At 51.2% G+C, this 70,591-nt stretch overlaps 2 protein-coding genes across 3 annotated transcripts; one reads left to right on the forward strand and one right to left on the reverse strand.

Annotated features, from left to right (window-relative positions):
* The first annotated feature begins 285 nt into the window (after window positions 1–285).
* GPR143 (G protein-coupled receptor 143) lies at window positions 286–22,577 on the forward strand. 2 transcript variants are annotated; one of them, XM_007538555.3, is made up of 9 exons: window positions 286–531; window positions 3,370–3,479; window positions 3,757–3,851; window positions 7,278–7,370; window positions 7,522–7,631; window positions 7,816–7,924; window positions 15,384–15,501; window positions 18,796–19,024; window positions 22,377–22,577. In XM_007538555.3, exons 1-9 carry the CDS (start codon window positions 291–293, stop codon window positions 22,472–22,474), a joined length of 1,203 nt encoding a protein of 400 aa, XP_007538617.1. In that variant the 5' UTR covers window positions 286–290; the 3' UTR covers window positions 22,475–22,577. The 2 variants fall into 2 exon arrangements, with proteins under 2 accessions (XP_007538617.1, XP_060039088.1); XM_060183105.1 differs by lacking the exons at window positions 286–531; window positions 7,278–7,370 and having other exon boundaries at window positions 2,739–3,479; window positions 7,432–7,631.
* A 1,858-nt stretch (window positions 22,578–24,435) lies between these two features.
* On the reverse strand, window positions 24,436–54,889 carry TBL1X (transducin beta like 1 X-linked). The gene is made up of 15 exons (XM_060183107.1): window positions 54,584–54,889; window positions 46,960–47,105; window positions 42,316–42,511; window positions 42,115–42,201; window positions 38,358–38,490; window positions 36,727–36,868; window positions 34,620–34,687; window positions 34,438–34,531; window positions 33,594–33,654; window positions 31,017–31,138; window positions 29,099–29,173; window positions 28,120–28,247; window positions 27,857–28,022; window positions 27,640–27,741; window positions 24,436–26,932 (listed from the first exon to the last, which is right to left on the reverse strand). Exons 1-15 carry the CDS (start codon window positions 54,744–54,746, stop codon window positions 26,906–26,908), a joined length of 1,710 nt encoding a protein of 569 aa, XP_060039090.1. The 5' UTR covers window positions 54,747–54,889; the 3' UTR covers window positions 24,436–26,905.
* Window positions 54,890–70,591: the final 15,702 nt, after the last annotated feature.

The following is a 70,591-nucleotide window of genomic DNA, read 5'->3' on the forward strand; positions in this document are numbered from 1 at the left end:
TACCACCTTGGAGCCCCCATCACACTTGTGTCTCTGTGAGCCCTCAGTGAGCTGCTGCACACGGGATACCCATCCCCTGCCAGGGGCAGCTTGCAGGGGCGCAGTGAGCTGGGTGTAGGGGTGCCAGGCCTGGAGGCGGTGCAGGCACAGGCGGGCGCCTCCCTCCCGCAGCCCCGCCGCCGCCCTCGTGAGGCCTCGTGTCCCCGCCGGCGCCCGTCTGGGGGCGGGGGGTCGACACATGATGCTCCCCGCTGCACATGACCATTGCAAGGCGTGGCCCCTGCTCCGCCATGGCCTCCCCGCGCCTGGCCACCTTCTGCTGCCCCGCGCGGGACGCCGCCACGCAGCTCGTGCAGGATTTCCAGCCGCACGCCTTCCACGCGCTGAGCCTGGGCGCCGCCACGCTCGGCCTGGCGCTCGGCCTCCTGCTCCTGCGCCCCGCGCGCCCCTCCCTGGGCCCGCGCACCCGGCCCTTCGCTGCCCCGCGTGTCCTGCAAGCCGCCGCCGCCTGCGACCTGCTCGGCTGCCTGGGTGAGGGCCCACCGTGGGGAGGGCAAGCGCCGCGGGATGCGAGCTCTCTGCACCCGGGGAGGGTGCCCACTGCAGGCTGAGTTCTCTCTCTGCACCCGGGGAGGGTGCCCACTGCAGGCTGAGTTCTCTCTCTGCACCCTGGGAGGGTGCCCACTGCAAGCTGAGTTCTCTCTCTGCACCCAGAAAGGTGCCCACTGCACGCTGGGTCCCCTCTCTGCACCCAGAAAGGTGCTCACTGCAAGCTGAGTTCTCTCTCTGCACCCCGGGAGGGTGCCCACTGCAGGCTGAGTTCTCTCTCTGCACCCTGGGAGGGTGCCCACTGCAAGCTGAGTTCTCTCTCTGCACCCAGAAAGGTGCCCACTGCACGCTGGGTCCCCTCTCTGCACCCAGAAAGGTGCTCACTGCAAGCTGAGTTCTCTCTCTGCACCCCGGGAGGGTGCCCACTGCAGGCTGAGTTCTCTCTCTGCACCCTGGGAGGGTGCCCACTGCAGGCTGAGTCCCCTCTCTGCACCCAGGGAGGTGCCCACTGCAAGCTGAGTTCTCTCTCAGCACCCAGAAAGGTACTCACTGCACGCTGAGTTCTCTGCACCCCGGGAGGGTGCCCAATGCAGGCTGAGTTCTCTCTCTGCACCCAGAAAGGTGCCCACTGCACGCTGAGTTCTCTCTCTGCACCCCGGGAGGGTGCCCACTGCACGCTGAGTTCTCTCTCTGCACCCAGAAAGGTGCTCACTGCACGCTGAGTTCTCTCTCTGCACCCCGGGAGGGTGCCCACTGCAGGCTGAGTCCCCTCTCTGCACCCAGGGAGGTGCCCACTGCAAGCTGAGTTCTCTGCACACGGGGAGGGTGCCCACTGCAAGCTGAGTTCTCTCTCAGCACCCAGAAAGGTACTCACTGCACGCTGAGTTCTCTGCACCCCGGGAGGGTGCCCACTGCAGGCTGAGTCCCCTCTCTGCACCCAGGGAGGTGCCCACTGCAGGCTGAGTCCCCTCTCTGCACCCAGGGAGGTGCCCACTGCAGGCTGAGTCCCCTCTCTGCACCCAGGGAGGTGCCCACTGCAAGCTGAGTTCTCTCTCTGCACCCAGAAAGGTGCCCACTGCATGCTGAGTTCTCTGCACACGGGGAGGGTGCCCACTGCAAGCTGAGTTCTCTCTCAGCACCCAGAAAGGTAGTCACTGCACGCTGAGTTCTCTGCACCCCGGGAGGGTGCCCAATACAGGCTGAGTTCTCTCTCTGCACCCAGAAAGGTGCCCACTGCAGGCTGAGTTCTCTCTCTGCACCCCGGGAGGGTGCCCACTGCAGGCTGAGTCCCCTCTCTGCACCCAGGGAGGTGCCCACTGCACGCTGAGTTCTCTCTCTGCACCCCGAAAGGTACCCACTGCAGGCTGAGTTCTCTCTCTGCACCCAGGGAGGGTGCCCACTGCACGCTGAGTTCTCTGCACACAGGGAGGATGCCCACTGCAGGCTGAGTCCCCTCTTTGCACCCCGGGAGGGTGCCCACTGCAGGCTGAGTCCCCTCTCTGCACCCAGGGAGGTGCCAACTACACATTGAGTTCTCTCTCTGCACCCCAGGAGGGTGCCCACTGCTGGCTGACTTCTCTGTGCCCCGGGAAGGGCACACACAGGGTTGTGGCTTGCTCTGAGCCTGAGTACGAGCTTACCCTGAGGACTAGTAGGAACATTGCAAAGCCAGGTGTTCAGAAACACTCGCTGACGTTTGCTGTTTGTTATTGCCAGGTTATTAGGGAAACAACAGACTGTGTGCTATTAAACACAACACACATACATACCCTGGATCCCTAGCACTAGTGTGAGTCCCTGGGGGGCCATCTTTGGCATCTGAGGGCATGCGAGAATGCTGGACAGAGAAAGCACGGTTCGAACCCCGGCTCCCCACCTGCAGGGGAGTCGCTTCACAGGCGGTGAAGCAGGTCTGCAGGTGTCTTTCTCTCCCCCTCTCTGTCTTCCATCCTCTCTTCATTTCTCTCTGTCCTATTCAAAAATGACAGCAATAACAATAATAATGATAACAACAAGGACTCAGGCGGTAGCACAGTGGGTTAAGCGCAGGTGGCACAAAGCAAAGCACAAGGACTGGCATAAGGATCCCGGTTCGAGCCCCCGGCTCCCCACCTGCAGGGGAGTCGCTTCACAGGCGGTGAAGCAGGTCTGCAGGTGTCTGTCTTTCTCTCCCCCTCTCTGTCTTCCCCTCCTCTCTCCATTTCTCTCTGTCCTCTCCAACAGTGACGACAACAACAACAATAACTTCAACAACAATAATAAAAAAAAAGGGCACCAAAAAGGAAATAAATAATTTTTTTTGAAGCAGGTCTGCAGGTGTCTATCTTTCTCTCCTCCTCTCTCCATTTCTCTCTGTCCTATCCAACAACGACGACAACAACAATAACTACAACAATTAACAAGGGCAACAAAAGGGAATAAATAAATAAAATAAAATATTGAAAAAAAAAAAAAGAAATGTCTTCCCGGAGCAGTGGATTCACAGTGCAGGCACCAAGCTCCAGAGGTAAACCCTGAAGGCAAAAAATAAATAAATAAACAAATCAAAAACCACACACAGAGACATGATCTGAACACAAGGGGTGGTTGTGGTTGGCCGTGGTTAGTTAAGGCGTTGCTTTGTTTCAGGGCAGTGACAATTGTTTCTCTCTGCAGACACTGGAATGTGCATCATTCCTTCAGGTTCCTTCCTCCTCCCCACTTTTCTGTCTTCCTACCTGTCTACCCATCTATCCAACTGTCCACGTGTGTACCTGTCTCTCTGTCCACGGCTCGGGACAGGACAGGAATCACCCACCCATCCGTCCTCTCCTCTGCTAGGGATTGCGGTTCGCTCGGCTGTGTGGCTGGGCCTCCCGGATTTTGCTGTTGGCGCCCCGGCCCAGAATGGCACCGACATCTGGCCCAGCGTCTTTTGCGTGGGAAGTGCGGTGAGTAACCCCCTCCCATCTGTGTTCCAACCACACTCTAGAAAGCAGACTCACAGAGCCCCTTGCGCCCCCTGTGTGCCCCTTGGAGTTGAGAGACACGTCCCCACCGCTCAGCCTCTCTCTCCCTTCCCATGCCCTTCCCTCCAGCTCTCCGCCTTTCTCTGGGGCATCTAGGGGAGGTCTTCCCTGCCCCCACTCGTTCATTCTCAGCAAAGAGCCTCCTGTTCGGAGTCCACCTCCTCTCCATGGCTCCTGACCCCAGAGTTCCCTCCTCCAGATGTGGATCCAGCTGCTGTACAGCGCCTGCTTCTGGTGGCTGTTCTGCTATGCTGTGGATGCCTACCTGGTGCTCCGGAGGTCGGCAGGGCTGAGGTATGGGCAGGGGTGTGGGCAGGACAGGGAAGGTACTGCCAGTCCCATTCAGTGGGCCAGACGGACGGCCAGAGTGGCTCCGAGTATCAAGGCAGGGGAGACCCCAGACACAAGTCAGGCCATACGGTGAAGACTTGCAAGTGGGCAAGTCCTGAACAGGGGGCCGGGCAGTGGGACACCAGGTCAAGCGCACGCATTACGGTGCACAAGGGCCTGGGTTCTAGTCCCTGCTCCCCACCTGCAGGGGGGAAGCTTCACGACTAGTGAAGCAGGTCTGTAGGTGTCTCTCTTTCTGTCTGACTCTCTACCTCCCTCCCCCTCTCAATTTCTCTCCGCCCTACCAAAGTGTGGAAAAGAAAAAAGGGAAAGGTTACTGAATTTGCAATGAAGAAATAGACATGAGAAATCAAGAAAGAAAATGAAAAAAGGGTGGGTTTGTGGGCGTGTGACCTTGTTTGTTGTTTTTTTAAATCTTTTTTTTAATGTTTATTTGTGTTTAATATTTATTCCCTTTTGTTGCCCTTGTTTTTTATTGTTGTAGTTATTATTGTTGTCGTTGTTGTTGGATAGACAGAAATGGAGATAGGAAGGGAGGACAGAGAAGGGTAGAGAAGGACAGACACCTGCAGACCTGCTGCACCACCTGTGAAGTGACTCCCCTGCAGATGGGGAACCAGGGTCATTGTGCTTTGCAGCACCTACGCTTAACCCACTGCACTATAGCCTGACTCCCTTTTTAAATATTTTTTTAAAAATATTTATTTACTTAATCCCTTTTGTTGCCCTTTTTGTTTTATTTTTGTAGTTATTATTGATGTTGTTGTTGTTGGATAGGACAGAGAGAAATGGAGAGAGGAGGGGAAGACAAAGAGGGGGAAAGAAAGACAGACACCTGCAGACCTGCTTCACCGCCTGTGAAGCGACCCCTCCCTGCAGGTGGGGAGCTGGGGGCTCGAACCTGGATCCCTGTGCCAGTCCTTGTGCTTCACACCATGTGCGTTTAATCTGCTGCGCTACCACCCAACTCCCCTTGTTTTTCTTTTCTTTTCCCCTTTTATTGCTCTTGTTGTTTAACATCGTTGTGGTTATTATTATTGTTGTTGTAATTGATGTCGTCGTTGTTGGATAGGACAGAGAGAAATGGAGAGAGGAGGGGAAGACAGAGAGGGGGAGAGAAAGACAGACACCTGCAGACCTGCTTCACCGCCTGGGAAGCGACTCCCCTGCAGGTGGGGAACCGGGGGCTCGAACCGGGATCCTTCTGCTGGTCCTTGCGCTTTGTGCCTCCTGCGTTTAACCTGCTGCGCCACCACCCAGCCCCTCCCTCCACCGTGACCTTGTTTTTATTATCCTGGGTGACAGGAAGGAGCTCAAACCTCCGTGTGTGTGTTCTTCATTGTTGGAGAGCAGGGAGTCACAAGACAGACAGACAAACAGAAGAGAGAGGGGGATGGCCACCACAGCACTCCTCTGCTACCCACGGATCTTCCCCGGTTGGAGTTAGATGTGCAGCTGTCCCTCTCTCAGCTGGAGAAGGGTCCTGGAGAAGGGTCTCTCAGCTGGAGAAGGGTCCTCTGGCTCTGGGGAGGCGGGAGTGTGATGCTGTGTGTGGACGGTGGAGGGCAGGGCCTGGCATGGCAGCTGGCAGAGGCTAAGGTGGAGAGACAGACTGGTGGCGTGTTGTTAAAATTTCGGAAGGCTCTGGCTGGCCCGGCTAGCTTCACGGGCGGGTAACAGAGACGCGGAGACAACGGCTGGGCAGGGAAGCTGTATTTCTTTATTCAGGAACAACGATTCACAAACTAAGACAAACTAATCACCAAACAGAACTCCGCTGTCTCTTTGCGGCGGCACAAGCACTCTCTCTTTTTCTCTTGAACTCAGGAACTCTGTCACTCTCGAACTCAGGAACCCTTTCACTCTGGAACTCTCGGACTCAGGAACCCTCTCTCGGGGTTCCTTGGGGCGGGGCCAAGCAGGCCCGCGAAATTAACAGGACTGATCCAATTCTCTTGGCGGGGGGAGGGCTAGGACAAACCAATGTAAAGCATAACACAGTGGCGCAGCACCTGAAGGGCATGGGGGTTCCCTTGGGGGCCTGCACCATTGACTTGTTCACTGTAAGGCCAGGGAGATAGTTCAGGGCACTAGAGCACAGGACTCACAGGGCCCAAGTAAGTGCTCTGGCCTCTGCTTCTCTGTCTCTTTTTTACCTTTTCAAACATTTGTTTGTTGGAAAATACTATTTATTCACTTATTGGATAGAGACAGAACCTGAGAGGGGAGGAGGAGACAGAGAGACACACCTGCAGCCCTGCTCCACCACTTGTGAAGCTTTCCCCCTGCACGTGAAGACCAGGGACTTGAACCCAGGTCTTTGCACATGGTAACAGGTGCACTCAGTCAGGTGCACCACCACCACTGGGCTTCCAAAACGTGTATTTGTTAACAAAAGAGAGAGAAAAGGGGAGAGAGAGAGAGAGACAGAGACAGAGAGAGAAGACTCTGGAATATGTGATGCTGGGGTTTGAACTCAGGACCTCACACTTCTAAGTCCATAGTCCTAGCCACCATGCCACCTGCTAGGCTGCTCCCTTTCCTCTCTCCCTCCCCCTCTCTCCGTTTCCCTCTCTTGTTAGTACCTATATCCTGAAAAACATAAATCAATCTAGAAAAGTAAAAAAAAAAAAAAAGAAAGAAAGGAAGCCGGGCGGTAGCGCAGTGGGTTAAGCGCAGGTGGCGCAAAGCGCAAGGACCGGCATAAGGATCCCGGTTCAAGCCCCCGGCTCCCCACCTGCAGGGGAGTCGCTTCACAGGCGGTGAAGCAGGTCTGCAGGTGTCTGTCTTTCTCTCCCCCTCCTCTATCTTCCCCTCCTCTCTCCATTTCTCTCTGTTCTATCCAACAACGACGACATCAATAACAACAACAATAAAACAACAAGGGCAACAAAAGGGAAAATAAGTAAATATTAAATTTTTAGAAAAATATTCTGCCAAAAAAAAGTATGCAGCTCCCTTGAGGGCCAGGGGTTAACTCCCCCACTAGAGTGCATCTGGGTTCAAACCCCAGCACCACCTGGGAGCAGTGACAGGAGCCCAGAGAGAACTATGTGGATGCTGAAATGATACTTAGGTACCTGTCCCTTTCTGCTCCCTTATTTCTCCACACCGCTCCTCTCTCTTTCTCTCCCTCAAATGAACAAGATTGGCCCGGAGGAAGGCTGACTTCTCACTGCTGGGAGGGGTCGTGTGAGGCCCTGGGTTCAGGCTCCGTGGACGGCTTGAACAAGGGAAGGCTTTGTGGGTGGCGGAGTGATGGTGAGGTGTCTTTTCTCCCTGTTCCTGTCTGTCTGTCTGCCTGTCTGGCATGAAAGGCACAGGAAGCCCAGGGCTGGAGTCCCCTGACGTGGTGTCCCTTTCTGCTAGCACCATCCTGCTTTATCACATGATGGCCTGGGGCCTGGCGGTGCTGCTGTGTGTGGAGGGAGCTATCATGCTCTACTCCCCATCCGTGTCCAGGTGAGCTGGCCCAGCCCCGGAGCGCCAGGGTCTGACTTCACCCTCCTGCCTCCTCGCCCAGCGGGGACCTCAGCCCCTACCCCAGTGGCAACCCCAGGGACACGCTTTTGGCTCCTGGCTCCTGGCGTCTGAGCCCCCCTGGTTCCCCCAGGTGTGAGCGGGGGCTGGAGCACGCCATACCTCATTACATCACCACCTATCTGCCTTTGCTGCTGGTGCTGGTGGGCAACCCCATCTTGTTCCAGAAGACGGTGACCGCAGGTGGGTGGCCACTCCCCTCCGCCGCAAGCCAACAAGGGCCCTGCCTTCCAGAAGGTTCCAGAGGACAGAACCTCTGGGTCTTCTGGGTCGCACGCTCCTCAGCTCTGTGGGGGAGGCGGCGGGGACTAAAAGGGAGCGGGTGAGGTCCGGTGTCCGTTCCCCAGCCCCTCTCCGCTCCCCACAGTGACCTCGCTGCTGAAAAGAAGGCAGGGCGTCTACACAGACAACGAGAGGCTCGTGGGTGCCGCCGTCAAGACCCGCTTCTTCAAAATCATACTGGTTTTGCTTATCTGGTAACTTGCCCTCTCCTTCTCACTTGTTACCCCCCCCCAGACTTGGGGTCTCACGCATACATGACTCTTCTCCTTCCGGTTGACTTTGTTGTTCTCGTAGAGGAGAGACCCACGGTCGGGCAGACACACCACAGCACAAAAGGTTCCACTCATGCTGGACCTGCATGTGACCAGAGGGCCTCTCTCTCATTCAGTGGATTTCGGGGGGCCAGGTGATGGCACACCTGGTGAAGCACATGTTACCATAGTCAAGAACCTGGGTTCAAGCCCCTGCATCCCACCCACAGGGGGAGCCCTTCACAAGTGGTAAAGCAGGGCTCTATCTATCTATCTATCTATCTCATTTCTTTTTCTTTCTTTTGCTTCCAGGGTTTTCTCTGGGGCTCAGTGTCAGCGCTATAATTCCACTGCTCCTAGAGGCCATGTTTTTCTCTCTTTCTTTCTTTCTCTCTTTCTTTCTTTCTCTCTTTCTTTCTTTCTTTCTTTTTTTCTTTCTTTCTTATTGCCTCAGGGTTATTGCTGGGGCTCGGTGCCTGCACCACGAATCCACTGCCCCTGGAGACCATTTTTCCCCTTTTGTTACCCTGGTTGTTTTTATCATTGTTGTGGTTATTATTATTGTTGCTATTGATGTCATTGTTCTTGGATAGGACAGAGAGAAATGGAGAGAGGAGGGGAAGACAGAGAGGGGGAGAGAAAGACAGACACCTGCAGACCTGCTTCACCACCTGTGAAGTGACTCCTCTGCAGGTGGGGAGCCAGGGGCTTGAACCGGGATCCTTACGCTGGTCCTTGCGCTTTGCGCCACCTGCGCTTGACCCGCTGACTACCGCCCGACCCCCTCTTTTTTCAATTGGATATGACAGAGAGAAATTAAGAAGGGAGAGGAGATAGGGAGAGAGAAAGATGGACATTTGCAGACCTGCTTCACCACTTGTGAAGATTTCCCCCTGGAGGTGGGGCGTGGGGGCTTGAACCTGGAATCGTGCACAAGTCCTTGTGATTCATACTATATGCACTTAACTGTGTATACGCCACTACCAGGCCCCCTCTTTCCTTTTTTTTTTTTTAAGTCTGTCTTCTCAATTTCTGTCATATCAAAGATGTAAGAAAGAAAAGAAGGAAGAGGGAGTCGGGCAGCGGCGCAGCGGGTTAAGCGCACGTGGCGCAAAGCACAAGGACCGGCGTAAGGATCCTGGTTCGAGCCCCCCAGCTCCCCACCTGCAGGGGAGTCGCCTCACAGGCGGTGAAGCAGGTCTGCAGGTGTCTGTCTTTCTCTCCCTCTCTCTGTCTTCCCCTCCTCTCTCCATTTCTCTCTGTCCTATCCCACAACAGCAACAACAACAATAATAAAAACAGCAACATTAAACAACAAGGACAACAAAAGAGAAAAAATGGCCTCCAGGAGCAGTGGATTCATAGTACAGGCACTAAGTAACCCCAGCAATAACCCTGAGGCAATAAAAAACAAAATAAAAGAAGGAAGAAAGAATGAAGGAAAGAGAAGGAAAAAAGAAAAAATAGTCACCAGGAGTGGTGGATTTGTATGCCACCACTGAGCCTCAGTGATAACCCTACTGGCAACAATAAAAAAATAATTTTAAAAAGATATTTCAAACAATAAAGATTAGAAAAGAAAACTGGGGGGGTTGGGCGGTAGCACAGAGGGTTAAGCACAGGTGACATGAAGCGCAAGGACAGGCTTAAGGATCCCAGTTCGGGCCCTTGGCTCCCCACCTGCAGGGGAGTCACTTCCCAGGCGGTGAAGCAGGTCTGCAGGTCTATCTTTATTTCCCCCTCTGTCTTCCCCTCCTCTCTCCATTTCTCTCTCTGTCCTGTCCAACAACAACATCAATAGCAATGATAATAATAACCACAACAACGATAAAAACAACCAGGATAACAAAAGGGAAAAAATAGCCTCCAGGAGCAGTGGATTCGTGGTGCAGGCACTGAGCCCCAGCAATAACCCTGGAGGTAGAACAAAACAAAACAACAAAAAAGAAAAGAAAACCAGCCCTTAGAACAAAGCCCTCATCTAACTTTTGAGTCCCTGACTATGTATATCCATGATCATGTAGATCACTGACCACGTAGATCCCTGACCATATAGATTCCCACAGTCTAGATCCCTGACTGTAGATCCCCACATAGATCCCTGATCATGTAGATCCCCACAGTGTAAATCTATGACTGTGTAGATCCCCACATGTAGGTCTATAACCAAGTAGATCCCCCACATGTAGATCCCCGACCATGTAGATCCCTGTGGTGTATATCCCTGAAAGTAGATCTCCACATGTAGATGCCTGGCTATGTACATCCCCACCATGTAGATCCTCAACTGTATAGAACCCCAGATGTAGACCCCTGACCATGTAGATCACTACCATATAGATCTCCGACCATGTAGATCCCCATATGTAGATCTCTGACCGTTTACTGTTTAGACCCTCACTGTGTAGATCCCTGACTGCAAATCCATGACTATGTAGATCCCTGACCATATATTTCCCTGAACATGTAGATCCCTGACCAAATAGATCACCACATGTAGATTCCTATATGTAGACCCATGACCGTGTAGATTCCCACTATATACACCACTGACCTGTAGATCCCAGTATGTAGAACACTGACCATGTAGATCCTCACCATGTAGACCCCTGACAGTAGATCCCCACCATGTAGATCCCTGACCGTGATGATGCCCACATGTAGACCCTTGGCCATGTAGATCCCCACGTGTAGATTCCTGACCACATAGACCCCCACATGTAGACTCCCAATCGAGTGGATCTCCACATGTAGATCCCCGACTGGGTAGGTCCTGTACCAAGTAGATCCCTACCATGCGGGTCCCTACATGTAGATTTCTGGCCGTGTAGATTGTCAACCATGTAGATACCATGTAGATCCCTACCAAGTAGATACTTGACCAAGTGGATCTCCACGTGTAGATCCCTGATCAAGAAGATATCCATGGGGTAGATCCATGACAGAATGGATCTCCACTTGTAGATCTTTGATCATGTAGGCCCTTAATCGACTAGAACCCCACCATGTATATCCCTTGAGTAAACCTCACCATATTGATCCCTAATCATGTATATTCCCACTATGTAGATCCCAAATCATGTAGATCTCTTACCAAGTAGATTCCCCCACACAGTTGGATTGTAGATCCACACCAGGTAGATACCGAACTGAGTGGATTGACACATGTTGTTCCCAGACCGAGTGGATCTCCACATGTAGATCCCTGACAAAATAGACCCCTGACCAAGTAGATCCCCACCATGTTGATCCCTGGTCATGTAGATTCCACACATGTTGTATCCTGGCCATGTATATCCCATATCATGTAGATCTTTGACAAAGTAGGTCACCACAAGGTAGATCCCTGACCAAGTGGACCTCCACATGTATATCCCTGACCGAATAGATCCCCCACCATGTAGATTCCTGACCAAGTAGATCTCCACCATGTTGATCCCTGATCGTGCAGATCCCCACCTAAAGATCCCCTCATGTGTAGATCCCCATATGTAGATTCCTGAGTAGATACCCACCATGTTGATCCCTGACCATGTAGATTCTCCATGTTTCTGACCATGTAGATCCCCAACCATGTAGATACCATGTAGATCCCTAAAGAGTAGCTGCAATGTAGATCCCCAACTGAGTAGATCCCCAACTGAGTAGATCCCCACCATATAGATCCCTGAGTATATACATAATGTAGACCCGATTGTGATGAACACATGTAGATTACTGACCACATAGATCCCTGACCATGTAGGTCTGCACATATAGATCCCTGAGTAGATCCCCTATCATGTAGATCCCATACCAAGTAGACCCCCCACTATGTATATCCCTGACCATGTCGATCCCCAACTGGGAGGATCTCCACATTAGATCCCCGACCATGTATATCTTCACCATGTAGATCCCTGACCGAGTAGATACCCACCATGCTGATCCCTGACCGTGTAGATCCCCACATGTATATCCCTGAATAGATTCCCACATGTAGATCCCTGACAGTGTACATCCCTCTGAGTGTGGATCACCGACCATGTAGATCCCACAGGTAGATCCCCACTATTTAGATCCCTGGCCGAGTAGATCCCCACCAGCTAGACCCAGAACCAAGTGGATCTCCACATGTAGATATCCGACCATGTAGATTCCTGACCAAGTAGATCTGCACCATGTAGATCCCTGACCGAGTAGATCCCTACCATATAGATCCGAGTAAATTCCCATGTTGATCCCTGATCATGTTGATACCCACATGTAGATCCCTGTGTAGATCCCCAATCATGTAGATCCCTGACCAAGTAGATCGCCACCATGTAAATCCCAAACTGAGTAGATCTTCATGTAGATTCCAGACCATGTAGATCCTTGATCAAGTAGGGCCCTGACCAAGAAGATCTCCACATGTAGACCCATGCCTGAGTAGGTCCCCACCATGCTGATCCCTGATTGTGTAGATCCCCAACCATGTAGAAGTCATGTAAATCCCTGACCAAATAGATCCCTGGCTCAGAAAATCCCCACTATGTAGATCCTAGATCAGGTATATCCCTAACCGAGTAGACCCCAGCCATGTAGGACCATGACCAAGTGGAACTACACACGTAGATTCTATGCCAAGGGTGCGACAGAGTGGACCTCCACATGTAGGTTCCAAACCGAGTAGATCCCACCCAGTAGATCCCGAACCGAGTGGATCTCCACATGTAAATCCCGAGTAGGTCCACACATGTAGATCCTTGACAGAGCGGATCCCCACCGGGTAGATCCCCTACCAAGTAGATTCACACATGTAGATTACCGTCGAGTGGATCCCGCCCACTAGATCCCAAATAAAGTGGATCCCCACATGCAGATCCCAAGTAGATCCGCACGTGTAGATCTCTGACTGAGTGGATCCCCACTGGGCAGATCCCCCGACAAAGTAGATCCCCACGTGTAGATCCCCATTGAGTGGATCCCACCAGCAGACCCCAAATCAAGTGGATCCCCACATGTAGATCCCAAACCAAGTGGATACTCAATGTAGATCCCAACCGACTGGATCCCCACGGGTAGATCCCCGACCAAGTAGACCCCCACATGTAGATCCCTGTCGAGTGGATCCTGCCCAGTAGATCCCAAATCAAGTGAATCTCCACAAGTAGATCCACGAGTAGATCCGCACATGTAGATCCCTGACCGAGTGGGTCCCCACCGGGTAGATCCCCGACCAAGTAGATCCCCACGTGTAGATCCCCGTCGAGTGGATCCCACCAGCAGATCCCAAACCAAGTGGATCCCCACTGGGTAGATCCCGACCGAGTGGATCCCCACTGGGTAGATCCCCGACCAAGTAGATCCCCACGTGTAGATCCCTGTCGAGTGGATCCCACCAGCAGATCCTAAACCAAGTGGATCCCCACATGTAGATCCCAACCGAGTGGATCCTCACCGGGTAGATCCCCACGTGTAGATCCCTGTCGAGTGGATCCCGCCCAGTAGATCCCAAATCAAGTGGATCCCCACATGTAGATCCCCGAGTAGATCCGCACATGTAGATCCCGACCGAGTAGATCCCCACCGGGTAGATCCCCGGCCAAGTAGATCCCCACGTGTAGATCCCTGTCGAGTGGATCCTGCCAGTAGATCCCAAATCAAGTGGATCTCCACAAGTAGATCCCCGAGTAGATCCCTGACCAAGTGGATCCCCACCGGGTAGATCCCCGACCAAGTAGATCCCACATGTAGATCCCTGTCGAATGGATCCCACCCAGTAGATCCCAAATCAAGTGGATCTCCACCAGTAGATCCCCGAGTGGATCCGCACATGTAGATCCCTGACCAAGTGGATCCCCACCGGGTAGATCCCCAACCAAGTAGATCCCACATGTAGATCCCTGTCGAGTGGATCCCACCCAGTAGATCCCAAATCAAGTGGATCCCCACCGGGTAGATCCCCAACCAAGTAGATCCCACATGTAGATCCCTGTCGAGTGGATCCCACCCAGTAGATCCCAAATCAAGTGGATCCCCACCGGGTAGATCCCCAACCAAGTAGATCCCACATGTAGATCCCTGTCGAGTGGACCCCACCCAGCAGATCCCAAATCAAGTGGATCCCCACATGTAGATCTCCGAGTAGATCCTCACATGTAGATCCCGACCGAGTAGATCCCCACCGGGTAGATCCCCGACCGAGTAGATCGTCACATGTAGATCCATGTCGAGTAGAGCCCACCCAGTAGATCCCAAATCAAGTGGATCTCCACAAGTAGATCCGCACGTGTAGGTCCCCGACCGAGTGGATCCCCACTGGGTAGATCCCCAACCAAGTAGATCCCCGTCGAGTAGATCCCGTCCAGTAGATCCCAAACCGAGTGGATCCTGAACCCAGTGGATCTCCACACATAGATCCCCAAGTAGATCCGCACGTGCAGATCCCGACCGAGTGGATCCCATCACGTAGATCCGCGACCAAGTGGATCCCACATGTAGATCCTGCCCGGTAGCTCCCAAACCAAGAGTATCTCCACACGTAGATTCCTGATGGAGTATACCCAACCCATTAGGCCCCAAATCGACTGGATCTCGACATGTAGATCCCCGAGTAGATCCCACCTACTAGATCCCGAATTGAGTGGACCTCCACATGTATATCCCTGATTGAGTGAATTGCCACATGTAGATCCCCAGCAGGTATATCCCCGACCTAGTGGATCTTCACGTGAAGATCGCCAACAAAGTAGATCCCTGATGGAGTAGATCACCACCATGTAGTTCCCCAAGTGGATCTCCACATATCGATCCCTGAGTAGACCCACAATGTAGATCCATAAACCAAATAGATCCTGACCAAGTAGCTCTATGACCATATAGATCCCTGACTGTGTAGATCCCTGACCACATTGACCCCTGTGCAATGCTCTGGTTGTGCTGCACAACCCCTGAGGCCACCAGGAGGGCCATACCTGGAGCCCAAGAGATGGTCGTCACCTGTGCTTCAGCTGACAACCTGGAACCCAGTGAAGGGAAGAGGAGAGGCTGAGAAGTCCTTCTTTTTCACTGTCCTCTCCCTCACTGCAGGTGGATACACAGCACACACAACACAGGTGCTGGGCATCCGAGAGCCCTTCCCTACTGTGGCTCAGAGCAGGTGCATCAGGCCACCCTCCAAGGAAACACAGCAGCCATCTCTCTCTGGTGTGGACTGAAGACAACAGAAACATCCAGGATGTTTGTTCCATACAGCACCCTGGATGCAAATGTCGGCACAGGCTGCCTTTGGCCTCTGTTCACACGACAGGTCACCCCTCCTCAGAGGAAGGGGGTCACCCCTCCTCAGAGGAAGGAATCCCAACCTCCAAGCTCAAAAACGCACACACTGTGCTGTGTGCTGCTGTCCTCCTGACCCCCGGCCATTTCCCTCTGACAGCTGGCTGCCAAATGTCATCAATGAGAGCCTTCTGTTCTACTTGGAATTGCAGCCAGACATCAATGCTGTGTTTCTGAAGCCAGTCAGGATGGCAGCCAAGACCACATGGTTCATTCTGGTAGGTGATTCTTAGCTCACTTTTCTTCTCTCTTATCTACTCCTTCCCTTTTCTTTACTAATTTTATTAGTGGTTTACAAGACAATCTGATTACAGGGTTCACATTTCTTGAAAAATAAAATAGGGGGCCCAGCAGTGGCACACCTTGTTAAGAGCACACATTAAAGTATGCAAGGACCCAGGTTCAAGCCCCTGCAGGGGCTTTTTCCCACCTGCAGGGGGAAAGCTTGACGAGTGATGAAGCAGGGCTGCAGGTGTCTCTCTGTCCCTCTCTATTTCCTCCCTCCCTTTCAATTTATGTCTCTTTTCAATGATAAATAAATATTTAATAAAACAAAATGCCAGGCATCTGAGACATACCTCTGGGTTTTATTCCCAGCACCTCACAGGCTGAAACTGTGCTGTATCCTCATCTGTCTATCTATCCTTGCTATATCCTCTCTCTCTCTCTAGCCTCACAGGCTGAAACTCCACAGCTCCTGGGAGCTTTTTTTTAATTAATATTTTTTGATAGAACAGAGAGACGTTGAGAGAGGAGGGGGAGATAGAAAGCAGGAGAGGTGGTAGAAAGCATACTGAGACTCTCATGCCTGAGGCTCCAGGGTCCCAAGTTCAATCCCTAGCACCACCATAAGCCAGAGGTGATCACTGCTCTGGTAAAAAAAAAAAAAAAGTTAAGAGGGGCCAGGCGGTAGCACAGCAGGTTAAGTGCACATGGCACAAAGTACAAGGACTGGCATAAGAATTCAGGTTTGAGCCTCCAGCTCCACCACCTGCCTGCCCCCCCCAGGAGACTTTTTTTTTTTTCTCTCTCTCTCTCTCTCCTCCATTTATCTATCAGAAAAGAAAGAAAAAGAAAAGCCACTGGGAACACTGGAGTAATCACTGCAGGCACTAAACCCAGGTGGCAAAATTTTATTTATTCCCTTTTGTTGCTCTTGTTGTTTTATTGTTGTAGTTATTGATGTCGTTGTTGTTGGACAAAACAGAGAAATGGAGAGAGGAGGAGAAGACAGAGGGGGAGAAAAAAACAGACACTTGCAGATAGACCTGCTTCACCGCCTGTGAAGTGACTCCCCTGCAGGTGGGGAGTCGGGCTCAAACCAGGATCCTTATGTCAGTCCTTGCGCTTAGTGCCACCCGTGCTTAACCTGCTGCGCTACCGCCAGACTTCCAAAAAATTTTTTAAATTATTTTTAATTTTTTATATTTATTTATTCCCTCTTGTTGCCCTTGTTGTTTTATTGTTGTAGTTATTATTGATGTCATTGTTGTTGGATAGGACAGAGAGAAATGAGAGAGGAGGGGAAGACAGAGAGGGAGAGAGAAAGACACCTGCAGACCTGCTTCACCGCCTGTGAAGCAACTCCCCTGCAGGTGGGGAGCCGGGGGCTTGAACTGGGATCCTTACGTCGGTCCTTGCGCTTTGCGCCACGTGCACTGCTTAACCCACTGAGCTACCACCTGACTCTTGGTGGCAAAAAATTATAAACAAGTGGTCCGACAGGTAGCACAGTGGATAAAGCATTAGACTCTCAAGTGTGAGGTCCTGAGTTCAACACATGGATCAGAGTGATGTCTGGTTCTTTCTCCCTCTTCTCTTACCTTTCTAATAAATAAGTAACTAATCTTTAAAAAATAAGCAAACAATTTCTGCCTTTCTCTTTTTTTAAAAGTATCTTTAATTCTTTTATTATTGGATAGAAACGGAGAGAAATTGGGAGTCGGGTGGTAGCGCAGCAGGTTAAGCACAGGTGGCGCTTAGCACAAGGACCGGTGTAAGGATCCCGGTTCGAGCCCCCGGCTCCCCACCTGCAGAGGAGTCGCTTCCCAGGCGGTGAAGCAGGTCTGCAGGCGTCTGTCTTTCTCTCCCCCTCTCTGTCTTCCCCTCCTCTCTCCATTTCTCTCTGTCCTAACAACGACATCAATAACAACAACAATAAAACAACAAGGGCAACAAAAGGGAATATATAAAATAAATATTATACAATTTTAAAAAAATTATCAAAAAAAAGAGGGGCCAGGTGGTGGCACACCTGGTTGAGCGCACATGTTAAAGTGCACATGGACCCAGGTTCGAGCCCCCAGTCCCCACCTGCAGGGGGAAAGCTTCTGAGTGGTGAAGTAGGGCTGCAGGTGTCTCTCTGTCTCTCTCCCTCTCTATCGCCCCTTTCCCTCTTGATCTCTGGCTGAATCTATCCAAGAAATAAAGGTCAAGATATTTCAAAGACGCTTAGCACTGTGGTGGTGGTTGTGACTGAGAGAGCAGCTGAGAGTCCTCCACACACAGAACAGGGGCAGCACTGGAGCTCGAACCCAGAACATTGAACCTGCCAGCTGAGTTTCCTCTGAGGTGCCTGGCCCTGTTAGTTCTTTTTTTTTAAATTATTTTTTTAATATATTCATTTATTCCCTTTTGTTGTCCTTGTTTTATTGTTGTAATTATTACTGTTGTTGTTACTGATGTCATCATTGTTGGATAGGACATAGAGAAATGGAGAGAGGAGGGGAAGACAGAGAGGGGGAAAGAAAGACAGACACCTGCAGACCTGCTTCACCGCCTGTGAAGCGACTCCCCTGCAGGTGAGGAGCCAGGGGCTCGAACTGGGATCCTTATGCCGGTCCTTGCGCTTCGGGCCATGTGTGCTTACCCTGCTGTGCTACGGCCCGACTCCCTTTTAAATTATTTATTATCTGCCTCCACGGTTATTGCTGGGACTTGGTGCCTGCACTACGAATCCACTGCTCCTGGAGGCTATTTTTCCTATTTTGTTGTTCATTGTTGTTGTAGTTATTATTGTTGTTATTGCTGTCATTGCTGGATAGGACAGAGTGAAATCTAGAGAGAAGGGGAAGACAGAAAGGGAGAAAGACAGACACCCACAGACCTGCTTCACCACCTGTGAAGCGACTCCCCTGCAGGTGGGGAGCCGGAAGCTCGAACCGGGATCCTTACGCCGGTCCTTGCGCTTTGCGCCACGTGAGCTTAACCCACTGTGCTACCGCCCGACTCCCTATTAATGCTTTTTAAAACACCCAGGGGTGAGCTGCTTGTGGCCTGTGCAGAACTTACGTTTCTGTGGCTCCTTCCTCTCCTTTCTATCCTGTCCTCCCTCCCTCCTGCCCCTTCACCTTGGGCCGTGAAGGAAGGTCACTCAGTCAGCTCTTGCCCCAAACTGACCCTCAGCTTCTGAAGTCTCTGAGTGGGGCTGGCCCACAGGCCTCCTGAGTTCTGGGACCCCCAGGCTCTGCCCCGCGCCCTACCCAGACACTGAACCTCTGCCCTCCCTCCAGGCCACCCTGAATCCCGTCCAGGGCTTCCTCTTGGCCCTGGCCCTCTATGGCTGGGCGGGCTGCAGCCGGGATGCACAGCCCACTGGGAAGGAGATCCAGTGGGAGTCACTGACCACCTCGGCCACCGAGAGGGCCTTCCCCTCACCGGACGGCGGGGGCCTTGCTCCCAGGAAGGTGACAAGGGGCCCTATGGACACCTATGACGAGGCCCTGAGCATGTTGTCTGAAGGTAAGGCAGTGGACCCTCCCAGGGACAAGCTCTTCATTGTTTATTGAGAGAGAGAGAATCCACGGGGCTGGCCATGGTACTGCCATATGGTGCTGGGGCTCAAACCCAGGGCCTCGTGCTCAGCTCAGGGTCTCTCCCGCCCCTCATCTGCTCCTGTTTTTTTGTTTTTCTTTTTCCTCCAGGGTTATTGCTGGGGCTCAGTGCCTGCACCATGAATCCACTGCTCCCAGAGGCCATTTTTCCCCCTTTTGTTGCCCTTGTTATTGTAGCCTCGTTGTGGTTATTATTGTTGTTGTTGATGTCATTCGTTGCTGGAGAGAAATGGAGAGAGGAGGGGAAGACAGAGAGGGGGAGAGAAAGACAGACACCTGCAGACCTGCTTCACCGCCTGTGAAGCGACTCCCCTGCAGGTGGGGAGCCGGGGGCTCGAACCGGGATCCTTATGCCGGTCCTTGCGCTTTGCGCCACGTGCACTTAACCCGCTGCGCCACCACCCAACTCCCTGCTCCTGGTTTTATTCACTCATTCATACTTTAACCAGAGTCCCGGAGCTTCAGCCATGGAAGGTTTTGATTTCTATGGTGCCTCCCTTCCCTTCCCTTTTTTTTTTTTTTTTTTCTGACACAGCGAAAGAAAGAGGGAAGGGGGGACCAGGAGGTGGCACACCTGGTTGACAACAAGTGTTACCAAGCACAGGGACCCAGGTTCAAGGCCCTGGTCCCCACCTGCAGAGGGGAAGCTGAACAAGTGGTGGAGTAGGGCTGCAGGGGTCTCTCTGTCTCCCCCTTCCTCTCATTTTCTGGCTGTTTCTATCCAATAAATAAAGATAATAGAAAAATTAAAAAGGGGGACAGGTGGTGGTGCACCAGGTTAAGCACACACAGTACGAAGCACAAAGACCCATGCAAGGATCCGGGTTCGAGCCCCCAGCTCCCTACCTGCAGGGGAGTCACATCACAGGCGGTGAAGCAGGTCTGCAGGTGTCTGTCTTTCTCTCCTCCTGTCTTCCCCTCCTCTCTCCATTTCTCTCTGTCCTATCCAACAACGACAACAACAATAATAACTACAACAATAAAACAACAAGGGCAACAAAAGGGAATAAATAAATAAAATAAATATTAAAAAAAAAAGGGCGGGAGGTGGTGGTGCACCTGATTGAGCGCACATAGTACAATGTTTAAGGACCGGGGTTTGAGCCCCTGGTCCCTACCTACATTGAAAGTGGTGAAGCAGGGCTGCAGGTATCTCTCACTCTCTGTCTCTCCCTCCCTCTTCCCTCTCAATTTCTGGCTATTTCTATCCAATAAATAAAGATAAATTAAAAAACAAAAAGTCAGAGAAGGTGCTGGGGAGATGAGTCAATGGGTAACGCACGAGGCTGGCACTCAGTAGGGCCCCGTGGGGTTCAGCCCCCACCATCAATTACTATGAAGTGAATCCTCTGACCTGCCTCCCTTCCTCTGACGCCATCACTCCTGTAATAAATACTCTTAAAAAAAAAAAACAACAACAAGGAGGAGGGTAGATAGCATAATGGCTATGCAAACAGACTCTCATGCCGGAGGCTCCAGAGTCCCAGGTTCAACACCCCGCACCACCAGAAACCAGAGCTGAACAGTGCTCTGGTTAATAAAAACAAAACAAAACAAAACAAAACAAAACAAGGGAGTCGGGCAGTAGCGCAGCAGGTTAAGCGCAGGTGGCACAAAGCACAAGGACCGGCGTTAAGGATCCCGGTTCGAGTCTCCAGCTCCCCACCTGCAAGGGAGTCGCTTCACAGGCGGTGAAGCAGGTTTGCAGGTGTCTGTCTTTCTCTCCCCCTCTATCTGTGTCTTCCCCTCCTCTCTCCATTTCTCTCTGTCCTATCCAACAACCACATCAATAACAACAAGGGCAACAAAAATGGGGAAAAACGGCCTCCAGGAGCAGTGGATGTATAGTGCAGGCACCGAGTCCCATTGATGACCCTGGAGGAGGAAGAATAAGAGGAGGAAAAGGAGGAAGAGGAAGAAAGAAGCCAGCTCACACACACACACACACCCCCCCACTGGGGTGGCACCCTCAGAGCCTTATTCAGCCGGAACCTTGTCTCTGAGACCCCTCCGTGCCCGGGAGAGAACCCCAGGGGTTCAGCAGGGTGGCAGGGTGCCCACTCAAAGCAACGTGGGGGGTTCATCAGGCCCTGGGGCTCACTTCATGTTCTCACAGAGCCTGGGCCAGGCTGGAAGGACCTGCAGTCTTCTGCGGGCGACAGAGAGCCCTAAGTGTTCATGTCACCGGGCCCGTCAGAAGCCTTAGCTTTGATCCCAAGCCACAGTGACCCCACAGCCTCTGGAAAGACCCCAGATGGGCATGGGCTTTCCCAGAGATCCATGCAGCAACCCCAGGGGGAAAATCATTACTTTTTTGAAGTCTTCCTCTGGGGAATGTGGTTCCAGAAGTGGAAGTTGGAGGCTTCGGGAAGCGTCCCCAGCTGGGGTCTCTGCATGCGTTGGACCCTCTGACCTTGAGGTGGGGAAGCTCTGACTTGGTCCTGGGTGAAGGGGCGGTGGGGGCTCTCATCTGGACCTCGGACAGGGTCCGACCTTCCCCACCCTCCTCCTCCATTATCTCTCCCTGAATTCAGGGGGCTTGTTAGACCCTGTCCCTGCTGGGGCCTTCAGCTGGGTGGGTGGTGGGCCTGAGTGTGAGTTTCAGCCCCTCTCACCTCCTCTACAAGAGGCTCACCCAGTCCTCAGAAGAAGCCCCTCTCCCTGCTGGCCAGTAGTTGTTGTTTTCCACGGGCTATGTTGTTTTCGCCGGGCTGGCTTCACGGGCGGGTAACAGACGACCATGGTTGAGCTGTAGGCAGTATCTCTTTATTCATGCAGGATGCAGCACAATCTAAGACGAGCTAAGCTGAACTCAAGTACTGTAAAACTCACAATGCTATCTTTATATATACTTGCCAAGTAGGGTGGAAACAGGATGTGACATAGAGAGGGTGGAGAGAAAAGTGACTGGTGACAATCAGAGTGTGACAAGGAGAGGATCAGGGTGTGACAAGGAGAGGGGGTGGAGCAAAAACATATCATGAAACAGTGGGGATTGAACCAATGCCCTGGAGGGAGGGTGGTGCTTGTTAACAGCGGTTATGTAAATAGAATGCAGTGGTTATGTAAACAGAATAGTGTTAAGCAGGGGGGATTTAAACCAAATGAAACAGAAGGGGTCTCATGCATACCAACAAATAGTGCTCCTCCTTTTCCCTCCCTGCCCCCCTTCTTCCCTGGCCTGACCCCCTCGTATGCAGGGCTCTCTCACACTTCCTGGGCCTCAGCGGGCGCCCACACCTCTTCCCTTCCCTCCCCAGCTTCCGACAACGCCAGCACCATCGAGATCCAAGTCTCAAGTGGTTCCCGCTCCACAGAGGACCCCTGCTGCATTCCTGGAACCCACGGAGACCTCTGATCGAGGTGACAGGGGCCGGGAACCCCGTGCTCCCCTCCTTGGCTCTTTCCCAAGGAGGCCGGGAACCAGACCCCAAAGCCAAAACAATAAAGCATCTCCCAGCCATCTTGTTTCAGTGACACCCCTATGCCAGGGTAAGGCAGCATGGTTCTGGCTGGGGGTGTGCCAGGCTAACCTGGTGGGCAGGAGACCAGGTAATACAATTCTTTATTGATGCGGGAGCCCCAGAGTCGGCTGTGAGCACAGCGGGTTAAGCCACGGGGCGCCAAACCACAATGGCCGCCTCCCACTCGGCATGCCAGCCCTTCTCCAGGTGGGGCCACGGGAGAGAAAAGAGAGTGAAACCAGGAACAGAAGTGGGCTTGATAGGGTAAAAATCAGAAGTGGCAAGTCAGGAACGGGCATGGCTGGGAAAGCGGGTGGAGAAAAGAGAGGGGAAAGGTAAACAGCTTCCATAGCAACTGTTGTGAAGGTTTTAACAGGTGGGATTGATTAATACACTGCAGGCAGGGCGGGTCTCAGGCAAAACAATGATTATGTAAATAGACCATAGTATCAGCGATGGAGGATGGACAGACGGCACAGTGATTCTGCAAACAGACTCTCCTACCATTATAATAATAATAATAATGGTTCTGCACACAGACTCTCCTGCCTGAGGCTCTGAGGCCCCAGGCTCCATCCCCAGCACCACCAGCAGCCAGGGCTCAGCAGGGCTCTGGGAAATAATAATAATAATAATAATAATAATGGTTCTGCACACAGATGCTCCTGCCTGAGGCTCTGAGGCCCCAGGTTCCATCCCCAGCACCACCAGCAGCCAGGGCTCAGCAGGGCTCTGGGGAAATTAATAATAATAATAATAGTTCTATAAAAGACTCTCCTGCCTGAGGCTCTGAGGCCCCAGGTTCCATCCCCAGCAACACCAGCATCCAGGGCTCAGCAGGGCTCTGGAAAATAATAATAATAATAATAATGGTTCTGCAAACAGACTCTCCTGCCTGAGACTCTGAGGCCCCAGGTTCCATCCCCAGCAACACCAGCATCCAGGGCTCAGTAGGGCTCTGGAAAATAATAATAATAATAATAATAATAATGATAATAATAATAATAATGGTTCTGCAAACAGACTCTCCTGCCTGAGGCTCTGAGGCCCCAGGCTCCATCCCCAGCACCACCAGCAGCCAGGGCTCAGCAGGGCTCTGGGGAAATTAATAATAATAATAATAATAATAATAATGGTTCTGCAAACAGACTCTCCTACCTGAGGCTCTGAGGCCCCAGGCTCCATCCCCAGCACCACCAGTAGCCATGGCTCAGCAGGGCTCTGGGGAAATTAATAATAATAATAATAATAATAATAATAATAATAATAATAATAATAATAATGGTTCTGCACACAGACTCTCCTGCCTGAGGCTTTGAGGCCCCAGGTTCCATCCCCAGCACCACCAGCAGCCAGAACTCAGCAGGGCTTAGGGGAAATAATAATAATAATAATAATGGTTCTGCAAACAGACTCTCCTGCCTGAGGCTCTGAGGCCCCAGGCTCCATCCCTAGCACCACCAGCAGCCAGGACTCAGCAGGGCTTTGGGGAAATAATAATAATAATAATAATAATTCTGCAAACAGACTCTCTTGCCTGAGGCTCTGAGGCCCCAGGTACCATCCCCAGCACCACCAGCAGCCAGGGCTCAGCAGGGCTCTGGGGAAATAAATAATAATAATAATGGTTCTGCACACAGACTCTCCTGCCTGAGGCTCTGAGGCCCCAGGTTCCATCCCCAGCACCACCAGCAGCCAGAGCTCAGCAGGGCTCTGGGAAATAATAATAATAATAATAATAATAATAATGGTTCTGCACACAGACTCTCCTGTCTGAGGCTCTGGGAAATAATAATAATAATAATAATAATAATAATAATAGTAATAATGGTTCTGCACACAGACTCTTCTGCCTGAGGCTCTGAGGCCTCAGGTTCCATCCCCAGCACCACCAGCAGCCAGGGCTCAGTGGGGCTCTAGTCTCTTGTCTCTTTCTGTACCCATCATAAAAATAATGAGTGCAGAGATGGTGATGACAGAGGTCCCACTGACTGCCCCTGCCCGGCAGTAAGTAGGAGTCTGGTCTGAGAAGAGAGGGGAACTCTGGGGGATAGACACTGACACACCCAGTAAAGTGTACATCATCACATGCAAGGACCCGGGTTCAAGACCCCCCGGTCCCCACCTGCAGGAGTAAATTTTCATGAGCGGTGGAGCAGGGCTGTAGGTGCCTCTCTTTCTTCTTATTTTAAAAAATATTTATTTGGGAGTCAGGCGGTAGCACAGCGGGTTAAGCGCACGTGGCACAAAGCGCCAGGACTGGCATAAGGATCCTGGTTTGAGCCCCCAGCTTCCCTCCTGCAGAGGAGTCGCTTCACAGGCGGTGAAGCAGGTCTGCAGGTGTCTGTCTTTCTCTCCCCGTCTTCCCCTCCTCTATTTCTCTGTCCTATCCAACAATGACGACGTCAATAACAACAATAATAACTACAACAACAATAAAAAAACAACAAGGGCAACCAAAGGGAAAATAAATTAAGAAAACAAAACCAAACCGGCGACACAGTGTGGGGGTGTGGGGGACGGAAACCACATGTGGCACAGATGTCTGACACAGTTAACAACCGCAGAAGCCAGAACTCAAGAGCTTCAGTGAGTGTCAGAAGAAGGGGACGACAACAAGATGAGACAGAGGGAGAGAAAGGAGAGAGGACAAGAGGGAGACCCTTAACACCGGGGAAAGTGCACCTCTCGAGAGGCCCCACTGAGGGGCCCCTTAGACCAAGGGCAAGTCCGGTCCCTGGTGTCCTGGGGGGAAGGGATGGGGACACCCTCCCTGAAGCCACAGCCCCTATGCACCCCCACAGAGATCCCGGCCACCATGCCTGTGTGGACCAGACTGGAACCAGCCGGCCTCCATGTTCCCCGCCCTCGGTTGGCTTGTCCTGGACACCCGCTGGCCAAGTTCTGGCAGATGGAGGTGGACTAGCTGTAGCTTCGATGTCTGCACGTTGGTGGGGTTCCAGGTGCGGGGACCGGAGGCCCCGGGCTGCACCCCACAAGCTCAAAGAGGCTCAAGGCAGCGTTCCAGAGAGAGAGAGAGAGAGAGAGAGAGAGGCCAGGCCTGGCCACACAGCTGGCGTCCCAGGCTACAGACATGGCGGCGGTTCTGTTTGGGCCCAGAGGGTATCGGACACACCCTCCTCCCCCACCAGTGACTTCCTGGGATGGGAGAGGAGTCAAGGGGTGCCAGGCATGGTGACACCAAGGTGACCTAATACGCATTTGCTGACAGCCGCCTCAGAGTCTCTCCGTCTGTCTGCGTGGAAACCAGGTGGGCATTGGGTCTCGGCAATGTACCCAGCACACCCCGATCCCGGCCAAAGGAAACAGCTCTGGGAACACAAAGTCACTTTTAATTTTGTAAAAAACAGTAAAAAGACTCATCCTGTGTAAAAAAAAAAAAATAGAGAGAGAGGGAGAGAGTGTGAGGGAGACTCTCTCCTGGGTTGCTGAAGGCTGCCAGCACCAGAAGCACTGGTCTCCCCCTGGGACAGGAGAGCCCCTCTCCCCACTCCCACCAGCTGGCAGGATCCCGGGACCCAGGGGGCGACCCCACCCGCCACCTCCTGCCCGCACACCAGCTCTCCGGCCCACAGCAGAGCGGGGCCCAGGACCGGCCGGCCAGCAGGGAGCTCCCAGCAGCTGCGTCTGTGCCCGGGACCAGGACTCACTCCCAGCTCCCTCTGCCCCGAGCATCCGTCAGGCTTTCAAAATCGTTTCTGCATAAAAATAATTCTCTTTTTCCAAAAATACGGCAGGCTCTTTCTCCCGGGAGTCCTTTTTCCCATCTTGTAAAAAGCCCCCCAGCCCTGTCTGCTAACTTAGAGGGGGAAGGGGACGAGGAGGACAGACAGCCGGGTGGTCCAGGAGGCTGTGGGCAAAGCCGGACACGGGGACACAGGCCAGGCAACAAGCCACGAGGCTTCCATCTCTGGCAGAGAGGCTGCCGGGCCACGGGCGTCCAGTGGACGGCAGAACCACGGGGCAGCACTGTCTCACCTCCCTCATCACAGCATTCTGTTTTTCTGCCCCCCAGTCCTCCTTCCTTGCAGCTGTCTGAGCCCCCTGGATCCCAAACCCTCCGCCTCATAGTCTGGCCGGTGCTCCCTGTTCCCTGCTCCCCCCCGGGAAGCCTCCTCTCCCTCATATCGGCTTGGCTGAGTATCTGTGACAGAAACTTCTGGGTGGAGATGCCGGCCACTCTGGGCTCCCGCGTCCAGGGCCGCATCCAGGGCCGGGCGGGCTCCCAGGACACACCGGCGCAGCCCGGTCCGCACGGGGCTGGGGCCGACGGTGTCGTGTGCTCGGGGCTGGAGTCCAGGCCGTCACTTCCGAACATCTAACACACACACCTGCGGGGACAGACGGGGCCGCAGTCAGCTCTGCCTGCCCCACCACAGCCCCCGAGACCCCCACTCCAGTGCCCGGGACGGCCCCGGTCACCGACTCCAGTGCCCTCCTTGCAGACGCCTGGGAGCTTCTGTGTCAGTCCCGACTCTTAAAATCCCCCTGCTCCCCAGGCCTCGGCTCTGCCCCTCACCCAACACCCCTGCTCCTGAGGCCTCAGCTCTGCCTCTCACCCATCACCCTTGCTCCCCAGGCCTCAGCCCTGCCTTCAGCCAACAAACCTGCTCCCCAGGCCTCAGTCCTGACTCTTAAAATACCCCCTGCTCTCCAGGCCTCAGCCCTGCCCCTCACCCATCGCCCCTGCTTCCCAGGCCTCAGTCCTACCCCTCACCCATCACCCCTGCTCCCCAGGCTTCAGCTCTGCCTCTCACCCATCACCCCTACTCCCCAGGCTTCAGCTCTGCCTCTCACCCAATACCCCTGCTCCCCAGGCTTCAGCTCTGCCTCTCACCCATCACCCATGCTCCCCAGGCTTCAGCCCTGCCCTCACTCACCACCCGTTTCCCAGCACACCCCAGGAGTGGTCCCAGGCCTCAGCCCTGCCTCTCACCCCCGCACTTCTCTCTGCACCCCTCACACCCCAGAAGCGACCCAGGCCTGCTCCCCCTTTCCCCATAGCCCCCGACTCCCAGCACACCCAGGAGCTGCTTACCGAGCCGTCGGATGCGCTGGCTCCCACCTTGTCACCGCGGGCGTTCCAGCACACCTCGAAGATGCCTCCCGTCCCCCGGTAGCTGTGTACCAGGCTCCCACTCTGCAAGGCGGGGCCATCACGGACCACCCGCAGTCCTAGACTGCGCCAGGGGCCCAGGGAGCCCCTCCCTCCCCCCTCGACGGGCCCACGCCAGAGCTGGGGGTCGGGGGTGTACCTGTGTGCTCCAGATGTGAACGCACTTGTCAAAGGAGCCGCTGGCCAGGAAGCGGCCGTCGGGGCTGAAGGCCACGCTGTAGACGGGCTCCTGGTGGCGGGTGAGGGTGTGCGTGCACACGCCCCGCTCCACATCCCAAAGTCGCACCGTGGAGTCAAAGGAGGCACTGTCAGAAAACGGGGCACCGTCACCCGTGGGCGGGGGCACCCTCCCTGGACAGCAGGCTGCAGCCAGGGGTGCTGGGGGCAGGAAACACACCCTACCTGGCCAGCAGCAGGCCGCAGCCAGGGGTGCTGGGGGCGGGCCCTGCAGGGCTCCACTTGATGGTGTAGATCTCCTTGCTGTGGGCCTGCAGGTCATGCACACACGTGTCCTGCTTCATGCTCCACATCTGTGTTGGAGGGTGCAGGGGGCTCAGCACTGTCCACAGGACCTCCACACGGGGATGGGCAACTGAGCAGAGTGTCCACACAGCACCCCTTGACGAGGCCTAGGGAAGGGGTGCCGGGCAGACACACGGGGTTCCGTGGGAGAGGGAGAGTGGACGGGGAGGACTCCAGGCAGGACTTGGGGGACCAGCATGGCTCACTGAAGGACCCAGATAGGGAGAGCTGGTGGGGATGGGGCTGAGGGACCTCTCACATCCAGGGTTCCCCAGGGACAGCGCTGGGACCTGTGGGGAGATCTGGGGTGGGGAAGTCCTCTAATATCCAGGGGTCCCCAGGAGCAGGGCTGGGGCCTGTAGGGAGACCTTGGTGTGGGGGGGATCCTCTCCTATCCAGGGGTCTCCTATACAGAGGTCCCCTGTAAGGGGACCTGGGTGTGAAGGTCCTCTCATATCCAGGGGTCTCCAGGGGCAGGGCTGGGGCCTGTGGGGAGATCTTGTTGGGGAAGGGGGTCCTCTTACATCCAGGAGTCCCTAGGGGCTGGGCTGGTGCCTGTAGGGAGATGTGTGTGTGTGTGTGTGTGTGTGTGTGTGTGTGTGTGTGTGTACGTGCGTGCGTGCGGAATCCTTTCAAATCCAGGGGAAGGGACTGGGACCTGTAGGGAGACCTGGGTTGGGGGGGATCCTGTCATATCCAGGGGTCCCTTGGTGCAGGGCTGGGGCCTGTGTGGTGAGCTATGGGTGTGTCTTGCCCCCAGATCACCCCCATACAGAGAGTATAGCGTCTCCCACGCAGGGCTCTCCGGGCTGGGGCTGGGTCCCCGAGGACCTTGGCAGTGGTCCCCGCAAACCTTTACCTTCAAGGTCATATCATCGGAGCAGGACGCCAGCAGCATCCCCGAGGGGTCCCACTTGATGGCGTTCACCTCATTCTGGAAGGGGGCAGAGGCGGGAACCGGGCGCCATTAGGCCACCGCCCAGCAGAGGGCAGCCATGCACCACCTCCGTGCAGATACAAGAGGCTGGTGTCCAGAAAGCAGTCCCGCGGGGGGGGGGGGGGGGGGGGGGGGGGGGGAGGATCAGGCTCACTCACTTCCCCTCCAGGAGGGGGGGAAAAACCACAACTCCCCTCCCCATGCAATCACAAGGGGGGGGCCACCCAGAGACCTTTCTCCTGACCCTGCCTGCAGAGACAACTAGAGCAAGTACACACGGAAAGTTCTGAAAGCCAACATGCCACATACGGGGCATGGAGGTGAGAAAAAGCTGTGGCAGGGGGGCCGGGTGGCGCTGCACCTGGTTGAGCGCACACGTTACAATGTGCCAGGACCCGGGTTCAAGCACCTGCAGGGGGAAAGCTTTGCGAGTGATGAAGTAGGGCTGCAGGTCTCTCTCCCGCTCTATCTCCCCCTTCCCTCTTGGTTTCTGGCTGTCTCTATCCAATAAATAAATACAGATATTACCAGGGGGTCGGGCAGCAGGTTAAGCGCACGTGGTGCAAAGCGCAAGGATCCCGGTTCGAGGCCCTGGATCCCCACCTGCAGGGGAGTCGCTTCACAGGTGGTGAAGCAGGTCTGCAGGTGTCTATCTTTCTCTCCCCTTCTCTGTCTTCCCCTCCTCTCTCCATTTCTCTCTGTCCTACCCAACAATGACGACAAGAATAACTACAACAATAAAACAATAAATATTTTTTAAAAAGACATCATCAACAACAATAATAACCACAACAAGGCTACAACAACAAGAGCAACAAAAGGAGGAAAAATGGTCTCCAGGAGCAGTGGATTCATGGTGCAGGCACTGAGCCCCAGCAATAACCCTGGAGGCAAAAAATACATATAATACCAAAAAAAAGTTTGTAAAGGGGGCCGGGCAGTGGTGCGCTGTGTTAAACATACACAGTGTAAAGGGCAAGGATCTGTGCAAGGATCTGGGTTCAAGCCAGAAATTAAGAGGGAAGGGGGAAATAAGATAGATAGATATATAGAGAGACACCTGCAGCCCCGCTTCACCACTTGTGAAGCTTTCCTCCTGCAGGTGGGGACCCGGGGGCTTGAACCTGGGTCCTTGCACATTGCGTCCCCACCCGGCCCTAGGAATCTGACTTTTTGCAGTGATCTAATACACTGTGTTTGCAAAGTGCGGGCGAAAAGCTGGGCATCTGCTTGGGCTCTGGGACGGTCCTTTTGTTCATGGACTGTTGGTATGCATGAGACCCCTTCTGTTTCATTTGGTTTAAATCCCCCCTGCTTAACACTATTCTATTTACATAACCACTTCATTCTATTTACATAACCACTGTTAACAAGTTCCACCCTCCCTCCAGGGCATTGGTGGTTCAGTGATAGGATTCTCGCCTAATCTGCCCCCTCATTGTCACACTCTGATTTTCACCAGTCACTTTTCTCTCCACCCTCTCTATGTCACATCCTGTTTCCACCCTACTTGACAAGTATATATAAAGACAGCATTGTGAGTTTTAGGGTACTGTACCTTGAGTTTAACTTAGCTCATCTTAGATTGTGCTGCGTCCTGCATGAATAAAGAGACACTGCCTACAGCTCAACCATGAGTCCTTGGTCATCTGTTACCCGCCCGTGAAGCCAGCCCGGCAAAAACAACATAACCCGTCGAAAACAACAATGGACCCTGCATTTCGGACCATTTACGTGCGTCCAGAGGGACTCTGCTGGGTGTTAGGACCCTGACCTGGAAGTCTGTGCACCTGGGGAGGTCCCCCCCGGCCCCCCGCCCCAAGCCCTGGCCCACACTCACCGTGTGTCCCTGAAAGGTCTTGACGGGCCGGTCGCAGCCCAGCCTGCAGACATGGATGTACATGTCGGTGCTGCAGGAGGCAAAGGTGGTGTTGTTTTGCCAGTCCACATCCAGGGCGGGGGCTGTGGGGTGCACAGACGGGACTCGCTCAGGCCTGTGGGTGTGGGAATCCGGTGCACAGGCCACGGACCCCTCCTAGAAACCCAACCACCCAGGACGTGAGGGAACAGCCACTAACAACAAGTTTCTGCGTCTCAGCTGGGTACGAGCCTGCTGTCCTGCTGGGCCCAGGGCAGTGCCAGCCGAGGGCTCATAGAAGCTACAGAGCACCCGGTCCCCACAAGCCCCTAGGAGACCCCCTGACCCTGCAGAGAAGGGGCGCACGCCCCCCCCCCCCCCAAGTCCCGTCTCCCACCACGGAGAACTTCCAGATATCCCAGGCAGCTGTCTCCTGTGGGTGTGGCTGGGGGGAACAGCCCAGCAGACGCCGCCAACAGCCAGAAGGCATCTGCCCGGGTCTGCGTCCTTCCCCCTGGAATTCCTCTGCTCCTCTCTGATTTCAGATACACACCCTCCCCATCTCCGCTCCCCTGTTCAGTCTCCCCCTTCTATGGCGCTTTAGTGCACGACAGGGGCTTGAACTCATGTCCTTACATGTGGCTTACACATGGGCAAGCCCTCAGTCTGCATTACAGAAAGAGTTCTGTTTTGCCCCAAAATCACTGCTGATGCCTGGGTGTGATCTCTGGTCTCCTTGTGAGAGGTGTCAGTCAGTTTTTTTGTTCTTCTATTTATTTTTTCATGATCCCTTTTTATAAATCTAGTTTTCAATTTTTTTATTATCTTTATTTATTTATTGGGTATAGACAGCCAGATATTGAGGGGGGGAGACAGAGAGGGAGAGGCACCTGCAGCCCTGCTTCACCACTGGTAAAGCTCCCAGGCACTTGCAGGAGGGACCGGGGACTTGAACCCGGGTCCTTGTGCATTGTTTTTTTTTTTATTGTTGTTGTAGTTATTATTGTTGTTGATGTCGTTGTTGGATAGGACAGAGAGAAATGGAGAAGGGAGGGGAAGACAGAGGGGGGAGAGAAAGACAGACACCTGCAAACCTGCTTCACCGCCTGTGAAGCGACTCCCCTGCAGGTGGGGAGCCGGGGGCTCAAACTGGGATCCTTACGCGGGTCCTTGCGCTTTGCACCCACTGCGCTACCGCCTGACTCCCTCTGTCTTCCTTTCTTAGGGTTTCATTGCTTCAGGCCAACTTTTTCAGACAGAAAGAGACAGACAGACAGACAGACAGACAGAACCACAGCACCAAAGCTTGCTCCTGTGTAATGGGGGTCAGATTCCAACCTGGTGCCTGCATCCTTTCTCTACACTTTGAGGCCAGACCTGGGGCACTCGCTGTGACGTGGGTTTCTTGACTGCAGGCTGTACGGAGGGGATCCCAGCCTCCCGCTTGAGAGAAGGGACCCTTCTTCTCAAGACAATGAATGAATAAAAAAAAATGATCCAAGTCTTTGGTTGTCAGAGAAATGCAAATAAAGATAACAATGGGATACCTCTTCACTCCTGTGAGAATGTCATACATCAGAAAAGGTAACAGCAGCAAATGCTGGAGAAGTTGTGGGGTCAAAGGAACCCTCCTACACTGCTGGTGGGAATGTAAATTGGTCCAACCTCTGTGGAGAACAGTCTGGAGAACTCTCAGGAGGCTAGAAATGGACCTACCCTATGACCCTGCAATTCCTCTCCTGGGGATAGATTCTAAGGACCCCAACACACCCATCCAAAAAGATCTGTGTGCACATATGTTCTTGGCAGCACAATTTGTCATAGCCAAAACCTGGAAGCAACCCAGGTGTCCAACAACAGATGAGTGGCTGAGCAAGTTGTGGTCTATATACACAATGGAATACTACTCAGCTGTAAAAAATGGTGACTTGACCGTTTTCAGCCGATCTTGGATGGAGCTTGAAAAAATCATGCTGAGTGAAATAAGTCAGAAACAGAAGGATGAATATGGGATGATCTCACTCTCAGGCAGAAGTTGAAAAACACGATCAGAAAAGAACATACGTTCTTGGCAGCACAATTTGTAATAGCCAAAACCTGGAAGCAACCCAGTGTCCAACAACAGATGAGTGGCTGAGCAAGTTGTGGTATATATACACAATGGAATACTACTCAGCTGTTAAGAATAGTGATTTCATCGTTTTCAGCCCATCCCGGATGGAGCTTGAAGAAATCATGTTAAATGAAATAAGCCAAAAACAGGAGGATGAATAAGGGATGATCTCACTCTCAGGCAGAAGTTAAAAAAGATCAGAAGAGAAAACACAAGCAGAACCTGAACTGGAGTTGGTGTATTGCACCAAAGTCAAAGACGCTGGGGTGGGTGGAGGGGAGAATACAGGTCCTGGAAAAGGCTGACAGAGGACCTAGCAGGGGTTGTATTGTTATATGGAAACCCGGGAAACGTTATGCATATAAAAACTATTGTATTTACTGTGGACTGTAAAACATTAATCCCCCAATAAAGAAATGAAAATTTTAAAGAATGAGAGAACTCACCGGAATGGAAAGGAAACTGCTGCCTGGCTTCACCTGTGTGGGCATCCCAAATTATAGTTCTCTGTGCTCCGAAGAGGAAAAGACAAGGTCAGTCACCTCCACACCACCGTCTCTAGGTGCTGAAAAAAAAATGAGCCTACAGGACGGTAAAGCCCGTCCTTCCATCCACCCCTGCATCGCCCCAGCAGAGGAGAGCTAACGTGGAAGGGGGAATTCCCCAGGAGCAGCACGGGAGGCATGCAATTGCTTCAGCCCACCAGCGCCCACAGGGAAGCTTTTCTGTCAGGGCCAGAGAGTAAGTTCTCCGGGTGCCAAGAAAGCTTTTTATCAACGGACCAGCGAGGACAAAAAGATGGGCCCTTGGACTAGCTGGGAAGTGAGTCAGGGGGACTTCTGAGTTGTCAAGCAATAATAAGCTTTCTCTCTCTCTTGTTTTTATATTTTATTTATTTATTTTCCTTTTTTTTGTTGTGCTTGTCATTTTTATCACTGTTGTGGTTATTACTGTTGTTGTTATTGATGTCGTCATCGTTGGATAGGACAGAGAGAAATGGAGAGAGGAGGGGAAGACAGAGAGGGGGGAGAGAAAGACAGACACCTGCAGACCTGCTTCACCGCCTGTGAAGCGACTCCCCTGCAGGTGGGGAGCTGGGGGCTCGAACCGGGATCCTGATGCTGGTCCTTGCGCTTTGTGCCACGTGCGCTTAACCTGCTGCACTATAGCCCGACCCCCTAAACTTTCTGTTTTTTTAGACGCTATTCGAGTAACCAGACAGTATACTTCCTCAAGAGCCGGTGGAGAAGCATCTCCACACCCCAGAGACACACTTCAGCCTGTACTCACTTTGTCGACACCGGCGCTCAAAATGTAATTCCCCTTTTTGTTCCATTTCAAGGCAAAGATGGGTCCTTTATGCTGACCCAAGGTGCTGGCCAGACTACCTGCCATGTCAGACAAACAGGAAAGTCACGGTTCCTGCACAGACAAGCCCAGGGCAACCCCGCAGGCGGACGGGCGGGCAGGACCTACCGTCTAATGTCCATATTCTTGCAAACCCATCGTAGGAACCCGTAGCCAATAACGTCCCATCGGTCTGCACCAGAGAAACAAGAAAGGAACGGGGAACAGCTGAGCCGGGCAGCAGACAGACAGCCAAGAGCCTTCATCCACACCGGCCGCCCCCATGGCCTCACGACACATTACTAAGGATTACAACACACATTACTCCAGGAAGCTTCTGAAACTGCATTTAGGGCTGGGGTGACAGCACAGCGGTTCTGCACACAGACTCTCCTGCCTGAGACTCTGAGGTCCCAGGTTCCATCCCCAGCACCACCAGCAGCCAGAGCTCAGCAGGGCTCTGGGAAATAATAATAATAATAATAATAATAATAATAATAATAATAGTTCTGCACAAGACTCTCCTGCATGAGACTCTGAGGTCCCAGGTTCCATCCCCAGCACCACCAGCAGCCAGAGCTCAGCAGGGCTCTGGGAAATAATAATAATAATAATAATAATAATAATAATAGTTCTGCACAAGACTCTCCTGCCTGAGACTCTGAGGTCCCAGGTTCCATCCCCAGCACCACCAGCAGCCAGAGCTCAGCAGGGCTCTGGGAAATAATAATAATAATAATAATAATAATAATAATAATAATAATGGTTCTGCACAAGACTCTCCTGCCTGAGGCTCTGAGGCCCCAGGTTCCATCCCCAGCACCACCAGCAGCCAGAGCTCAGCAGGGCTCTGGGAAATAATAATAATAATAATAATAATAATAATTCTGCACACAGACTCTCCTGCCTGAGACTCTGAGGTCCCAGGTTCCATCCCCAGCACCACCAGCAGCCAGAGCTCAGCAGGGCTCTGGGAAATTAATAATAATAATAATGGTTCTACACAAGACTCTCCTGCCTGAGACTCTGAGGTCCCAGGTTCCATCCCCAGCACCACCAGCAGCCAGAGCTCAGCAGGGCTCTGGGAAATAATAATAATAATAATAATAATAATAAAAGTTCTGCACAAGACTCTCCTGCCTGAGACTCTGAGGTCCCAGGTTCCATCGCCAGCACCATCATCAGCCAGAGCTCAGCAAGGCTCTGGGAAATAATAATAATAATAATAATAATAATAATAATAATAATAATAATAGTTCTGCACAAGACTCTCCTGCCTGAGACTCTGAGGTCCCAGGTTCCATCCCCAGCACCACCAGCAGCCAGAGCTCAGCAGGGCTCTGGGAAATAATAATAATAATAATAACAATAGTAATAATAATAATGGTTCTGCATAAGACTCCCCTGCCTGAGACTCTGAGGTCCCAGGTTCCATCCCTAGCACCACCAGCAGCCAGGGATCAGCAGGGCTCTGGGAAATAATAATAATAATAATAATAATAATAATGGTTCTGCAAGCAGACTCTCCTGCCTGAGGCTCTGAGGCCCCAGGTTCCATCCCCAGCACCACCAGCAGCCAGGGCTCTGCACCCGTGATGACAAACCAGACATTCATGCTGAGGCTCAGGGGCCCCAGGTTCCATCCCTGGCACCACCATCAGACAAGAGTCAAGCAGTGACCACTGTGTTTTTTCAAAATAAAGAAAACAGGGAGTCGGGCGGTAGCACACCCGGTTAAGCCACATGGTTCGAAGCTCAAGGACTGCCCTAAGGACCCCGGTTTGAGCCCCCAGCTCCCCAACTGCAGGGGAGTCGCTTCACAGGTGGTGAAGCAGGTCTGCAGGTGTCTGTCTTTTTCTCCTCCTCTCTGTCTTCCCCACCTCTCTCCATTTCTCTCTGTCCTATCCAACAACAACAACAGCAAATAACAACAACAACAGTAATAACGACCATGATGATAAACAACAAGGGCAACAGTAACAGTAACAAGAACAACAAGGGTGGGCAACAAAATGGGGGAAAAATGTCCTTCAGGAGCAGTGGATTCATAGTGCAGGCACCGAGCCCCAGTGATATCCCTGGAGGCAAAATAAATAAGTAAATAAATAGAAAGAAACAGTATAAAGACATGTACACAGAGCAGAACGTGTTACAAGGGAACCTCCGGAAACAGGTCAGGCAGGGGCACTCAGGAGACATCCACCCGGCACCCCACGGGGAAGGCAGGCTTACGCTCCAGTCCAGTGAGGTGACATCCTTATTACTGGGGACGTCGTGGCCGCCCTCCCGAATGCAGTGCCTGAGCACAAGCTGGGTGGAGCCCGTGCCGCCGTGTTCTGTCAGGTTCCAGATCCTAGCGGTCGAGTCGCCAGACCTGCAGGGGAAGCCGGCTGCACTCAGCTTCCAGCTTGGGTGGCAGACAGGCCTAGAGCCCCCCTCTGCCCCCTGCAAGCTCTGTGTCTGTCCTCCCCCCATCTTTGTTCTCTTAATTTCTTTTCTTTTTTTATATACTTTTATTTATAAAAAAGAAACACTGGGGAATCGGGCGGTAGCGCAGCGGGTTAAGTGCACGTGGCGCGAAGCACGAGGACCGGCTTAAGGATCCTGGTTCGAGCCCCCGGCTCCCCACCTGCAGGGGAGTCGCTTCACTGTGATGCAGTGATGCAGGTCTGCAGGTGTCTTTCTTTCTCTCCCCCTCTTTGCCTTCACGTCCTCTCTCCATTTCTCTCTGTCCTATCCAACAACGACGACATCAATAACAACAACAATAAGAACGACAACAACAATAAAAAACAAGGGCCACAAAAGGAGAAAGAAAATACACATATATATATATATAAGAAGGGAATCGTGCGGTAGCACAGCAGGTTAAGCACAGGTGGAGAAAAGCTCAAGGACCGGCGTAAGGATCCCCGTTCGAGCCCCCTGGTTCCCCACCTGCAGTGAAGCAGGTCTGCAGGTGTCTATCTTTCTCTTCCCCTCCTCTCTCCATTTCTCTCTGAGCTCTCTAACAGCGACGACATCAATAAAACAACAAGCGCAAAAAAAGGGCATAAATAAATAAATATTAAATAAATAAAAGGAAACACTGACAAAAACCGTAGGGTAAGAGGGGTACAACTCCACACAATTCCCATCACCAGAACACCAGATATTCGTCGGGATGCGGCATCATCTAAGTTCATTTCCCACGTCTGCGCTCGACCGGACCTGCCAATATACGCGGAGATCTTCGCCCACCCTGTCCAACGCTTGACGTCTCGTCACCCAATCTGGTCCCCTACGCCTACACTGAACTTCTCTGTTCCAGTCTCTTGGAAACAGAGTTGGCAGTCAGCTGAGGTGAAGAACAAACACCTCATCACAGACCCCTGCGAGCGTCCACCCGGCTTTGACCTGGCACGTTATGACTGGGCCCTCCTCCATCGCTATCGAACAGGCCATGGCCGGTGCGCCGCTATGTTCCATCGCTGGGGAGCCAGAGACGACCTGAACTGCCCCTGCGGCTCCAGACAGACTATGACCCACATAGTCAACGACTGCCACCTCTCCAGATTCAAAGGAGGTCTCGAAACTTGACATCAGGCTCCACCTGACGCTGTTGACTGGCTACGGAAGAAGGGCAAACGCTAGAAGAAGAAGACCAGAACTCTGCACCCCATCCCCTCCCGATAGCTTTCCTATTTGTGCCATGTGTGCTTAACCTGCTGCGCTACCGCCCAACTCCCATCTTTCCTATTCTTTATCCCTCTGGGAGCAGGGACTGACCCTGCCTTGGGCAACGCTCTGTCCACAGGCTTGGTGAGAGGGCAGCTGGAGTAGGGGGGCTTCTAGGCCCCAGCCCCCAAGTCTGACATCCTTACCCTGAGGCAAGCAGGTCACTGACGGGGTTCCAAGCACAGATGAAGACCTCAGACTCGTGGCCCCGGAGGACGGTGGCCTTGCTGGGCGGGATTTCAATGTCCCCGTCAATCTCCATGGGTTTCGAGTGATTATCTGTTGGGGGTGGGTAGGGGGGGGTGGTGTCAGGGAAAGACACACGGCTAAGCTCTAAGTCCTGGCTTCTGCATGGTTTAAATAACGAATTTTTTTTTTTTTTTTTTTGCCTCCGTGGTTATCGCTGGGGCTCAGTGCTCCATTGCAAATCCACTGGCGATTTTTAAAAAACATTTATTTATTCCGTTTTGTTGCCCTTGTTGTTTTATTGTTGTAGTTATTATTGTTGTTATTGATGTCGTCATTGTTGGATAGGACAGAGAGAAATGGAGAGAGGTGGGGAAGACAGAGAGGGGGAGAAAAAGACAACATCTGCAGACCTGCTTCACCGCCAGTGAAGTGACTCCCCTGCAGTTGGGGAGCCGGGGGCTCGAACTGGGATCCTTACGCCGGTCCCTGCGCTTTGCGCCACGTGCCCTTAACCCACTGCGCCACCGCCCGACTCCCCTTCTTTTCTTTTTTTGTTAGACAGGACAGAGAGAAATTGAGAGGGGAGGGGGAGACAGAGAGGGAGAAAGACAGACACCTGCAGCCCTGCTTCACTGCTCGTGAAGTGAACCCCCTGCAAGTGTTGGGGGGGCTTAAACTGGGATTCTTAAGACATGTGCGCTTAACCTGGTATGCTACCATCCAGACCCCCAGTTTTTTTAAATTCAAGTCACTTTATTTTTTAATAAAATAAAGTGACTTATTTATTTATTTTTTAAATAGAGACAGAGAGAAATTAAGAGGGGTAGGGGAGATAGGGAGAGAGAGTAGAGACACCTGTAGCCCTGCTTCACCGTGAGAAGCTTTCCCCCTGCAGGTGGGGTGCAGGGGCCTGAACCCGGGTCCTGGTGCACTGTGGTGTGTGTGCTTAAGCAGGTGTACAACTTCCTGGCCCCCAAATAAGGGACATTTGACTGATGACTCCAGTGTGGGTAAATGGTCCCCAGAGCAGGATTGGAGGTGGACGGTGAGACCCACAAGGCACACGCAGAGCCCCGAGGGATGCACCCACCCTCCATGAAGCTACTGCTCACAGAATGCCTTCCCCCACCCCGGGAGTCGGGTGGTAGCGCAGCGGGTTAAGCGCACATGGCGCAAAGCTCAACAACTGGCGTAAAGATCCCGGTTCGAGCCCCCGGCTCCCCACCTGCAGGGGAGTCGCTTCACAGGCGGTGAAGCAGGTCTGCAGGTGTCTGTCTTTCTCTCCCCCTCTCTGTCTTCCCCTCCTCTCTCCATTTCTCTCTGTCCTATCCAACAAGGACGACACCAATAACCACAACAATAATAACTACAACAATAAACCAATAACAAGGGCAACAGGTAGTGAAGCAGGTCTGCAGGGGATGACACCAATAACAACAATAATAACGACAACAATAAACCAATAATAAGGGCAGCAAAAGGGAATAAATAATAATTTATTTAAAAAATTAAAGAAACAAACCCAGGGTTGCCACTGGAGGCTTGGGATCAACACTACAAATCTACTGCTTGTTAAGGTCCCTTCCCCTTTTCCTCCCGTCCTTCCTCCCTCCCTCCCTCCCTTCCTTCCTTCCTTCCTTCCTTCCTTCCTTCCTTCCTTCCTTCCTTCCTTCTTACCTTCCTTCCATAGGACAGAGAGAAATTGAGAGGGCAAGGGGGGGATAGAGAGGTTGGGCAGTGGCATACTCAGTTAAGCGCACATTGTACTAAGCCCAAGGATCCGCACAAGGATCCAGGTTCGAGCCCCGCTCCCACCTTCAGAGTCCTGGAACACAGTAACAAAGGCACCACCGCCCCAGTCTCTGCAGCTCTGGTTTATGGTGAGCCAGGGATTGAACCTGGGGCCTTGGAGCCTGAGCCATGGAAATCTTCTGTATAACCACTGTGCCGTCTCCCAGGCCCCACTTTGTTTTTAATTTAATGATTGAAATTTTTTAATTTTTAATTATTATTTTTTATTGTTGTAGTTATTATTGTTGTTGTCGTCATTGTTGGATAGGACAGAGAGAAATGGAGAGAGAGGAGGGGAAGACAGAGAGGAGGAGAGAAAGATAAACACCTGCAGACCTGCTTCACCGCCTGTGAAGCGACTCCCCTGCAGGTAGGGAGCTGGGGTTCGAACCGGGATCCTTGCGCTTTGCGCCACCTGCGCTTAACCCGCTGAGCTACAGCCCGACTCCCTTTTAATTATTATTTTATTATTCATTTATTTATTCCCTTTTGTTGCCCCTGTTGTTTTTTATTGTTGTTGTAGTTATTGTTGTTGTGACTGATGTCATTGTTGTTGGATAGGACAGAGAGAAATGGAGAGAGGAGGGGAAGACAGAGAGGGGAAGAGAAAGACACCTGCAGACCTGCTTCACCGCTCGTGAAGCGACTCCCCTGCAGGTGGGAAGCCAGGGCCTCGCACCGCAATCCTTGCTCAGGTCCTTGTGCTTTGTGCTATGTGCACTTAACTGGGTGTGCTACCTCTGGCCCCCTTTGATGAATTTTTTTTTTGTGAAAGAGAGGAAGAGAGAGAGAGTAAAAGAGACGACACCCTGAAGCTTGCCTCAGGGAGGTAGGAACCAGGCTGGAACTTGTTTCCTGCACACCACCACCAAGATCCCAGTGAGCTTTTTTTCAGGCCCTTTCAAATTGTTGTAAAATATTCATTTTTTAAAAAAATATTTATTTATTCCCTTTTGTTGCCCTTGCTTTATTGTTGTTGTAGTTATTATTGCTGTTGTTGTCGATGTCGTTGTTGTTAGATAGGACAGAGAGAAATGGAGAGAGGAGGGGAAGACAGAGAGGGGGAGAGAAAGACAGACACCTGCAGACCTGCTTCACTGCCTGGGAAGCGACTCCCCTGCAGGTGGGGAGCCGGGGGCTCGAACCGGGATCCTTCTGCCGGTCCTTGCGTTTTGTGCCACATGTGCTTAACCCGCTGCGCTACCACCCGACTCCCTCATTTATGTTTTTTAAGAGAAGGGCGGAGAGACCAGGTCCCCTGAGATACAGCATATGTTCACATGTGTCCCTAAACCAGGGAAAAATATATACCTGAAAGCAGAAGTACACAATTATCTGCAGTGAGGACCCCCCCCCCCCCAACACTTCATCTGCACTATTCCAGACTTTAAGTTCATGATTGTTCAACAATGTGTTTGGCTTTGTATGTTAACTCTCTTTTCAGCCACCAGGTTCCAGATGCCAGCATGATGCCGACCAGACTTCCCTGGACAGACGACCCCACCAATGTGTCCTGGAGCTCTGCTTCCCCGGAGCCCTGCCCCACTAGGGAAAGAGAGAGGCAGGCTGGGAGTGTGGATCCACCTGTCGACGCCCATGTTCAGCGGGGAAGCAATGACAGAAGCCAGACCTGCCACCTTCTGCATCCCACAGCGACCCTGGGTCCATACTCCCAGAGGGATAGAGAATGGGAAAGCTATCAGGGGAAGGGGATGGGATACGGAGATCGGGTGGTGGGAATTGTGTGGAGTTGTCCCCCTCCTAGCCTACGGTTTTGTTAATGTCTCCTTTCTAAAATAAATTTAAAAAAGAGAGCGAGCGAGAGAAGGGGGAGAGAATGGGAGAGAGATGGAGAAAGAGAGGAAGAGGAAGGAGAGACTGAGAACACCACTGAGGCACAGGGTGGCAGCGAGTGGCACTTACTCACGGCAAGTGCTCCGCTCTCCTGCCCGTTCACGGTGGCCTCCCCGTTCTTAGATGGGTTCTGCTGGGAGACAGCGGTGGGGGTGGGGGTGGGGGTGGGGGTGGGGGTGGGGGTGGGGGTGGGCGTTGCTGCTGTAGTCGCCGAGGCTGTCACGGCTGTTGTGGCCACCGTGGCCGCCCTGCACGCCACGTCTGTGTCCTTGGCCACTGTCATTGTTACCACTGCTGCCGCCGCAGCCTCCGCCGCTGAAGCCTCCACCGAGGCCGAGGCCGCACTGGCCTGCTGCTGGGCCCGCTTCTCCCGGAAGGCCCGCTGCCGTGTCTGCACCACGTCTGGCATCACCGCGTCGATCAGGGACAGGGACTCCATGGGCCTCCCGTCAAACACCGTGCCTTCCTGGGACATAGCAGGGCGGCTGTCAGCTCCTGAAGGGGAGGGGAGAGGAGGGGAGGGGAGAGAAGGGGAGGGAAGGTAAAGGGAGGCGAGGGTAGGGAAGGGGAGGGGAGGGAAAGGAAGGGAAGGGAAGGGGGAGTAGGAAAAGGAAGGGATGGGAAGGGATGGGAAGGGAAGGGAAGGGAAGGGAAGGGAAGGGAAGGGAAGGGAAGGGAAGGGAAGGGGAAGAGAAGGGAAGAGTAGGGAAGGGAAGGGAAGGGAAGGGAAAGGAGAGTAGGGAAGGGAAGAGTAGGGAAGGGAAGAGTAGGGAAGGGAAGGAAGAGTAGGAAAGGGAAGAGTAGGGAAGGGAGAGTAGGGAAGGGAGAGTAGGAAAGGGAGAGTAGGGAAGGGAAGAGTAGGGAAGGGAAGAGCAGGGAAGGGAAGGGAGAGTAGGGAAGGGAAGGAAAGAGTAAGGAAGGGAAGGGAATAGTAGGGAAGGGAATAGTAGGGAAGGGAAGAGCAGGGAAGGGAAGAGCAGGGAAGGGAAGGGAGAGTAGGGAAGGGAAGGAAAGAGTAAGGAAGGGAAGGGAATAGTAGGGAAGGGAATAGTAGGGAAGGGAAGAGCAGGGAAGGGAAGAGTAGGGAAGGGAAGAGTAGGGAAGGGAAGGAAAGAGTAAGGAAGGGAAGGGAATAGTAGGGAAGGGAATAGTAGGGAAGGGAAGAGCAGGGAAGGGAAGAGTAGGGAAGGGAAGAGTAGGGAAGGGAAGAGTAGGGAAGAGTAAGGAAGGGAATAGTAGGGAAGGGAAGAGTAAGGAAGGGAAGGGAGAGTAGGGAAGGGAAGAGTAGGGAAGGGAAGAGTAGGGAATGAAAGAGTAGGGAAGGGAAGAGCAGGGAAGGGGAGGATAGGGATGGGTAGGAAAGGGGAGGGAAGGGGAGGATAGGGAAGAGAATGGTAGGGAAGGGAAGGGTGTGCAGGGCCTGGGGCCCCCATGATGCCTCAAGAGGGTCGATGGGGTGAGAGCTCTTGCCAGGGCACTGAGGGCCACCATGCCACCCTACCCCAGGGCAGAGAGAGCTCTCATTCTCCCCACGCAGATGGCTGCCCCTCAGGGGACACTGGGGGACATCTGGGGAGACTCTGGGTACCCCTGGCGCCCTTTCCTTCACAGCACTGTCCCCTGATCCTCAAACCGTGCTTGGCAGGGGCACTATCTCTGTCACCCATCCATGCATGGAGCCATCTTCCCACCCATCTGTGTAGCTAACCATTTCTCTTTCTAACTATCCATCCATCCATCCATCTACTCATCCATCCATCCACTCATCCATCCATCCATCTACTCATCCATCCATCCATCTACTCATCCATCCATCCATCTACTCATCCATCCATCCATCTACTCATCCATCCATCTATCCATCCATCCATCCATCCATCCATCCATCCATCCATCCATCCACCTACTTACCCATTCAAGGCATTCTGTTGGTAAGAGCTTTTCTTATTTTTTTTATATTTATTTATTTTTACCAGACCTCAGCTCTGGCTTATGGTGGTGAGGGGGCTTGAACCTGGGACTTTAGAGACTCAGGCATGACAGTCTCTGTGCATAACCATTATGCTATCCAACCCCCCAACTACTTATCCATCTATATCTCTAACTATCCAGTCACCCATCTACCTAATTACTGATCCATCTAGATCTCTATTCATCCATCTAACTATTCATCTATATCTCCATCCATCCATCCATCCACCCACTTATCTGTCTATATCTCCATCCACCCACCCACCCAACTACTTATCCATCCATATCACCATTCATCCATCCATCCGTCCACCTAACCACTTATCCATCTATATCTCCATCCATCCATCCACCCATCCATCCACTTATCTGTCTATATCTCCATCCACCCACCCACCCAACTACTTATCCATCCATATCACCATTCATCCATCCATCCATCCACCTAACCACTTATCCATCTATATCTCCATCCATCCATCCATCCACTTATCTGTCTATATATCCATCCACCCACCCACCCAACTACTTATCCATCCATATCACCATTCATCCATCCATCCATCCACCTAACTACTTATCCATCTATATCTCCATCCATCCATCCATCCATCCATCCATCCATCCATCCATCCACTTATCCGTCTATATCTCCATCCACCCACCCACCCAACTACTTATCCATCCATATCACCATTCATCCATCCATCCGTCCACCTAACCACTTATCCATCTATATCTCCATCCACCCATCCATCCACTTATCCGTCTATATCTCCATCCACACACCCACCCAACTACTTATCCATCCATATCACCATTCATCCATCCATCCATCCATCCATCCATCCATCCACTTATCTGTCTATATCTCCATCCACCAACCCACCCACCCACTTATCCATCCATATCACCATTCATCCATCCATCCATCCACCTAACTACTTATCCATCTATATCTCCATCCATCCATCCATCCACCCACCCACCCAACTGTTGTTTTTGATGGGCTGGCTTCACGGGCGGGTAACAGACGACCAGGGACTCATGGTTGAGCTGTATGCAGTATCTCTTTATTCATGCAGGACGCAGCGCAATCTACACCAAGCTAGACTAAAACTAACACGACTACCGACTAACTAAAACGAACAATGTTGTCTTTACATACTTTCCAAGTAGGGTGTAAACAAGATGTGACATACAGAGGGTGGAGAGAAAAGTGACTGGTAAAAATCAGGGTGTGACAAGGAGAGGGGGCAGAGCAGGCGAGAATTCTACCACTGAACCACTAATGCCCTGGAGGGAGTGTGGTGCTTTATGTAAATGTAAAAGTGATTTATGTAAATAGACCGCTTTGAATGGGATCAAACCAATCCCTATACAGGCATACTGGTGCTTGATTAAGCAGAAGCCAGGGGGAGCCGGCATACTACCCAACACCCAACTACTTATCCATCCATATCACCATTCATCCATCCATCCATCCACCTAACCACTTATCCATCTATATCTCCATCCATCCATCCATCCATCCATCCACCCATCCATCCACTTATCCATCTATATCTCCATCCATCCATCCATTCATCCATCCATCCATCCATCCATCCATCCATCCATCCATCCATCCACCTAACCACTTATCCATCTATATCTCCATCCATCCATCCACCCATCCATCCACTTATCCGTCTATATCTCCATCCACCCACCCACTCAACTACTTATCCATCCATCCATCCATCCATCCATCCATCCATCCATCCATCCATCCATCCATCCATCTAACTACTTATCCATCTATATCTCCATCCATCCATCCATCCACTTATTTGTCTATATCTCCATCCACCCACCCACCCACCTAACTACCTATCCATCCATCCATCCACTTATCCATCCATTCATCCACTTAACCATCTATTTCTCTATTCATCCAACTATTCATCCATCCATCTATACATCTATCCATCCATCCATCCATCCATCCATCCATCCATCTATATCTCTATTCATCCAACCATTCATCCATCCATCCATCCATCCATCATCCATCTATATCTCTATTCATCCAACCATTCATCCAACCATCCATCCATCCATCCATCCATCCATCCATCCATCCATCCATCCACTTAGCCATCTAAATCTCCATTCATCCATCCACTTATCCATCTGTAACTCTCTCCATCCACCTAACTACTTATCCATCGATATCTCCATCCATCCATCTACCCACCCATCCACCCATCCATGCACCTAACTACTTACCCACCTGTACTGCCTGTCTGTCCAGCCATCCTAACAGCCACTTGCATCCCTATTTCTCCAGCTACCCATCTCCTCAGCATCCCCCAGTCCCTTTCTCTGCCATCCTATCCTTCTGAGTACCCATCTCTCTATCCACCCAGGCACTTATCTATCAACTGCCTACGTCCCCTCCATCTACTGAGCTGCATGTCCATCTGTTTCCAGGTCACCCAGCCTCTGTCATGCCTGGCAGTGCCTGTCCACAAGGACAATGTCGTCCTCAGGGAAACGGGCAGAGTGTGCAACCATTTCAGCCGTCACACATGGGCAGTGGTTCCTGGCCACATACACCCTCTGTTCACCCTCCTAGCTGCACGGGACCCCACCCCAGTGAGTAGTTCAGCCTCGCGTCAGCGCTGTGAGTGGAGGCACCTGCTGCCTGGGGGGTCACGTCCTGGGAGAGTCCTGTGCCACCCAGGGCCTTGCCCCACGGGGTTGCAATTTCCTGTCGTCCGTCCGTCCGTCCACCCGCTTAGCCATCCCGTTTAGAGTCACAGCAGAGGGCGCCGGGGAGATGGCATAGCGGTCTCAGAAACTACCTTCACGACCGAAGCTCTGAGGGCCTGGGTTTAATCCCTGGCACCAAGCTCTTCGGGACGGACAGACAGACAGACGGCAGCCAGCCAGCAGTACCTCATTGATGCTGATCTCAGCTTCCACATACTGCAGCCCCTTCTGCAGGATGGAGATGAGGGCAGCCGGGGGCACCAGCGTCCCGTTGATGTTGGACTGACTGATGTGGCTTTCAATCCCAAACGTGAAGGCAGAGTGGGAGAAGCCTGGCGGGGAGAGGGGCCGGGGGATCAGCCCGGGCGGCGGCCGGAACCCAAGCAGCCTGGGCCTCACACCTGCCGCCGGAAGTGATGGTGGTGGTGGGGTTCACAAAACTGTTTCACCAAGGGAGGCTGTGACCAGAGGGCCACACTGCCCCGGGTCCAGCCATCTGTTCCTTGGCGTGAGAGCCTCTGGGGCTTTCTGTAACACGGCAAGAAGGAACCCCCAGGCCTCCCGCATGTACCCCAGATGCAGGGAGCAGAGTCTGGGCGGAGGAAGAATCAGGGCAGGGGGCAGGGAGTCCCCACTGTGAGAGAGGTCTGTGCTCCAGTCCTGCAGCTTGGGGCCCCTCTCCAGGAAGCGCCTCTCTGTCCGTGGGCTTGTCTGCAAGCCAGGCTTCCGTGGGAGAGGGGTCTCTCAGCCCCCGGCCCAGGGACACAGTCATCTGGCTGTCTTTAGCCTGACACAGGACATGCTCACAGTGGGCAGTGCAGTGAGCTCGGTGGGCACCAGGGGTCAGGGTTCCGCCGTGAGCTCCATCCAGCTGGCTCTGCTCACCCAGGCTCACCCAAAGGGTGCCACAGAGAGTTACTCAATGACAACCATCAGCTCTGCAATGACGCCTCCATTCATCCCCTCTGCCCCTCCTCCCTCCCTTCCTTCTCTCTCCTGTGAACCTCTACAGGTATGGCCCTCATCACCCAGTAACCCAATTCTCTTATTTTCCATTCTTTTTAAAAGAAATCTTGGTTTATTTTAGATAGAGATGGAGAGAAATTGAGAGAGGAGGGGGAGATCCAGAGATGCCTGCAGACCTCCTTCACCACTCCTGAAGAGTCTCTCCCCAACCCCAAAAGAAATCTTTATTTTAGATAGAGACGGAGAGAAATTGAGAGAGGAGGGGGAGATCCTGAGATGCCTGCAGACCTCCTTCACCACTCATGAAGAGTCTCTCCACAACCCCAAAAGAAATCTTGGTTTATTTTAGATAGAGACGGAGAGAAATTGAGAGAGGAGGGGGAGATCCAGAGATGCCTGCAGACCTCCTTCACCACTCGTGAAGAGTCTCTCCCCAACCCCAAAAGAAATCTTGGTTTATTTTAGATAGAGATGGAGAGAAATTGAGAGAGGAGGGGGAGATCCAGAGATGCCTGCAGACCTCCTTCACCACTCCTGAAGAGTCTCTCCCCAACCCCAAAAGAAATCTTGGTTTATTTTAGATAGAGACGGAGAGAAATTGAGAGAGGAGGGGGAGATCCAGAGATGCCTGCAGACCTCCTTCACCACTCGTGAAGAGTCTCTCCCCAACCCCAAAAGAAATCTTGGTTTATTTTAGATAGAGAAGGAGAGAAATTGAGAGAGGAGGGGGAGATCCAGAGATACCTGCAGACCTCCTTCACCACTCGTGAAGAGTCTCTCCCCAACCCCAAAAGAAATCTTGGTTTATTTTAGATAGAGAAGGAGAGAAATTGAGAGAGGAGGGGGAGATCCAGAGATACCTGCAGACCTCCTTCACCACTCGTGAAGAGTCTCTCCCCAACCCCAAAAGAAATTTTGGTTTATTTTAGATAGAGACGGAGAGAAATTGAGAGAGGAGGGGGAGATCCAGAGATACCTGCAGACCTCCTTCACCACTCGTGAAGAGTCTCTCCCCAACCCCAAAAGAAATCTTGGTTTATTTTAGATAGAGATGGAGAGAAATTGAGAGAGGAGGGGGAGATCCAGAGATACCTGCAGACCTCCTTCACCACTCGTGAAGAGTCTCTCCCCAACCCCAAAAGAAATCTTGGTTTATTTTAGATAGAGATGGAGAGAAATTGAGAGAGGAGGGGGAGATCCAGAGATGCCTGCAGACCTCCTTCACCACTCGTGAAGAGTCTCTCCCCACACCCCAAAAGAAATCTTTATTTTAGATAGAGATGGAGAGAAATTGAGAGAGGAGGGGGAGATCCAGAGATGCCTGCAGACCTCCTTCACCACTCCTGAAGAGTCTCTCCCCAACCCCAAAAGAAATCTTTATTTTAGATAGAGACGGAAAGAAATTGAGAGAGGAGGGGGGAGATCCAGAGATGGCTGCAGACCTCCTTCACCACTCATGAAGAGTCTCTCCCCAACCCCAAAAGAAATCTTGGTTTATTTTAGATAGCGACAGAGAGAAATTGAGAGAGGAGGGGGAGATCCAGAGATGCCTGCAGACCTCCTTCACCACTTGTGAAGAGTCTCTCCCCACACCCCAAAAGAAATCTTTGTTTATTTTAGATAGAGAAGGAGAGAAATTGAGAGAGGAGGGGGAGATCCAGAGACGCCTGCAGACCTCCTTCACCACTCCTGAAGAGTCTCTCCCCATCCCCCAACCCCCCCACAGGTGGGGACGGGGTATTTGAACCCGAGTCTTTGCACACTGTAATGTGTGGGCTCAACCAGGTACGCTACCACCCGGCGCCCCTTATTTTATATTCTTTTTTTATTTATTTTCTCTTTGGTTGCCCTTGTTATATTTTGTATTCTTGAGAGAAAGAGAGCTGGGGGCCGGGTGGTGGCACACCTGGTTGAACGCGCTTGCTACAATGCACAAGGACCATGGTTCGAGCCTCTGGTCCCCACTTGCAGGGGGGGAAGCTTTGCGAGTGATGGAGCAGGGCTGCAGGTGTCTCCCTACCTCTTTATCTCCTCCTTCTCTCTCGATTTCTGCCTGTCTCTATGCAATAAATAAAGATTTAAATTTTTTTTTATATTTATTTTTTCTTTCGTTGCCCTTGTTTTTTATTGTTGTTGTAGTTATTACTGTTGTTGTTACTGATATCATCATCGTTAGGACAGAGAGAAACGGAGAGAGGAGGGGAAGAAAGAGAGGGGGAGAGAAAGACAGACACCTGCAGACCTGCTTCACCGCCTGTGAAGAGACATCCCTGCAGGTGGGGAGCCGGGGGCTCAAACAAGGATCCTTTTTTTTTTTTTAAATTTATTTATTCCCTTTTGTTGCCCTTGTTGTTTGACTGTAGTAGTTATTATTGATGTCATTGTTTCTGGACAGGACAGAGAGAAATGGAGAGAGGAGAAGAAGACAGAGAGGGGGAGAGTGAGACAGACACCTGCAGACCTGCTTCACTGCTTGTGAAGCGACTCCCCTGCAGGTGGGGAGCCAGGTGCTGGAACTGGGATCCTTATGCCGGTCCTTGATTCGAGCCACCTGCGCTTAACCTGTTGTGCTACCGTCCGACTCCCAATTTCTCTTTCTAGTTTATTGACAAGACATAAATTGAGAGGGGACGGGAGATCGAGAGGGAGAGAGACAGAAGCTTCCCTCCTGCAGGTGAGGTCTGGGGGCTTGACCTTTTCACGTGGACTTCCAAATGCCTGCATCCTTGAAAAAATTTAAATTTATATTATTATTATTATTACTGTTTCCTCCACTTGCTGAGGCTTAGTGCTGGCACTATGAATCCACCGCTCCTGGTGGCCTTTTTGTCTTTCCTCATCATCTTATTCACTCGGACAGAGAGAAACTGAGACAGGGAGATTGAGAAGGAAAAAAAGAGAAAGGCAGACACCTGCAGACCTGCTTCACCGCTTGTGAAGTGTCCCCCCTGCAGGTGGGGAGCCGGGGGCTTGAACCTGGATTCTTGCAGGGGTCTTTTGTGCTTACTACTCTGTGTGCTTAACTGTGTGTGCAACCGCCCAGCCCCCTTCATGTATTATTATTGCCACCAGGATTATTGCTGGGGCTGGGTGTCTGCAGGACAAATCTACTGGTCACAGTTACTTGAACCAGGGTCCTTGTGCACTGTAATGTAATAAATAAATAAACATAATTGCAGCGCCCCCAACCCGAACGCCAGGGAGCCTGACAGGGTCATCTCCTCTGGACCCGCATTCAGACTTCAAGGAAGCTGGGCAGAAGGGCGGGAATGGGTTGACGCATTCTCCCCCCATTATTGCTACAAACAATTATACTGTCACAATTGATTAATAATGCTTTGGCAGTGCCTGGTGGAAATGGAGAGTTAGAAGCACCCCCTCTCCCTTACATAGGGGCATATTTGAAAGTTACATTATGAAAGTGGGGAAGGTGGGTCAACATAGACGGACAAAAGAAGTCATGTTATGACCTGCCCCTCAAAGAAAGAATGCAGAGATTGAGGCCTCCCTGGTACAAGTTGACGTATTGAAACAAAGAAAGATTAATAGTCAAACTGTACCAGGCCTAGCTGAGCAGTGGTCCACGACTAGGCAAAGATCTGTATGCTCCCCATAGAAGATTAATGGTAGAGATAGCCCTCAGCAAAGTCTAAAACAATTCTGGGTATGACCTCCCCTGAGAACAGGGTGATACTAAGTATTGTACCCATTCTTTACAGTTATAGGGGAGTAACATGTAGCCTGCCAAAGCCACAAGACTATAATGTTTATTGTTACTTCTTTATGAGCTAGTTGTCTAGGCAACCTGAATGTAACCTGTAAAAAGTATAAAAGCTAATGCAGTTTCATTATTAAAATGAGTCCAGATTCACCCTCCAATAGAGTGTGGTGTCTCTCTGTTCTCCCTCACGCCAACTCCTGACCCACCTGGGAGGTTGCCTTCAAGACCCTTGACCCTCCTGCTGCTCATCCACTGTGGTGGTCCGCGGCACATAATAAAATTTTTTAGGGGGACAGGAAGTACCACATCTGGTCAAGTGCATATAATACGAAGTGCAAGGACCCGAGTTAAGGATCCGGGTTCAAGCCCCTGAATCCCCACTTGTAGGGGAAAAGCTTCACAAGTGGTGTCTGTTTTTCTCTCTCCCTCTCTATCTCCTCTTCTCTCTCCATTTCTTTTTTTTTTAATTTTATTTAATATTTATTTTTCCTTTTGTTGTCCTTGTCGTTACTGTTGTTGTAGTTATTGTTGTTGTTGATGTCATCGTTGTTGGATAGGACAGAGAGAAATGGAGAGAGGAGGGGAAGACAGAGAGGGAGAGAGAAAGACAGACACCTGCAGACCTGCTTCACCACCTGGGAAGCGACTCCCCTTGCAGGTGGGGAGCCGGGGGCTTGAACCAGGATCTTTATGCCGGTCCTTGCGCTTTGCGCCACTTGCACTTAACCCGCTGCACTACCGCTCAACTCCCTTCTCTCTATTTCTATCTGTCCTACCAATAAATTGAAAGAAAGAAAGAAAGAAAGAAAGAAAGAAAGAAAGAAAGAAAGAAAGAAAGAGAAAAACAACAGGAAAAAGCATCCACCAGAAGCAGTGGGTTTGTACTGCTGTCAGTGAACCCCAGTGACTGGACGCAAATAAATAAATGAAATTCAATTTTTAAAAAATTGGGAGGGGATGGCAGACACAGAGACACTCGCAACCCTGATCCACTGCCTGTGAAGCCTCTTCCTCCTTCAGGTGGGGACACCGGGGGCTTGAACTCGGGTCTTTTAGCTAGGTGCAACACTGCCCGGCCCCTGCATCCGTTTCTAACTCAGTCAGAATAATATAAAAATAGCGGTGTTTTCCCCAGCTGGGAGACACACTCCTTGCTGCAACAGAGTTCTGAGAAGCCCAGGGAGAAAGCCGGATGATGAAGCGGCTAGCTCTGGGGGTGGGCAACGTCCACTCAGGCAGGATGAGGGGGGCTGCCCAGAGGCCCGGCAAGCTCAGAAGCTGGCAGAGAGGCGGCAGGGGACCCGTGCCCTTCACACCCGTGAGAACGAGGGTTTCTCCTGCAGCTCTTCCCTCCGTCACACAGGGAGACAAAGGCTCCAGTCCTCTGGCTGACACGGGGACACTGCAGGACGGACGGAGTGGACGGTGGACACCAAGCCCCCTCCCTGGAAGGAAGAGAAGGATGAAGATGGCAAGATCTCACTCACGGACAGAAGTGGAGAAAGAAGAACAGAAGGGGAAACAGAAAGCAGAACTTGGACTGGGTTTGGTGTCTGACCAAAAGACCTCTGGGGGGGTGGGAATGGGGCTTTCAGGCTTTGGTACAGCATAGTGGAGGCGGACTGAGGCTGCAGGGGATGAGGGGGAGAGTGTTTTGCAAGAAACAGAGGATTTTTACACATGGACCGACAACTATATTGACTGTAAACCATTAATCCCAACCCTCCCCATAAAAAAGTAAAAAAAAAAAAAAAAAAAGGAAGAAAGGGCACTGAGTTTAAATGAAGAAAGCTAGAGGTAGCCATGAAGTCTTTTTAAAAAACCACCCACAGGGGGCTGGGCGTTAGCAGAGGGTTAAGTGCACACAGAGGCAGGAAGCACAAGGGCCGGCATAAGGTTCGAGCCCCCAGCTCCTGACCTGCAGGGGAGTCGCTTCACAGGCGGTGAAGCAGGTCTGCAGGTGTCTGTCTTTCTCTCCCCCCTCTGTCTTCCCCTCCTCTCTCCATTTCTCTCTGTCCTATCCAACAATAACAACAGCTATGACAACAATAACAATAATGACAACCACAACAAGGGCAAAAAAATGGGGAAAATGTCCTCTTGGAGCAACAGATTTGTAGTGCAGGCACTGAGCCCCAGTGATCACTCAGGAGGCAAAAAAAAAAAAAAAGCAGGAGTCAGGTGGTAGTGCAGCAGATTAAGCGCACATGGCGCAAAGTGCAAGGACCGGTATAAGGATCCCGGTTCAAGCCCCCTGCTCCCCACCTGCAGGGGAGTTGCTTCACAGACCTGCAGTGAAGCAGGTCTGCAGGTGTCTATCTTTCTCTCCCCCTCTCTGTCTTCCCCTCCTCTCTCCATTTCTCTCTGTCCTATCCAACAACAACATCAACAGCAACAACGATAATGACAACAATAAAACAGGGCAACAGGGAGTCGGGCTGTAGCACAGCGGGTTAAGCGCAGGTGGCGCAAAGCACAAGGACCGGCATAAGGATCCCGGTTCAAACCCCGGCTCCCCACCTGCAGGGGAGTTGTTTCACAGGCGGTGAAGCAGGTCTGCAGGTGTCTGTCTTTCTCTCCCCGCTCTGTCTTCCCCTCCTCTCTCCATTTCTCTCTGTCCTATCCAACAATGACAACAACAATAATAACTACAACAATAAAACAACAAGGGCAACAAAAGGGAATAAATAAATAAAATAAATATTTAAAAAAATGCTTTAAAATAAAAAAAATTAAAAAAAATAAACAGGGCAACAAAAAGGGAAATAAATATATAAATTTATATTTTAAAAAAGCACCCACAAACAACTCTTCTCTTACACTGTCTTGGCTCAGCTGTTAGGACACCAAGGCCAGGGGACACCCATGGGCTATGACAAAGTCACCTGGGCCAGGCCCCGGATCCCTGGCCCCACGAGTGACCTCCCCGCCCAGAGCTGCTCCCGGGTCACCGTGTGGACCAGCTGGTGCCGTGCCAGGAACCAGACGTCCTCGCTGCCCGGGCCAACTGTTCAGGGCTGGACAGTGGAAGCTAAGAGCTAAGTCCTCCCTGCACCGGTGTCCTGGGCGACCACTTTCCAGCAGTGGCCATAGGCGGGGAGCCGGGGAGCCGGGGAGCCTCACCTGACTCTTGGAGGTAGCGATACACCAAGAAGTTCACCTCGTCGCTGGTTATGCTCATGTTACCCTCGCCCGGCGAGGGGGCGGTGGTGGGTCCGAGGCTTTCAGGAAGCAGGGCTGCGCTCTGTGAGGAGGAAGCAGAGAGCCATGAGTCTTCTGCAAGCATCTCGCCGATTCCCGCACACCCAGGAGAAGGCCCAGCGCACCTGCCCGGTCACCCGGCAGACAGCATGGGGCTAAGATGCCGGTGCACAGGCACCGGGACCCACGTAAGGCCACGGCTCAGCGCTCACCAAGCCTGTCAACCGCCCCCCCCCCCCAGACCCTAGAGTGACACCCGTCTGCTGTAGAAGCTTAGGCTATATGGGGCCAGATGGTGATGCACACCTGGTTAATCGCTGACATCACAGTGCACAAGGACCTGGGTTCAAGCCCCTGGCCCCCACCTGCAGGGGGGAAGCTTCACAGGTGGTGAAGCAGGGCTACAGGTGTCTCTCTGTCTCTCTCCTTCTCTGTCTCCCTGTTCCCTCTCCTTTCGGGCTGTTTCTACCAATAAATAAAAATAGTAAATAATAATAAGGGGGCAGGGCGGTGGCGCAGTGGGTTAAGTGCATATGGCGCAAAGCGGAAGGGCCAGCTTGGGGATCCCGGTTCGAGCCCCCCCGGCTCCCCACCTGCAGGGGAGTCACTTCATAGGCGGTAAAGCAGGTCTGCAGGTGTCTGTCTTTCTCTCCTCCTCTCTGTCTTCTCCTCCTCTCTCCATTTCTCTCTGTCCTATCCAACAACAATGACACCAATAACAACAACAATAAAAATAACAAGGGCAACAAAAGGGAAAAAATAGCCTCCAAGAGCAGTGGATTTGTGGTGCAGGCACTGAGCCCCAACAATAACCCTGGAAGCAAAAAAAATAATAAATTAAAATAAAAAGAAGATGACTGTACTGGACATGTTTGTGTGCCTTTCTATTATTAATTAATTTATCTAAGATCTTATTTATTGGGAGTCAGGCGGTAGTGCAGCAGATTAAGCACAGGTGGCGCAAAACACAAAAGACCGGCGTAAGGATCCCGGTTCGAACCCCTAGCTCCCCACCTGCAGGGGAGTCGCTTCACAAGCGGTGAAGCAGGTCTGCAGGTGTCTGTCTTTCTCTCCCCCTCTGTCTTCCCCTCCTCTGTCCATTTCTCTCTGTCCTATCCAACAACAACATCAATAATGACTACAACAATAAAAAAAATCTTATTTATGTATTAATGAGGATGATAGAGAGAAAGAATCAGACAGTACTCATGTACATTGCTGCCAGGGCTTGAACTCAGGACCTCATGCTTGAGGGGCCAATGCTTTATCCACTATGCCATCTCCTTAGCACTGTGTGTCCCTTTCTGTGTCTTTCCAATACTCTTGTATTTTTTTTTCTCTTTTTAAATTTTTAAAAATATTTATGTATTTATTTATTCCCTTTTGTTGCCCTTTTTTATTGTTGTAGTTACTGTTGTTGTTATTGATGTCATCATTGTTGGATAGGACAGGGAGAAATGGAGAGAGGAGGGGAAGACAGAGGGGGAGAGAAAGAGAGACACCTGCAGACCTGCTTCACCACCTGTGAAGCGAATCCCCTGCAGGTGGGGACCCAGGGGCTCGAACCGGGATCCTTATGCCGGTCCTTGCGCTTTGCACCACGTGCGCTTAACCCGCTGCGCTACCACCCGACTCCCTCTTTTTAAAAAATTTTACTTACCAGAGCCCTGCTTAGCTCTGGCTTACGGTGGTGCAGGGGGTTGAACCTGGGACTTTGGAGTCTCAGGCATGAGAGTCTGTTTGCATGACCACTATGTCCACCCCCACCCCAATGCTGTTGCGTTTCGCACAAGCTGCTGGTAAGTATGACTCAGCTGTCTACAGTGGGCATCAAAGCCACAGCTGAGAGAAGGGAACTTGCAGAACCTCATGCTGGGGGCCGGGGGCCGGGGGCCAGGGGGCAGGGGGCAGGGGGCAGGGGCCAGCTACCACTGGGCTCACTCTCCATCTGAAACGCAAACTCACCAGCTTCCGGCTCGCCCCTGCCCAGCTCAGACTCTTGACAGCAGCCCAATTCCAGTACCCAGCCAAGACCCCAGCAACGCCACCACCCTGGACTGGGGACCCCCAGACGACCACCCCTTTGGGATGTCCAGCCGCCTATTCCATCAGCGTTGCCTCCAGAGGGTCTGTCTTTACTCAGTCACCGCAAAGCCCCATGTCACCCAAACACGGAGACGCCCACCGGGCTTGACTGTGCATCCCCCAAATGTGGAATGAACGATGATGCCCTTCTGACGTCTGCCATCAACTGTACCCCTCAAAAAACAAAGACTGCTGGTACAATCACTTTAGGAAAAAGACATTGACCAGTGAGTGAGCTCATCCCATATTCATCCTTCTGTCTCTGACTTATTTCACTTAACATGATTTCTTCAAGCTCCAGCCAAGATGGGCTGAAAATGGTGAAATCACCTTTTCTTTAAAAAAACAAACATATAAAAACCAGTTTTCTTTATTTATTATTAGACAGAGACAGACAGAAACTGAGAGGAGAGGAAGAAAGAGAGAGAGAAAGAGACAGAGAGACACCTGCAGCCCTGCTTCACCACTTGTGAAGCTTTCCCCCTGCAGATGGGGACCAGGGGCTTGAACCTGGGTCCTTGCACACTGTAATGTGTGCGCTTAACCGGGTGCGCCACCGCCTGGCCCCCTGAAATCACCATTCTTTTTTTTTTTCCTCCAGGGTTATTGCTGGGCTCGGTGCCTGCACCATGAATCCACCGCTCCTGGAGGCCTTTTTCCCCCTTTTTGTTGCCCTAGTTGTTGCAGCTTCGTTGCGGTTATTATTGCCATTGTTGACGTTGCTTTGTTGTTGGATAGGACAGAGAGAAATGGAGAGAGGAGGGGAAGACAGAGAGAGAGGGGAGAGAAAGATAGACACCTGCAGACCTGCTTCACCGCCTGTGAAGCGACTCCCCTGCAGGTGGGGAGCCGGGGGCTCGAACCAGGATCCTTACGCCGGTCCCTGCGCTTTGCGCCACGTGCGCTTAACCCACTGCGCCACCGCCCGACTCCCGAAATCACCATTCTTAACAGCTGAGTAGTATTCCATCTAGCACGTTATGATCGGGCCCTCCTCCATCGCTATCGAACAGGCCATGGCCGGTGCGCCGCTATGTTCCATCGCTGGGGAGCCAGAGACGACCCGAACTGCCCCTGCGGCTCCAGACAGACTATGACCCACATAGTCAACGACTGCCACCTCTCCAGATTCAAAGGAGGTCTCGAAACTTGACATCAGGCTCAACCTGACGCTGTTGACTGGCTATGGAAGAAGGGCAAACGCTAGAAGAAGAAGATTCCATTGGGATCTCACTCACAGGCAGAAGTTGAAAAACAAGATCAGAAGAGAAAACACAAGTAGAACCTGAACTGGAGTTGGTGTACTGCACCAAAGTAAAAGACTCTGGGGTGAGTGGGTGAGTGGGTGGGTGGGGGGAGAGTACAGGTCCAAAAAGGATGACAAGAGGACCTGGTGGGGGTTGTATTGTTATGTGGAAAACTGAGAAATGTTATGCATGTACAAACTATTGTATTTAGTGTCGACTGTAAAACATTAATCCCCCCGAGAGTCGTTCAATAGCGCAGCAGGTTAAGCACGGGTGGCACAAGGCACAAGGACCGGCTGGGGGATCCCGGTTCGAGCCCCCGGCTCCCCATCTGCAGGGGAGTCGCTTCACAGGCAGTGAAGCAGGTCTGCAGGTGTCTGTCTTTCTCTCCTGTCTCCATTTCTCTGTCCTATCCAACAACGACAACATCAATAATAACTACAATAATAAAACAGCAAGGGCAACAAAAGGGAATAAAGAAATAAAAAACATTCATCCCCCAATAAAGAAATATTTTTTAAAAAGACATTGGCCAGTCACAGGCAGCAGTGACCACACCCCCCACTCCCCGACCAGGCATGAATCCAAGAGAAATGAGAAAGGGATCTCTACCTCCCCACCTCCGTGTGACATCACATCTGGACACTAATGTTCGCAGCACCTCTGAAGTGGGGACACCACTCCATCAATACATACGTCCACAGACAGTCTTTTTTTAAAAAAAAAAATATATATATATATTATTTATACTTTTCTATTTCTATTTTGAATTATTGGATAGAGACAGAGAGAAACTGACAGACAAAGAGGAGACAGGGAGAGGACACCTACAGCTCTGCCTCCACCGCTCGTGAAGCTTTCCCGCTGCAGGCGGAGACCAGGGGCTTGAACCCGGGTCCTTTGTGCACCGTAATGTGTGCGCTCAACCAGGTGTGCCACCGCCTGGCCCCTTTATTCAATCTTAAGGAAGAATGGAAAGGTGGTTCCCGCCACAATACAAAGTGGTGCTCCGACAAAGCCAGACATAAACTTAATTAATGCAGTGACTTGTGTTTTTATTTATTTTTTAGTTTTTTTTTACTTGTGTTTTTCATTAACAAGACACACATTTCAGATTTATTTACTTTTCTTTTCTTTTTTTTTGGCCTCCAGGGTTATTGTTAGGGCTCAGTGCCTGCACCATGAATCCACTGCTCCTGGAGGCCACTTCCCCCCCCCCTTGTTGCCCTGGTTGTTGTTATTGTTGTTGTTGATGTCGTCATTGTTGGATAGGACAGAGAGAAATGGAGAGAGGAGGGGAAGACAGAGAGGGGGAGAGAAAGACAGACACCTGCAGACCTGCTTCACCGCCTGTGAAGTGATTCCCCTGCAGGTGGGGAGCCGGGGGCTCGAACCGGGATCCTTACGCCGGTCCTTGCGCTTTGGGCCACGTGTGCTTAGCCCACTGCGCTACTGCCCAACTCCCACTTTTCAGATTTTTTAAGTGGACATCAGAATGCTTATACATAGTGACTTTGCTAAAATGTACAATTTAAAATAAACTGACGGCAACTAAGAGGAGTGACTGTGGTCATGTCTAGGACTATTGTTTCTATTCTAGCTGGATCTCTGCAAACAATAAAGCAAAAAGTAGAGATCCAGGTGGTTAAGCACACACATTACAATGCACAAGGATCCAGGTTCAAGCTCTTGGTCCCCACCTGCAGGGGGAAGCTTCATAAGTAGTAAAGCAGGGCTGCAGGGGTCTCTCTGTCTCTCTGCCTCCATCTCCCTCTCCTTTCTCAATTTCTCTCTGTCTCTATCCAATAATAAATAAAAAGATTTAAAAAACAATAAAGCAAAAATCATTCTAAAATACCCTTCACTGACTTTATTTTATTATTATAGTTATTATTGTTGTTGTTTCCCAGAGCGCTGGGGAATTGAACTAGAGACTTTGGAGCCTCAAGCATGAGAGTCTGTCTGCATAACCATTATGCTATCTCTCTTGCCCTACTGTTTTAAAAACTGCAAAAATTTTGTGGATTTACTTTACAGAAATAAAGTATTAAAGTGAGAACCTGAAAAAAAAGTGAAAACTCGCTAAAAACTTAAGAATCCCATAGATCAAAGATAACAAGATAAACATGTCTCCAAAAAAAGTTTCAAGGTTCATGGATCCACCTGCCAACACCCATGTCCAGTGGAGAAGCAATTACAGAAGCCAGACCTCCCACCTTCTGCACCCCATAAAGAATTTGGGTCCAGAGAGTCTGGTGGGTTAAGTGCACGTGGCACGAAGCGCAAGGACTGGCGTAAGGATCCCGGTTCAAGCCCCCGGCTCCCCACCTGCAGGGGAGTCGCTTCCCAGGCGGTGAAGCAGGTCTGCAGGTGTCTATCTTTCTCTCTCCCTCTCTGTCTTCCCCTCCTCTCTCCATTTCTCAACGACATCAATAACAACAACTACTACAACAAGAAAGCAAGGGCAACAAAAGGGAATAAATAAATATTTCAAAAAATTTGGGTCCGACTCCCAGAGGAACAAAGAATAGGGAAGCCCTCCCCTTCCTTCCTTCCTTCCTTCCTTCCTTCCTTCCTTCCTTCCTTCCTTCCTTCCTTCCTTCCTTCCTTTTGCCTCCAGGGTTACCGCTGGGGCTTAGTACTGGCACTACAAATCCACTGCTCCTGGAGGCCATTTATTCTGTTTTATTGGACAAGACAGAGAGAAATTGAGGAGAAGGGGGAGACAGAGAGAGAGGGAGAGAGAAACAGAGAGACACCTGCAGCCCTGCTCCACCACTTGTGAAACTACACACACACACACACACACACACACACACACACACACACACACACGAGCAGGGATTTGAACCCGGGTCCTTGCGCACTGCAACGTGTGCGGTCAGCCAGGCATGCCACCGCCCGGCCAGCCTTCTAGTGCTGCCAGGAGCAGAGCCTTCGCTGCCTTCTGCAGAACCCACGTCTGCTAACGGGAGGGAAAGGGCGCCTGCTAGACCAGGGAGAAGAGCCAGGGACAGGGGCACTTACCTCTCAGTCGTTCACAGTGGCAGCATCCCAGCGCAGACCTGCCCCCGGGACACCAGGGACCTGCCAGGGAGAGACAACGGGAGGTGAACAGAAGACCCCGGGAAGCCTCTCCCTCCCCTCCCTGCTCGTCCAGGACACACTCGCCTGGCTTTGCTTCCTCAGCCCCATGCCGTCCACCTGCATGCTCTCAGGCCCACTCCCCGCAGGTCAGGCATGACTGGGAAGGGCCCAGCAGACAGGAGCAAAGGGAAGATCTGAAATCTCTCTTTGGAAGAACAGCACCACCAGGGGGGCCGGCCAGGCAGTAGAGCGCCCAGTTAAGCGGACATAGACTAAGAACCTGAGCAAGGATGCGGGTTCAAGCCCCCACTCGCCAACTGTGGTGGGGACCCTTCATGAATGGTGAATGAGAGGGAAATCTCCAAAAATTAAGCCCCTGGATATGCTTATAGTATGTGCTTATTATGTGATTATGGTGTGTATGTAAGAAGGCATCAGAGGTGCTTATTAGAAGTCTGGATGACGCCGATTGCAACCTAATCAATGCCAACGAGTGCCACCCCAGCATGCTTCACTTCAGACTGTGTTCAGAGACTTCAGGTGTGGAATGACAACCCTTCAGCTTCATTACTCGGGTGAGACCTTTCCTTTCATGGTATTCTCTAATTCCATTCCAGGTGGTTCACTTCCTAACCAAGTCCCAAAACTTAGATATACACCAGGTCCCCTGAGATAGGGCATATGTTCACACGTATCCATAAACTAGGGTGTTGTTAAAATTTCGGAGGCTCTTGCCGGGCTGGCTTGCTTCACGGCTGGTAACAGAGACGCGGAGACAACGGCTGGGCAGGGAAGCTGTATTTCTTTATTTAGGAACAACGATTCATAAACTAAGACAAACTAATCACCAAACAGAACTCTGCTGTCTCTTTGCGGCGGCGCAAGCACTCTCTTTTTCTCTCTGGAACTCAGGAACCCAGGAACTCTGTCTCTCTGGCACTCTCTCTTACTCTGTAACCCTGAAACTCTCGAACTCAGGAACTCTCTTTTCTCTCGAACTCAGGAACTCAGGAACTCTGTCTCTCTGGCACTCTCTCTTACTCTGTAACCCTGAAACTCTCGAACTCAGGAACCCTCTCCCTTACTCTCGAACTCAGAAACTCTTGCACCCTCGCACTCTCGAACTCCGGAACTCAGGAACTCTGTCACTGGGGAACTCAGGAACTCTCGGACTCCGGAACCCTCTCCCAGGGTCCCTTGGGGCGGGGCCAAGCAGGCCCGCGAAATTAACAGGACTCATCTAATTCTCTTGGAGGGGGAGGGCTAGAACAAGCCAATGTAAAGCATACGACAATTTCTCTTTTTTTTTTTAACTAAATGACTATAGTATCAAGGGTGTGGGGTGAACAGAAACATATATAACCAAAACCAGCATGTTGTCAAGGGAAGGCCTGAGGGGGCCATATCTGAAAAAAAAAAAATTTTTTGTCTCTGGGGGGCTACTTGCCTCGACGGGCATTTGCATGGGGGCGGGGAACGGCCTAGGGTCCCAAAGGCAGCTGGCTGCAACTTACTTACTATGAAACAAAACTTGTTATTAGCATATCTACTGCACGATCTAACATTTTTAATAGAGAAGGAATTTGAGACTTTTACATATCAACAACGTTTTTTAACCTTTTGTTACACCCATTTAAGATGGAGACACACCCTAGGTGTGGGCCGGAGAGGAAACCTCAGGCATGAGAATAATTAGCATAGCCATTGTGCGATCTACCATTTTTAATAGAGAAGGTAGTGTTTTACATATCAACAAGTCTATTTAATCTTTTGTTTAGACCAACTTAGTTAAAATATATTGATTGTTAACTAATTTTTACCTTAGACTTTAAATGTAAGTTAATTTTATCTTTATGAGAATTACATTGAAAACCTTTTTTATTTAACTTTGACTAGTAAGAATTTAGCCTTAAAGCTACTGTTTACCAAACTTTAAACATACACATAAACATGGTCATTAATACACGAGGAGAGAAACCTTTGTTACGAAGACATGTCATTTTAAACACGAATTTAAATCTATATTGTCTTAGTTGTTGGGGGGGGGTTCACCATCTGGAGGTGGCTTTCCGCACAGCTCTACTTCTAGGAATTGTAGGTTGTGATCTCTGCACAAATCTCTGTGTACTCTAGCTTGTCTGTCTTCAGACCGGACCGGCAGCTGGAGATCTCGTGTGCCCAGTTTTGGCAGGGAGCCCGGGGGTCCGGGAGGCCCGGGATGGTTTTAGAATTTATAGAAAGAGGGCAGGCAGGCCATCTTTGTAGAAGGCGTGAGCCTAGGTGCCCAGGGGTGGCGGCCATGATAGAACGCCGCGGCCCTGCCCCATGGCCCTGCCATGTCTGCTGCCTTGTTCGCAGTGGCCGAGCAGCGTGGAGGGATCACGCGTCTAGTGCCCTGCACCACGCGGTGGAGAGCCGGCTCCTGTGGGCTGGCCTCAGGCTCCAGCATGTTGGCATCGGGCTCCAGCATGTTGGCCTCAGGCTCCAGCATGTTGGCATCGGGCTCCAGCATGTTGGCATCGGGCTCTAGCGTGCTGGCATCGGGCTCTTGCATGGTGGCGTAGGCCTCTTGCGGGCTGCGGGGCTGCGGGGTTGCTGGCGCGGTGCGCGGGGTTGTCTGGGCGCAGCTGGCTGGCTGGCTGTTTGACCAGGTGGAAACAGCAGCTCCGCGCCTCGCCTCCCGCCCGCTGGCTCTTTCCGCTGGCTGTTTTGAGTTCGCCAGAGCGAGTGGAAACCACAGAGTGGTCCAGAGATAAATGTTCTAGAAACAGCAAAACAGTCTCGTGAAGAAAGAGCAGAGGCCTTTGGAGATCTCTTCACAAGCAGAAGAGAAGGCCATCGTGTATAGGTAGCCAAATTGTCTTTACTTATCTGAGAGATGTGCAGGTCAGCCCCACGTTGGGCGCCATTTGTTGTTAAAATTTCGGAGGCTCTTGCCAGGCTGGCTTGCTTCACGGCTGGTAACAGAGACGCGGAGACAACGGCTGGGCAGGGAAGCTGTATTTCTTTATTTAGGAACAACGATTCATAAACTAAGACAAACTAATCACCAAACAGAACTCTGCTGTCTCTTTGCGGCGGCGCAAGCACTCTCTTTTTTTCTCTGGAACTCAGGAACCCAGGAACTCTGTCTCTCTGGCACTCTCTCTTACTCTGTAACCCTGAAACTCTCGAACTCAGAAACTCTCTTTTCTCTCGAACTCAGGAACTCAGGAACTCTGTCTCTCTGGCACTCTCTCTTACTCTGTAACCCTGAAACTCTCGAACTCAGGAACCCTCTCCCTTACTCTCGAACTCAGAAACTCTCGCACCCTCGCACTCTCGAACTCCGGAACTCAGGAACTCTGTCACTGGGGAACTCAAGAACTCTCGGACTCCGGAACCCTCTCCCAGGGTCCCTTGGGGCGGGGCCAAGCAGGCCCGCGAAATTAACAAGACTCATCTAATTCTCTTGGAGGGGGAGGGCTAAAACAAGCCAATGTAAAACATACGACACTAGGGAAAAATATATACCTGAAAGCAGAAGTACACTAGAGTCTACTGTGAGGACCCCCCCCCCAACACTTCATCTGCACTATTCCAGCCTTTAGGTCCATAATTGCTCAACAATTTGTTTGGCTTTGTATGTTAACTCTCTTTTCAGCCTCCAGGTTCCAGAGGCCATCAGGATGCCAACCAGACTTCCCTGGAGAGACAACCCCACCAATGTGTCCTGGAGGTCTGCTTCCCCAGAGACCCACCCTACTAGGGAAAGAGAGAGGCAGACTGGGAGTATGGATCGACCTGTCAATGTCCATGTTCAGTGGGGAAGCAACTACAGAAGCCAGACCTTCCACCTTCTGCATCCCACAATGACCTTGGGTCCATACTCCCAGAGGGATAGAGAATGGGAAAGCTATCAGGGGAGGGGATGGGAGACGGAGTTCTGGTGGTGGGAACTGTGTGGAGTTTTACCCCTCCTATCCTACAGTTTTGTTAATGTCTCCTTTTTAAAATAAATTCATTAAAAAGTCTGGATGAGTCCCCAAACTCAGCAAGAAGAAAGCAAATGCCCCCATCCAAAAATGGGAAGAGGATACGAACAGAATATTCGCCACAGATGAGATCTGAAAGGCCGAGAAACATGAAAAAATGCTCCGTGGAACCCCACAGAACTGTGCCCTCAACGTGGATCAACAACGGTAGAGAATGTTCCATCCTCCGAAGGGACGAGGGACAACAGACTCTATGCTACACCTGAGGAAGTTGGGTCCTGATATTGGGGCAGCTTAGAACGTTCCTACTCATGACCACAGAACGTGAGCTCAGATCTACAGGGATACAGAGGTCACACAGGCTCCTAAGCTGAATATGGGCCCCAGATCACATCAAATCGATGGGGTTTACAGTCAACAATATTTATACCCCTTTCCCGTATTTGGAAGCTACTCCCTTCCCTGAACCAGCTTTCTGGCCCTTTTTCCAGCCATGACATCATCTCCCCAGATAATAAATTGACATCTGCATATCAGATGTCAGACTCAGAAAAACAAACAAACAAAAAAACTAGTATAGTCATGGGCCCTTTGGAATATAACTAAATTAGGCCTACTATCTACAAAACGGAGACCCCCCCAATCTTTATCTGCACTATTCCAGCCTTTAGGTTCATGATTAGTCAACAATTTGTTTGGCTTTATATGTTAACTCATCTTTCAGCCACCAAGTTCTGGATGCTACCAAGATGCCAACCAGACTTACCTGGACAGACATCCTCACCAATATGTCCTGGAGCCCCACTTCCCCAGAGCCCTGCCTCACTAGGGAAAGAGAGAGACAGGCTGGGAATATGGATCAACCTGTCAACATCCATGTTCAGCAGGGAAGCAATTACAAAAGCCAGACCTTCCACCTTCTGTACCCCATTATGTCCCTGGGTCCATGCTCCCAAAGGGAACAGGGAAAGAACAGGGAAAGCTATCAGGGGAGGGGATGGGCTAGGGAGTTCTGGTGGTGGGAATTGCATGGAGTTGTGCTTCTCTTATCCCATGGTTTTGTCAGTGTTTCCTTTTTATAAATAAAAAATTATAAAATAGAAAAAATGCTCCAAGTCTTTGATTGTCAGAGAAATGCCAATAAAGACAACAACGAGATATCACATTCACTCCTGTGAGAATATCACACATCAGAAAAGGTAGCAGCACCAAATGCTGGAGAGGTTGTGGGGTCAAAGGAACCTGCTGGTGGGACTGTCAATGGGTCCAGCCCCTGTGGAGAGCAGTCTGGAGAACTTTCAGAAGGCTAGAAGTGGACCTACCCTATGACCCTGCAATTCCTCTCCTGGGGATAGATCCTAAGGAACCCAACACACCCACCCCAAAAACGTGTGTACACCTGTGTTCATAGCAACACACTGTGTAATAGCCAAAACCCAGAAGCAACCCAGGTGTCCAACAACAGATGAGTGGCTGAGCAAGTTGTGGTCTATATACACAATGGAATACTACTCAGCTATTAAAAATGGTGACTTCACCTTCTTCACCTCATCTTGGATGGAACTTGAAGGAATCCTATTAAGTGAGATTAAGTCAGAAACAGAAGGATGAGTATGGGAGGATCCCCCTCATAGACAGAAGCTGAAAAATAAGATCAGAAGGGAAAACACTAAGCAGAACTTGGACTGGAGTTGGTGTCTTGCACCAAAGTAAAAGACTCTGGGGAGCAGGGAGGGTTCAGGTCCTGGATCATGATGGCAGAGGAGGACCTAGTGGGGGTTGTATTGTTATGTAGAAAACTGGGAAATATTACATCTACAAACCATTGTACTTTACTGTTGAATGTAAACCATCAGTTCCCCAATAAAGAATTTTTAAAATATTTATTTCCTTTTGTTGCCCTTGTTTTATTGTAGTTATTGTTATCATTGTTATTGACATTGTCACTGTTGGATAGGACAGAGAGAAGTGGAGAGAGGAGGGGAAGACAGAGAGGGGGAGAGAAAGACAGACACCTACAGACCTGCTTCACCGCCTGTGAAGCAAATCCCCTGCAGGTGGGGAACCAGGGGCTTGAACCAGGATCCTGACTCTGGTCCTTGTGCTTTGCGCCACGTGCGCTTAACCCGCTGCACTACCGCCCGACTCCCCATAAAGAAATTTTAAAAAAGAAATCTGGGTGATTGGTAGGATGCATCTGGCAGGAAGGCCAGAGCTGGGGGGGGGGGTGAAAAGGGGAAAGGACTAAGAGGGAAACCAAACTTCTTTTATGAAGTCACAGTGACACAGAAATGAAAACCTGAAAAGAACACAGAAGGACTGAGAATACGCAGAGTGACGGAGTCCGTGCAGGAGTCCGGCCGTGGTCACGCAGAAGGTCAAGTGAAAACAAAGACGTGAGATGAAGAAGATCAGCTTGAACGGCACCGAGTCAGCAGCAGATAAGCAGAGCACAAGGCCAGAAAAGTACAATGTCTCCTACGGACAAGGCTAAAAGCAAGCTGTGGGTCCAAGTCCCACCTCTTTAGCTTGTGGCCTCTGCTTCTGTGAGGACGCTTTCTGCTCTCAGCCTGCAGCCCCTCGAGTGACTGGTACCGGCCCTCTGTTCAGTTTTCAGTGATCTGGACTCTGGGCCCACTCAAATAACCCACCTTGGCTCTCTAGGTTTTTGATTTCCAACAGAAATCCCTGACATGAAGCTGGTCTGCAAGCGTCTTCCCTTCTCTCCCTGTCTCAATCTCTTCTGCCTTCTCGATTTGTCTTGTCCAATTAAAATAAATAAATAGGGAGTTGGGCGGCAGTGCAGCGGATTAAGCGCATGTGGCGCAAAGCACAAGGACCGGCATAAGGATCCCGGTTTGAGACCCCGGCTCCCCCACCTGCAGGAGTCACTTCACAGGCGGTGAAGCAGGTCTGCAGGTGTCTGTCTTTCTCTCCCCGTCTTCCCCATCTCTCTCCATTTTTCTCTGTCCTATCCAACGACGACGACATCAATAACTACAACAATAAAACAACAAGGGCAACAAAAGGGAATAAATAAATATTTAAAATTTAAGCCCCCTGTCCCCACCTGCAGGGGGAAAGCTTTGTGAGTGGTGAAGCAGTGTTGCAGGTGTTTCTCTGTCTATCATCCCCTCCACTCTTGATTTCGAACTATCCAATAGATTTCTGACTACAGATAGATAAATCTATAATATTAGATTTCTCCATAAATAAATCCATGACTATAGATTATCTACTCATATTTATCTATAGATAGATTTCTGACTATCCAATAATATCTATGACTATAGATTATCATCATATTTATCTATAGGTTTCTGACTATCCAATAATATCTATGACTATAGACTATCTAGTCATATTTATCTATCTATAGATAGATCTATGACTATCCAATAATATTTATGACTATAGATTATCTAGACATATTTACCTATAAATTTCTGACTATAGATTTATCTATATATATGACTTATCTATCTATAGTCATATTTATCTATATAGATTTCTGACTATCCAATAAATAATTTTAAAATATTTTTTAAATATTTATTTATTCCCTTTTGTTACCCTTGTTGTTTTATTGTTGTAGTTATTATTGATGTCGTTGTTGGATAGGACAGAGAGAAATAAGAGAGAGGATGGGGAAGACAGGTGGAGGGAAAGACAGACACCTGCAGACCTGCTTCACTGCTTGTGAAGCGACTCCTCTGCAGGTGGGGAGCCGGGGGCTCGAACCGGGATCCTTACGCCGGTCCTTGCGCTTTGCTCCACATGCGCTTAACCCGCTGCGCTACCGCCCGACTCCCTATGAATTACTTTTTAATCTATATACTAATTTAATGTTTGGATTTGTGGATTTCTTTATTATCCATTATGCATTAATTTAACTCTTGGATTTATGAATTACATATATTTTATTTTTGGATTTGTAAATAATTTTCTAGTAACAACTTAATATTGATTTACAAAATTGTAAGACGACAGGGCTCTAATTCCACCCTGTTCCCACCCCCAGAGTCCTGTGTCCTCCAACCCCTCCATTGGAAACTGCAGTGGATCTCCCAAGCTCACAGATAAGGACTGACTTTATATTTGTAAAGATATTATCTATATTTAAATTTGATTTACTTCTTGGATTTATGAATTACTTTTTAATCTATATATTAATTTTTGGATTTGTGATTCCTTACACACTGCAGTGTGTGTGCTTAACCAGGTACAGCATCACCTAGCCCCCTCCCCTTTTATTTCTTAATGATTTAATATTGAGTTATAAAGCTATGAGAAAACAGGGGTCTAATTCCATTGTCCTCACCCCCAGAGTTCTGTGTCCCCATCCCCTCCATTGGAAACTGCAGTGGTTCTCCCAAGCTCACAGACATGGGCTGACTATTATTTCTATAACTATCTGTGTTTATGTGTATTTGCCCATATTCCTATAGTCTTGCCTTCTCTTCTTAAAGTTTCCTGCACCGATGGCGATGCATTTCTGGTTCTCAGAGGTGAAGGACGGACACACCTTGGACTTGCATCTCGGCTGCTGATGGGGGCAGAGCTCACCCTGGCAGACCTTTGGGGCACACCTGTGTCTACAACCAGCATCGAACAGGTACACAAAACTCAGGGATTCTCACAGGGGCTCAGACAACTGAGCCCTGAGAATAGGCCCGGTGAGAGCTGAGTCAAACAGAGACCTCTCCTCACCCCTCAACTGCCAGACCCCAGCAACACCTGTCCAGCACCATGAACGCAACACCAGGTGCTACCAGGGTGTCAGGGAAACACATCTGACAGCTCACAATTTAGAAAGGGGACTGGCCACCCCCCTCCCCTAGGGCACAGTCTGTCATTGGGTCTCTTTATTTTATTTTATTTTATTTTTGCCTCCAGGGTTATTTTGCTGGGGCTCGGTGCCTGCAGTACGAATCCACTGCTCCTGGAAGCCATTTCTTCCCAGTTTGTTGCCCTTGTTGTTGCTGTTATTGTTGCCATTGCTGTGTTGTTGGAGAGGACAGAGAGAAATGGAGAGAGGAGGGGAAGACAGAGAGGGGGAGAGAAAGACAGACACCTGCAGGGAGTCGGGTGGTAACGCAGCAGGTTAAGCGCACGTGGTGCAAAGCACAAGGACTGGCGGAAGGATCCTGGTTCAAGCCTCTGGCACCCCACCTGCAGGGGGGTCACTTCACAAGCGGTGAAGCAGGTCTGTAGGTGTCTTTCTCTCTCCCCGTCGTCCCCTCCTCTCTCCATTTCTCTGTCCTAATGACAACATCAACAACAATTAAAAAAAAAAAGGGCAACAAAAGGGAAATAAATAAATATAAAAAAATAAAAAATAAATACATCTGTAGACCTGCGGGAAGCCGCCCCCTCAGGGACCTCGGTTTTGAGGAACAGGCTACTCCATCTTGTGTAAAAACTCCATTTGCCATAAGTCTGCCTGACACGCCTACACAGGCAAGACCACCTCTCACCCACCTCCTAGATATGTTTACTTAACCTCTGCATCTGCATTCCTTCCTGGGACAGCTCCA

The sequence above is a fragment of the Erinaceus europaeus genome, chromosome X, assembly GCF_950295315.1.
Source record: "Erinaceus europaeus chromosome X, mEriEur2.1, whole genome shotgun sequence".
Taxonomy (NCBI): Eukaryota; Metazoa; Chordata; class Mammalia; order Eulipotyphla; family Erinaceidae; genus Erinaceus; species Erinaceus europaeus.

What these genes read in the sequence shown, in the direction of transcription:
- TBL1X (XM_060183107.1), bottom strand. Translation starts at nt 54,746, where the DNA reads ATGCTTGCAGAAGACTCATGGCTCTCTGCTTCCTCCTCACAGAGCGCA. An exon ending in TCACCTCACTGGACTGGAGC is followed by an intron (nt 34,688 to 36,726) that starts GTAAGCCTGCCT and finishes TCTCTGGTGCAG; the next exon opens with ACCGATGGGACGTTATTGGC. An exon ending in TTCACATCTGGAGCACACAG is followed by an intron (nt 27,742 to 27,856) that starts GTACACCCCCGA and finishes CCCGCCTTGCAG; the next exon opens with AGTGGGAGCCTGGTACACAG.
- GPR143 (XM_007538555.3), top strand. Translation starts at nt 291, where the DNA reads ATGGCCTCCCCGCGCCTGGCCACCTTCTGCTGCCCCGCGCGGGACGCC. An exon ending in TCTTTTGCGTGGGAAGTGCG is followed by an intron (nt 3,480 to 3,756) that starts GTGAGTAACCCC and finishes TCCCTCCTCCAG; the next exon opens with ATGTGGATCCAGCTGCTGTA. An exon ending in CCAGAAGACGGTGACCGCAG is followed by an intron (nt 7,632 to 7,815) that starts GTGGGTGGCCAC and finishes CGCTCCCCACAG; the next exon opens with TGACCTCGCTGCTGAAAAGA.